This window comes from Vigna umbellata, chromosome 5 (genome assembly GCF_029865625.1).
Source record: "Vigna umbellata cultivar VRB3 chromosome 5, Vumbellata_1.0, whole genome shotgun sequence".
Taxonomy (NCBI): Eukaryota; Viridiplantae; Streptophyta; class Magnoliopsida; order Fabales; family Fabaceae; genus Vigna; species Vigna umbellata.
Window position 1 is genome coordinate 60,921,509 of NC_142169.1, and position 54,322 is coordinate 60,975,830.

Below are 54,322 nucleotides of genomic sequence, written 5' to 3' on the forward strand. Positions count from 1 at the left end.
TTAAGAAGATTGTCCTTATCGTGGTAGTACAAAGTCAACTTCACTCAAACTAAAGTCAAAGCAAACATTAGTCTTGTCAAAATTCGTCTTTTATTGAGTTTGATGTTAATGTTGACTTTAGTTTTGTAAATGCTAGCCTTTAGTCGAGTTAAGGTTGATATTGATCTTATTTTATAAAATATTATGTTGGAGTTGATCTTGATCTTGTTCTTGCTAATATCAATATTGTCAAGTCTATGTCGATATTGACCTTTGTCTCGCATGGGTAGTTTATAGTCGAATTAGGATCGATACTAACCTTGCTTTTACCAGTGACAACTTTTCGGTGAGTTTGGATCAATATCAATGAGTTGGAATTAATATTAATCCTAATGTTTATAAGATCAACATTTGATTGGGTTTGACTTTGACCCATTAATATTAACATATAGTTGAGTTGAAGTCGATACTAACATTGTATTGACAAATACAGAGTCTTCGTATGAATTTAGAGTGATATTCACCTTAGTTTTATTAATATCACAGATAAAATTAATGTCAACAAATTTTGTTGCAATTTTTCTTAACCTTAGTTGTAAAATTGAGTTGTTTATGTTTTCAAAATAACAATTTTATTACTTGTAAAATATCAAAACACAATCATACTGTTAAATAAAACTAAATTTAATTGACAAAACGAAAAACAATAACGTTTACATATTATTGCATAAAAAAATCCATATCTACCATTCAGGTATGACTTTTAAAAGTGTAGTATACAAAGTTAATTCAAATAGCATAAAATATTTCATAATATAAGATTTATTTTAAAAAATAGGAATACTGTTCAACCTAAAAGTAATATACTGTTTTTTATTAATTTAAAACGACACTATTCAATAAAACATATATTTTGGTTACACGTGATATTATTATTTTTACAGAAAATTGATGATATTATTTTTAAAGCAAACAATTTACAAAATAATAACAAAAAACAATAATAAAGTATTCACACTATTAAAGTAATTTTATTTTATTATTCAACCATCATATAAAATAACTTATATTTAGATTTTGAAAAACCTTATAAATTAGTATTTTCTAATATTTTTTTTAAAAAACATCTCACTTAAAATTTATAAAAAACTAAAAAGTTTTACGTTAAAAAATTTATTTGAAAATGTTACCTATGTGCCAACAAATTATCAGAAATCGATAGATTTATTTTAAATCCTTTCGAACAACATGCTACCACAAATGCATACAAAATCATTAAAATATCTTAAGAAAAGGTAAGAGATAAATATACTCCAATAAAAGTTCTAACGAGACATAAGCTTTAAGACAAAATTCTTGTGCTAGTATCCGATATTAAAAAAATAAGTTAAAAACTTATAAAGAATATAACAAAAAGTAAGAAAACTATTTATAAAGATATAATATTTTTTATAAAGCAAAACTCAGTCAACTGCTTTTTCTATTTATGAACGCGATCTTTTAATAATAAAATAATGATTTAATTAATAATATTGTCTATATATATTTAGGTTTTTAAATTGTTTTAATTCTTATTTTTTTCTTCCTCAATTGAATTTTTAAAAGTTTCAATCACTTCGTTAAATTGATTTGAACATAGTTTGTATGATGTTTTAAAATTTTTGAATCTGCCACCTATCAAAATTTTGAATCATTTTCTATCTGAAAGCGTGATGTATTAAAATAAGAAGAGTTTTAAGTAAAAGATAATTCAAAATTTAATACATGATACAAATTTTAACTAGTAACACCTGTTAATGGTAATTTAACGGAATATATCATATTAAATTTAAAAGAAAAATAAAAACTCAATTAAATTAAAAACAAATAAGAAACAAAATATATTAAATATAAAAATTAAATCACTAATTAAACCTAAAAGTAAGCTTTATTCAAAGAGTCACTCTTACTCATTGACTAAATCCTTATATCCTTTTTCGATAAATCCATTTATTACACGTTACTGTCGACAACATATATACAATTTTCTTGGAGTGATTATTTATCAACGTTAAATGAATTAGCTGAATTAATGGTTTGAACTGAAACCAATATTTGTGTTTGAAAATGAAGTTTTGGTTAAACGAGAAGAACGGGTTATAACTCAAAAAGAATTTAAAAGAAATAACTGGGTTTAGAAAAAATTAATGAATTCACTAAATAACACGTATTTTTTTAAATTATTTTTTAAAGACATTTGTACTTCTAACTTAAATATAATCTTATATTTTCTTTATTTGTTTGTGTTGACACATAGCTTGTTTTTGAGTCGTGATATTTTAAAGTGAAATTTAAATTTAAAATTTATGTATATAATTTTATTTTTTATTAGTATTGTTCCGTATGTTGTATTGATGTATTGAAAAGAAAATAATATTATTATTTATTGAAGTTAATTTTATCTTCGTCAATTCAATATCTAATTTGACCATAACTTGGATTTCGTGTATTGTACTGCAAATCTAAGTCTGATTACGTTTTATGTTACCCCTTATTTTCTAAAATTCAATTGTAAGTATAACCAATTCTTTATCTTTTCTACACGGAATGAGTTTAGACAACGTAATCCACTTTTACCTTATCTACATTTGCCTTTAACATTGCAGTTTAACAAGATAAACGGACAAATTCGTTGTTTACATTTATAAAATTCATTCACTGGACAAATTGCTCGTAAAATTATTTGCATTAATTAATGAATGGTGACTAAAATTTGATTAAAATTTTAGTCATAAAATTCGAATATATATATTTGATTATATTTTTAAGAGCACAAATAGCATCTTTCATTATTTAATATACTACTGAATAGCAATAATGGAAGCAAGGATATGTACAATTAAATAAAGTACTGCTAGGGTCGTACCCCAAAAAATAATGGAACCATGGATGGGAACTTGGAAGTGGTGTTGACTGTAGACGTAGGATCCTCCAGCATGTGAAGACTGATGATTGCACTCAAAAAACCGTATTTTCCGTAAGCAGACCACGTGTCGGCCTGTAAAAATTTTCATTTTCTGCTCTTTCGCTTCATTTCCAAACAAATAAAATATACAAAAAAACACGAAAACACCACGCCTCTCTTCATTTTTTTTTCTTCAGTATCTGCACACACATTTGTTCTCTCTCCCTCCAAAATCGCGTGGATCTCTACAGAAATTTACATCCGGTTTTATTTCCCTCGCGCATTCTTTCTCCGTCGAAGCCTCTTACCAGATCGCCGCACCGATCCATCTCCTCAATCTACATCGGTAATCGATCGTAATTCCTAACAGTAGAAAGATCTAGGGTTCCTGCTGAATCAGCAGCTGGCTCCAGCACATTTGTTTCATTCCGATATAGAATCTGGTTGGCGCACGCAGTTTCGATTCGAAGGCATTGAAATTCAGCTCGCTCAAGCAGGTTTCGCTTTGTTCTTTGCGTGGTTCGGTTCGTGAATGAGAGATAAGGTCACGGTTTCGATTAGATGAGCATGGAGGTCGTTAGCGATACGGCGTCGTTGGATGTCGACTTGTTGCAGCTCCCTGAGGTGTCCTCTTTGGCACTCAAATCTAACCTAAGTTTCGTTGAGACGCTCTTCGAGCAGTGGCTTTCGCTTCCTGAAAGTCATCGATTGGTACGCTTCGTAACATGTTCCTCGATTAGGAAATCAACATATTGCAACTTTGCTCATTTCGCAATTTTTATTACATATCCATTCGTAGTAGCAACTTCTGCTGTCAGATAATAAATTAATAATCATTTGAATAATAATACTCAAATCCACAATGTTTTTGTGAGAATGATGGATTATTAATTATTATTTATGTTAATGAAAGATAGTCGTTGGTGTGGGGTTCCATACACCTACTTCATGAGCATTATTATGATTTTTTTCCTAGATATACTCAACATATTTTTATGTTAACAAGTGATTATGTCAGAAACCACCGCAGCTTATTGTAGGAAGGACTATTGTCTACTTTCACAAGCCATATAAATAAGTCTTGATGATACTCATGAATGAAATATGGATTATTAATTTTGTTTTTGAAAATTTGAGTTTCCTTATTGGTCAAGTTTTCCCCTTCAAACAGTATTTAAAGGATAAATTCGTGCATTTGTGATTTTATTCTTAATCTTATGTCTCACTTGTTGATATGTGTAGGTAACATCGTTGCTAAATGAAGCAAAGTCAGGTGCTCCCTTGAATGTACCAGGGAATTGCTCTAGTCCGAATTCTTCAAGCAATTCTTTGCCCTCCATGTTTCCCGCTGGCACTGCACCGCCTCTTTCGCCAAGAAGTTCATCTGGCTCCCCTCGCATAGTGAAACATAGAGTTGGCCCTTCTAACTTGGGTTCTCCTTTGAAGGTTGTCAGTGAGCCAGTAAAAGAATTGATTCCTCAGGTTAGGTCCATCTGGTAACTGTTTATCAGTATATTCTTTATTTATATGTGATGCTTTCCTGTATATTTTTATTTATCATGCTTTTCTGTTTTTCCTCGTCTGCTGACTGTTTGTGAGTATGTACTGTGTTTATTTTTCTTCTTTTTTGTTTATCACCCTCTCCCCCCCCTTTTCATGCTATATATATATATATATATTTTTTTTTTTTTTTTTTTTTTTTTTTTCTTTCTAATAACATAGATACTTGTGTGCTGCAGTTCTACTTTCAATTTGGGCGTCCTCCTCCAAATGAACTGAAAGAACAATGCCTTGTTAGAATTGACCATTTATTTCATGATCACATGGATGGTCTGCAGATACATGGTGAGATATTGGGAATATAGAGGCGTTATAGTCTAAAGGAGCAATTGGCAATTGGGGGAAATTGTGATTTCCAATAGCGTGCACATCCTAGCTTTTTAAGCAAGCACCACCCCTCATTTTTAAGTAAAAAAAATAGTTTAAATGCTCCCTCAAGTCAATACGTGACTATCTATCTGAAAACCACTCTGTAATAAAATGAATAGTTACAGTAATACTAGCTTAATTATGTTCTACTTGTTTCTTTTGGTTGGCAGAATTCAAGACAATTACTAAGGAAGTATGCAAGCTGCCATCTTTCTTTTCCACATCTCTCTTTAGAAAGATTGACGATGGAACAGGATTTGTGACAAGGTGTGTGCTTTATTATTATCATTATAATTATAACAAAATTATGCTTCTGTATTTTTTTTTGCTGCGGATAGTGGTTGTTTGATTTAGCTGTTTGGATATCTAAAAAGTGTTTATTTAGATGTCATGACATTGAATAGAGCTGGAACATGATAAGGACTGTGTAATTATTCAGAAAAAGGAAAGAGCTTGGAACCCGAAAATCCTGTATTTCTGACTATCCCATTATTTATTTTTGATAATTAATTTCTTTATTCAACTGGCTAATCAAGTGAGTTCTTCATTATACAAAGCCTTAAGCTTACAAGATACTCAAGTTTGACCTTATTCACATATTACCCTCCTGCTATAATGTATTAATATTTAGTTCCCTTTCCCAAATAAGCCGTCCTTTAAAAGATAGAAACATTCTTTAGTTCCCGTAATATTGAGTGATTCTTTGACATATTGGAGCCATCTTCAGTGAGTTATTCTGAGTTTTACGTGTTTATAATGAAAGTATAAATGGAGGTGGTACTGGTAGTGATGGATCTATCCTTGATTTATATGTCAAGCTCAAGGGAGGTGGATGCATTAGTTTACATGTTATATCAATGGCCAATAGTTCATTTGTTTGATTCTATTTATGTATATTTCACAAATGCCATAAACAGTTTATCTATGCCCTGTCCCCTATCCGTAATTTAGTTGTGGTTTCAAATATCTCTTCTACTAGTTTCTAGGATTTTAAATTTGAGTTAATTGCATTATATCATTGCAAAGTCAACAATGATGTTTATAGTATCTAATCTGAGGAGTGATTAGGAAAGTTGTTAGAAATGGACCTAAAACAAGCAAACTAGTATGGTTTCTTGGTCAAATTAGTAGTCATCTGATACATATAACAGACTTCAAAACTGATAGAAATCACTTGAAAGAGCGTGTTCATAAAAATATATTTTCCAGGGGAATGTTTTCTTTTCCAGGGAATTTCCTTTGAGAGATTTTGAAAAAGAGCCCCCCCCCTGAAAAATATGTAACGGCCATTTTGGAATGTAATATTGACTTTATCTGTTGTAATTTCTACTAAGTATTGAATTTGGACATTTAGAAATGAACCTCGTTTGACATGTCAAAAGTGTATTAAAGGCAACCAGGAAAGTATTGTCATTTGAAAGATGAATGATGGCTTGTGGAAGAGGCTGTGGAAAGTTATGAATTACTACATCATATAAATTTTTATATCTTCTTCCCTCTGGAGTGCTTTCTTCCTTTTTGCTATCAACAAACATGATCTTAACTGAAAACTATGTCAGAATAGTTTTGACTAGAAAGGAAAGAACATTAAATTTCCTCTCTCGATCATCTTTTGAATAATGAAGGTTTTTAGTTTTTCCTACTATGACATGTAAAATATTTGATGCTGTACTGTTCAAGGTAACAAATGAAGGAACCAAGCATTAGTAGGAAGAGGCAAGTTGGCAGAAACAAGCATATGCCCCAAACTTGCTTTTATGCATTGTTTGGTCAAGAATTCTCTATGGTTCCCTTGTGTTTGGTGTTAAACCGGAAACTACTCTTGCAAACTGCTATTTCAATTCATTATGGCAGTATGCTGATTGATTTCTTGCTTGAACGACCTTATGTTTATTAATAAAAAGAACATGCTTTTTATTTATGTCTCCTTCCATGACTTAGGTAGGAACTGTACTTGAATGGTTCTGTTCCCCGTAATTAGTAATTCCCAATAATTATACTTAATTCCTTGATTTTATATTCCTATAGGAAATCATTTATTGATTATTGGGTCAACGGAAACATGTTGACAAAAGATATAGCGACCCAAATATTCACAATTTTAAAGCAACCACAGCTCAAATACCTTACTCAGGTATTTTACTTCTATTGCATTTATATTTTATGCCTTTGATTTCATCTAGTTTTCTTCTCCTCCTCTAAGAGTTACACTTAGCCATGACCAGGTTATATCTATCAAAATATCATTTCTTGGGTTCCTTGATTCTAGTGTGATTGATTATTTTAGTGGCACTTTTGTTGATTTTCTTGGCTATGGTAGTATATTCTTGTTGATCTTCTTTCTAACTATATGATACTTCATGTCAGGATGATTTTAAACCTGTGCTACGTGAACTTTTGGCAACTCATCCAGGATTGGAGTTTCTGCAGAGCACACCTGAGTTTCAAGAGAGATACGGTTTGTTTTCCATCTTGGTTGTAACCTTGTATATAGGGGTTCATGTAAGTTCATATGTGGACATTGGTTAATAAATTTGAAATTCTTGCCATACTTGATTTAAACAAAACCATTGTGTGGATTATTGGAAGGCATGAATGTCTTCTTCTACCCTGGAGCAGCTTTCTGTTGATGTTGCCTTATAAAGGACTAATTTTAACTGCAGTAAAGTTTTATGGCACTGTTGTTCTTCCTTTGATTGCTTGAGTGGAGTCACTATTTTTGGATATCAAGGGAGATTGGGCAGATCTTCTGCATTATTCTCACACATCCCGAATTAGCCTTTTGTAAACCTTTTCTGCTAAATTTCTGACACTCCCCTTGAGTTAAACTTCTTGTTTCTGTTGAAATGTTTTCTGTAGTGTTCTATCCTGACCCTTGTTGGATAAATCAAGTTCTACATACTGGGTATGTCCTTAAACTTGTTTTCAGATATTTTACTGGAAGATATGTAGAGAGAGACATTACAGTTGAGTTAGTAATCAACAAATTACACATTCCATGCCCTGGAGAATGCTTTATTGTTTGTGCTAGGTCTTCTGACATATCCTTTATCTATATCTGACCCCTGTATTGGATTTATTGAAATGAATTTGGAGCAACTTTTTATGGTTTGGTTTTGTTATACTATCCCATAATATCAGTGTCATATCTTGGAATATTTTAGAGTATCTTAGGCGGATTAGGTTGCTTATCATAGTTTGCATGCTTTCTAATTCGTGTGATTTTGTTAGCTTATTTAGTTAGGGTTACTAGTACAAAAGTAAGGATTAGTAATTTAAGTCAATATGAATTTTAACACATCATATAATGTCAAGTCAATATGAATTTTATTGTATTTATCCTTTTTCTCTCCATTTTTTCCTTCTAAACCTAATTCCAACATTATATACTAAAGCCATAGTCCACTTTGAGAGGCATTTCTCTTTTTTGCTATGTAGAATTAGCTGAACTACTCCATTAAATAGAATAGTCATTGATCATCTTCAATCCTCAGCTTTATTTTTTGATCATCTCTTGAGTTTTGCCTTTGACATTCGCATCTATTTGATACCATCCATGCTCCCTTGGCTCCAATCATTTCATTTTTGACCTATCATATAATTATTTCGTTGACGAGTTCCCTAAAACGCAAATCTTCTCTAGTTTGGCCCTTATTTTTTTCTGTTTTAAATACCACTCTTGAGGCTGATTAACTGTTTTAATCTTTGGTTGTTAAACCAGACACCATTGTCTTGTTCAGAAGTCACCAATTGACCATCCCTCGGGGTGCCAATATTGAAGAACCTCTTATGTGCATTTATGAGCTATTTTTCACCTGCTGTTCTTGATGGTGCATGGGCTCCACATGTGTCGTCTTGTTTAAAGTATCCCTAGCCTCTTTTTTGGGGTGTAGTTCTGATAGGATATAATGTGTGTATGATAGAAGGAAACAAATTAAGAAATAGTGTTAGTTAGGTTGTAAGGGTGAGTGAGGTTTCCTTTATATAGTTGGAGGGTCCTAATATGCAGGGGACTTTTTGGCAATTTTGTAGATTGAGCTTTAGCTCTCTGTGAAGGGGAAACCCTTGGAGGAGAGACTGCTTTTCTATTTTTTGTGTTCTTTTCAGTCTATACAGTCTATACCATAAAGAATATTACTTTTCTTTCTCTTTATCAATTCGGGGTTCCTAACAAGTTCTCTGTCCTGCTTAGCCAGCTTTAGCATGAGGGAGACTTTTAGAATATCACAGTCATGGTTATTGGATTGCAGGAGCTAGTTTATGAATTGTACTTGGAAGATCTATTTTACGCTGTTGTGTGACTATATTATTGTGATTGAGAAGAGATATTTTATGAATTTGTGAATCAAATCGAATCAATTTATAAATCATACAATAGATGAACAATACAAAATATGGCATTTTAAGTAAAGCGACATGAGCAAAACAAGGCTGCATGTTTCTGACACTGCATTTTTTTTTTCAATCCAATGTACTGTGCTTTCATGAAATTTGATTCAATCTTTACCTTACAAAATATAATTAGGTATGTGTTCCTTTTAAAATCGTTGGGTTTTGCCTGCAGCTGCTATTTATAAGCTATTGTTTGGACAATTAGTTTTTTTCTACTCAAGACCATGCAAAACTGTGTCCTGTCAAGTAGCTCTCTTGATTGATCCAAATGTATTGGATGCTCTTTAAACATTTACTTTTCTCCTGCTTAGGCAATCCACATACCTGCCAGCTCTGTTTGTTGATTGTTTTACACTTACTGAAATAATTCTAGCCAGCATTTTCCCCTGTAACCAGTTTTTCAACTTTGTTGACATTATCATCTGATATAATGTTCTTTTTTCGTCTTCGTAGTGCAATGTTCATAACTACTTGTTTTTCTGATGTTCCAGCTGAAACTGTCATATACAGAATATATTACTACATTAATAGATCAGGAAATGGTCGTCTCACCCTGAGGGAGCTGAAGCGTGGAAACATAATTGATGCAATGCAGCATGCTGATGAAGAAGAGGACATAAACAAGGTTTTGAGGTAGGTGTACTTTTTGAAGATGTCATTTTCATTAACTATGTAAAATGACCTTGTTTTTTGAAGATGCCTTACTGTTTTTACCTTAATATTATCTACAGGTACTTTTCTTATGAGCATTTTTATGTCATATACTGCAAGTTTTGGGAGCTGGATACAGATCATGATTTCTTGATAGACAAAGAGAATCTTATCAGATATGGTAACCATGCGCTTACCTATCGAATTGTTGATAGAATATTTTCCCAGGTTGGTGTGGATTACTATATCATCTGTTGCTTCTGTCTTCTAATTTGACTATTGTTGTCTAGGGCCACAGACAGCCCAAAGCCCTACCCTTCTCTTGTAATACACGTGCATGTCTTTTCACATCTGTTTATATGAATTATCAGAGCATTTGTTCACGATGCAAAAATTGATTCTCTTCAATATTATCTCAGGTTCCTAGAAGATTTACCAGTAAGGTTGAGGGAAAGATGGGTTATGAAGATTTTGTTTACTTCATACTGTCAGAAGAGGATAAATCATCTGAGCCAAGTCTTGAATATTGGTATTTTGTTTCCCATCCATTAAGATATTTTCTTAACCCCCCACCCCAAAACTACTCTCATTAGGTGTTTCCTTTATATTGAATGATTTCAAATTACGAAATCTAGAAGATATAAGCAATATAAAACTGTTTTAAATGTTTGCATGGTGAAAACAATCGCTCAAACAGGTTTTATTCATTTAATATTTTAAACCAATTGGAAACTGTCAGGATACACAAATAAGTGAAGTTAGTTAAGATAGTTAGAATATTAATGAGTTAGTTACTTAAGGTATTAGTTAGATATAAATAGGAAAGAGGGAGAGGAAGAGGGGATGAATTTTGTAGACTGAGCGTTAGCTCTTTGTGAAGGAGAAGTCTTTGAAGGAGAGAGTGCTCTCCTATTTCTTGTTCTTTTCATTCTTACAAATTGGTCTGACCTGCCAAATCTACAGTAACGGGTCATTATAGAAAGTCGTTTGAGTGGTTGGAAAGATGGGCCCGTGAACAAGGGAAGGTGGTTGTGGAGCTGAAAGCTGATTTTCCATACATGAAAGAAATCAAATAACTGTTGCAAGAAATCAAGAAAAGCAAGAAACTGTCTGAAGAAGGAGAGTACTCGGTAATAATGAAGAGAAGGAAGAAAGATATCTACGTAGTAGTTGATCAGATGAGGAAAGAGTAGAATTGCTAAGGCCTTGGATTAAAAGGGTGGAGTTGCCCATATTTGAAGGGAATAACTCCTCACGGTTGGTGTCACAAGCAAATCAAACACCAAAAGATCAATTGCAGGGGTATTTCTTTTCAGGGTTGCAATCTAACATTCAAAAATTAGATTCCACCATAGGATCCAAAAGACTTGATTAGAGCTATGGAAATTGTTTGAGACGGTTCTGCTATGAAGAATAACACCCTCTATAGTTAAGAAAAAACCAAAAAGGAAGTGAGATTTGAAACAGAAACATAAATTATGATGGAAGAAGGGGAGGCATCAATAAAGAGAGAGAAGATTATGGACTGTGAAGGTTAGTTTCTTGATAACCAAATTACAAAATTAATCAATAAGAAAGTTGAAGGTGGAAATGCAGCCAAAAATCCTTTTTTCCCATATTCAGATTTACGTAATATGAATAAGAAATCATTTCTGGACTTAGATTTGATAATGAAGGTGGTTGGAACATCAATAAATATTGGAATTTAAACTTACTGGTTCAGAGACTTTTATACAAAAACCACTCATCCCCACCATCACCCAACTTTCGGACCTGAATTTGAATGTAGTGGCCCGAGCATTCCCCCACTATGATAGGACAAAATCACTATGCTTTCAGGAAGAGTAGATAACGATCACGGTGATGGAGATGAGCTACGTGATAAAGCTTCCATTGTTCCAACCTTAAGGACAAGGTTGATTTTTGGAGGAGTGTATGTTAGGATACACATAAAAGAGAAATTAGTTAAGATAGTTAGAATATTCATTAGTTAGTTATTTGAGGTGTTAGATATAAATAGGAAAGAAGAAGAGGGGAGGAAGAGGGGGTGAATTTTGTAGACTGAGTGTTACCTCTGTGAAGGGGAAGCCCTTGAAGGAGAGAGGCTCTCCTATTTCTTGTTCTTTTCATTCTATCCAATAAAAAGTTTTCTTTTCTTTCTCTTTTCATTGCTTGGTTCCTGACAAAACCAATTTCAAACACATCCGAACATCTTCCTTGGGATAAGAAAGCCCTTTGTGTAGTAGGGTAGAATGCTTAAGTTTAGCCTCAACAAAAGGTAATGCTGAAAACAGGACAGGGGAAATGGATTGATGGAAATTCGGGCGGCTTGATTTATGGAATAAATGGAAGAACATTGGATGTTTGATTATTTTTTTCTTCCCTTTTTCTTTTTCTTGAAGCTTTTCACTTTTTTTTTCTCTTCCCTCTATTGTTTTCATACTTAGTACACTCTTAAGCAAACATTGGATATTTGATCTTTTTAGTTGACTTTAATTAGTTATTATTGGTGATTTGATTTGTCATGATTAGGTTTAAGTGCATTGATTTGGATGGAAATGGAGTTTTGACACGGAATGAACTGCAATTTTTTTATGAGGAGCAATTGCATCGAATGGAGTGCATGGCCCAAGAACCTGTGCTATTTGAGGATATACTGTGCCAGATTATTGACATGGTTGGACCTGAGGTTTGTCTCTCAATCTTACTTCAATCGATTCTTCATTATGTTGTTGGGAAGTCATTCTAGATGGAATGTAATCTGTTGTTTAAAACTGTGTTGTCTTGGAAAAATAACATACCAATTCCACTGTTTTGGTTGCTCATTTTCTTGTCCTTTCTCTATCCTTTTGGTTGATTTTATGGTTTATTTGAGATACTCTTTTCCTTAATTTTAAATTCAAATTCTTGATTATGTAGGATGAGAGCTATATAACTCTGCGAGACTTGAAAGGCGGTAAACTCTCAGGAAGTGTTTTCAATATCCTGTTCAATCTGAATAAGTTCATGGCCTTTGAAACTCGTGACCCATTTTTGATTCGTCAGGTAGATGAATATTTGATAGAAATTATTTCGCTGTTGAGTCAGTGTGAGTAACTATTTTTGGTGAGTTTTGATTGTATTGGTATATGCCCTTCTGTGAACAGGAACGTGAGAATCCTACATTGACAGAGTGGGATCGCTTTGCTCATAGAGAATATATAAGGCTTTCAATGGAAGAAGACGTAGAGGATGCATCCAATGGTAGTGCAGAAGTTTGGGATGAATCACTAGAGGCTCCTTTCTGACATCATTTATGTAAGTTTAACTATGATAATACTTATCCAATTTATCTTGCATTTTTAATATAATTTGGAAAAAGGGGTCTATTCAAATCAGATTGGGCTAAATACGGATCAGGGCAGCACTAAGCTAGACTGGTCTTAAGCAGGTTGCAGGCATTCGAAGCCAGCAAATCAAAATTATCATTCTCTTTCAATTTAATTACTTTTGCACATGCAGAGCATTTTCAGTGGCATTCTCGCAGTAGAGATTTAGAAATTTCAATGACGGGGGCATAATTGTTTTACAATGCTCTGTATTAGGATTTGGACATGGAAGCTTGCATTCACCGTGCAGCTTGCCTCGTGATCAATTGATTGTGTTATTATCAATTGGGGTATTACCGCATTAACTATCGTGAGAAAATGTTTTATTGTGAGAATAAGAGGGTTCAATAATAACCGTTGGATTAAAATAAACTGTCAATATAAAATCTAACGTGACTATGCATTCTATTCTTTCATTCACTTTCTCGTGTGTCTCTTCATCTCCTATTTTTTTTTCTTTCCAAAATCGTCATTTTCTCTATCCATTTCTATGTCCAACTGACTTCAACAATCACTCTCGTCTCAAATGTTTGATGAATTTAAACATGAATATCACATGAAATAAAAAAACGAGATGAAGGGAACGCAAGTTCATCGCCGTGTCCAATACTAGTGACATGTTGTATGGCTTCAAATGGAATGTTCAGGGGCTACGCCATGGATTCATGTAGGTCTGGCAATTGAAATTTTTTGGATAATTAAATGTGGCCTTGGTAATTCCTTCATGAGGTTCTGCGGTTGGGCTTGTGATAGGTCGCTTTTACTTTTTAAATAAAAAAGCATTTCATTAAACATTGGAGTGCTTGAAGGAAGTCAGAGGGCAGAGGAATTGGTGGTTTTGTAAAGAGTGACGGGATACACGAGCAAGAGTGCGCGTGGGAGAGTAGAATAAATGTAAGATTTTAAATTATATAGTTATATTGACCATTTTTTTTTGTCTGATGGTTATTATTGAACCCTCTCATTCTCAAAATGAAACACTTTCTTACAACTTAATAGTCTGTATGATAAATAAAGAAGACAAGCAAATATATTGGTTGAAAAGACAAAAGCCCATATCTATCTATCTATTCATTGTACAGAGTACAAGTATCTCAAGTAACTTTTGTTACCTGCCCCTGCCCTGTTGCCCATAACCCGTGCTTTCATCGATATTGACCCAAACTGTGACTTCCTTCCTTGATGCAATAGCCTTTCCCAAATATAGCCATTGTGATTTTGTACCTGGGCTGTTCACATTTTGCTTCCCTAGCCACCTTTCTGTTCTCTTCATGCCCCCGTAATTCCGTAAACTTACATCGGGGATGGGGAAGAGAAAAGAGGTGACAATTATCCCCCCCTCCATTTTTTATCATGTTATCTGGTCATTTTTTGGGAGCCCTTTTGGTCAACTGACTACTATGCAGTGTGTATAATTTTGTATCCTCTTAATTATGAAAGCATTTTAAAATTACAAGTTCATCTAGTTTTTAAAATTATACATTATTAGTGTATGAAAAGTATTGATGCCGCATATCGGCTTGACTGGCCATTGTTCAGACAGACACGACTCAAGTTCAGCTTTGAACGCCAACGTTGCCCCCAAAGGGGAGGAATTCCAAGCTTCTGCTATGGAATATGTTTGGATGGGGGCCAATCAGCAACAACGATATTCAGACTCGCATATGATAAATATTGGGATCTTGGAAGTTTTGTCGCTGGACCAAAGTCCATGTAAAGTGAGGAGCTTTGCTGAGGTGATTAGCCAAGTTGAATTAAATTGACGTCATTTTTAGACGCTTACCATAAGTAGCGAGATTTCTGATGGATTTTTAGTAATTTGATTTACTGATCGAGTCACTTTTACCTCGGATCTGTACAAGAGTACATTCCTGATTTGTTTCGTCAATTATGGCCCAGGCTGTTATTTGTTTTTACCGAATTTCTTTTTCTTTTTAGGCTACTGAAGAGTTTAAAGAAAACTACACAAAAAAGGTCATGTATTTTCTGCGTTATTCGATTTGTCTGATGCATGCAGAGGCTGTACATTGGATTTGCTCTATCTACTATTTAGAGGAAACTTCAGTTCACTTCTATCCAATTTGACTGATATTACTACACTGATGTGGACTTATAAAAGTGCTAGTAAAATATACTCAATATCATTTTTGTATTTAACGAAATATTAAGAACGTAGCACTTATTTTCAAATGAAGAAGGAAATTAAAACGCCAATGTTTAACTTTTCTGAACTTTGGATTACAGAATTTTAATTGCTATATTTTATAATAAATTTATATATAATATTTCTAACTGCATTGCAATTTTATTTTGAATCACCGCGTCATTGTATTCAGTTATTTTTTGTTCTTCATTTCATTCCATAACGTCTTTTGAGTGTATCATTTTATAGTTCTCTAGTTTATCTGTGGTCAAATTAATTTATGTCAGATTATATATGTTTTAATATTTATAAAGATCTAAATGTTTGGTTTTAATAAGAAAAGATTTATCTGTGATCAAGGAGATTTTTTCTCTCTCAATGGGTAAAAGTTCACACTTTCATTGGTTAGGGTTAAACATGTTATACGTTTTATTTTTTATTTTTTAAATAATACTTAAATTTTTTGAAAACCGAGTTTAACCAAAACGAGTTAGTAACATAACGTTTTTTTAATATGGATTACAAATGTTTTAAGAAAATAGTCTTTTTACATTTGAGTAATTTAATGTACAATATTTGATTAGGTGATAGTATGTAAACATGTAGGGGTTAAATGATCTGTATGTATACTTTAATTCAATTTATAATTAAATTATAGTATAACAAGATAGGGTTAATTTTTTTACTGAAGCACATGATGTGTAGTGACATGATATTATAAAAATTATTTAAATTTAAATAAATGTTTCCATTTAGTTACAGATTTTTTTTGGAAAATTAAAGTCACTAAAATTTCTTGTAATTATTTTAAACATTGACATTTAGATTGCTTTCTAATAAGCTAATGATGTAAAAAAAGTTATACTGGGTGTATTACGATTAAATTCTAAAATATAAATATTACTCGTTACCAATGCCTACTATTTCTCAGTCAGTATGAAACTAATAATTTTTTAGTAAGAAGTATGAAACTAATCTGAATACACAATATTCTTTTCAAGATAAAATACACAATAAATTTTGAAAGTAAGCTGAATATGATAAAACGAATATAATCTATCAATAAGAATAAAATATACTCGAACTGACATCAATTTGTTTTATCGGTTAATAAAAAGAACACTCATTAAACTTGTTTTTATATTTTATAAATAAAAAAATTAAGAAACGAGGAATCCAGTGGAGGCTATATCAGAGTATCATGTCATCATCTAATAATAGTTGTTACACCAAATAAGATTACTAATTTAAGCAATACCTATTCTAAATGGTTTCAAAACGCATATCTTGTATTTACAATTAAAATATTCTTTTAAAGATAAATTTTTATATTCCATCCAAAAGGGAATATTTTTGTCGTTAAATATATATATATTTTTTGAATAAATATGTTAAAAATCTTGACCATCTCTGTATTTTCCAAAATTTGACTACACTATATTTTTTACTTATAATACGGTGAGTTAAATATAATAAGGTGATTATTAAAAATATAAAACTATATATTGTGGAAAATTTAAAAAGAAAAGAAAAAGTAAAATTGGGGGTGGAAAGTTTGTGACGAAGGTGGAGCAGAGAGTTTGAAAAGGTGGCTGAATATTTAACAAGAGCACGGGCCCACAATAGAATTAACTGAATAACAATACTAGTGAATCCACGAATATCCTCTCATATATTCTTCACAAACACTGACTATTCTATATAAACACAAACACGTCTTAAATTCCACACAACAGAAAATGCACCAAGAAGAAGAAGCCCCCAAAAAACAACAATACCAAGCGTTGGAAGAAATCGGTCGAGGCAAATTCGCCACCGTCTTCCGCTGCTTCCACCCTTCCTCCAACCAATTCTACGCTCTCAAACTCATCAACAACCGCCTCCTCACCGACGCCACCGACCGTCACTGCCTCGAAGTGGAGGCCAAGGCCATGACCTTCCTCTCTCCCCACCCCAACATTCTCAAAATCATCGACGCCTTCCAAGACGCCCACACCTCCACCATCATTCTCCAGCTCTGCCAGCCTCGCACCCTCTTCGACCGCATCGCCGACGGCCCTCTGCCGGAGTCCCACGCCGCCTCCCTCACCAAACAGCTCCTCGAAGCCCTCACCCACTGCCACGCGCTCGGCCTCGCCCACAGAGACATCAAACCCGAAAACCTCTTGTTCGACGAAGCCAACAACCTTAAACTCTCCGACTTCGGCTCTGCAGAGTGGTTCGGTGAGGGCAGGAGCATGCGCGGCGTGGTGGGCACCCCTTATTACGTGGCGCCTGAAGTGATCATGGGGAGAGAGTACGACGAGAAAGTCGATGTTTGGAGCTGTGGGGTTATTCTTTACACAATGTTGAGTGGCATTCCACCCTTCTATGGCGACTCTGCTGCAGAAATTTTCGAAGCTGTTTTAAGGGCTAATCTTAGGTTTCCTTCCACAATTTTTAGGTCTGTGTCTCTTCAGGCTAAGGATCTTCTTAGGAAGATGATCTGTAGAGATCCCTCTAGACGTATATCTGCACTTCAAGCATTGAGTATGTTTATTCCTTTCAATGTTCTAAATAAAAGTTATGATTCTTCTGTTACGCTATTAATTTATCTGTTATTTATTTGGTTGCAGGACATCCATGGATTTTTAGTAGTGCTGATCTTTCTTGAAGAGTGCAGCTTCCAACTTTTTCATCCATTTTTGTACAAATTATACAGAAAAACAGAAACTCTTGGGTTATTTGTAGCTATGTTTGTGTTCAAATTACTTCCATGAACACTTATTTTAATTAATATTTTAAAATATATTAAAAAGGTTTTTAGAATATTATAATAATGTATTTTTAATGTTTAGTACAACACAAAAGATAAATCAAGAACTCTTATATATGAAAGCTTTTATGGTTTGATTTGAGTAGTCTATGCTATTAGTTTTGTAAATTGTAAATTCTATATTAATTAAAGTATATAAGTAGATGTTAACTCATTTTACAAGTCAATTATTCAATTATTTGTAAGATTAGATAAATTAAAAATAGTTGAATAATTGACTTGTAAAATTACATTTTGAAAATTAATTTCCGTTTATTTTTTTTAACAGCCCTTTTAAATAGCTTTTTAAAGTAGGATTTCATTTCGCTTCCTACTTAAAAGGAAAACTATAAGTATTTATCATTGGCATTATTGAAAAATACCAATATTAGTTCGATTGAAAGTTTCCGACCTTGGAGAAAATCAAACTTAAAAAGTCTTTTATTATTTATATATTGTTTAATTTATCTATTTTTATGACATAAAATTTCATGTTTACAATTTTGACTAAGTTGATTCAATGGGTTGACCTAATGGCTAAATATTGTGTATAATGATTAAATACATTGCATTCCCACATACTTTACGAGGATCTTAACGCCAAGATTAGATTCTATCTGACTATTGTATTTAAGAATTCGACACAAAAAAAATCTAAATACAAGTGTCACATTATTTTAATATTTTTGATAAATTTAATTTCTCAGTACTAATAAAAAATTAATATTCAAAGATAATTTTAAACTGAAATATTTATTAAAAAAATCTTAATTTTTTAAATTTTAGTTATATTCAACCCGTTTTCAACGGGATCAACTGACGCAATTCATTTTCGACATACTAGTAAGGAATTGCAATTCTATCATCTATAATTATTATTAGTCCTATAACCACGTTATAAACATTGGTAATTGTAAAATAAAATAACTTACATATCTCAGTAATTTGGTAACAATTATCCACCAAACACATTTAACCCTTAGCACTGCATGGACAGATTTATAAATGTATAAATTCTATACTTTTTATTTTTAAAAAACATTTATGGTCAGATACAATAATAACAAAATATAGGAATAGATACATAAGACCAACTCTATTTATGCCAAAAAAAATGTAGTATTAATTTTTATCGTATTTATTTTTTACTTTCCTTATATTTATTTCTTCGTTTTCTTTTATGATTCTAAACTATAGTAATTTATTGCATGAAAATTAATAATTCATTCACAAAAAATGGTTTGAAAGGATGAAGTATGCGATGACGTTGGAGGGAGAGAAGCACGTCTGAGAGAAGTTGGGTTTTTAGCGTTATACAAGTAATACGCTCCTCCTCATTTCTTCGTAGAAAAATTCTTTAACCACAATAATGTCTTATTGATTGTTTTTATTTTTTTGTTTTATTCAGATTCATCGTTTGACCATGGAAATTTAGCATAATTTTCGTTACTTCTGACTTATGATTTTATTTATTTTTATTATTTTAATCTTCTTTACGTGCTTGGTGAGGTGTGACTAATGGTGAAGACGAAACAATACGATGAAGAAACTGATTTGTTGATTAATTAAGGAGTTCGATATCCAATTAATCAGATTATTTTAATACTTTTTGTTTGTTGCTCAAAGGTTAAAAAATCATTATTAATACAAAATATATATTAACTTATTTAATAAATGATTAATATCAGTAAAAATATTAGGCAGTGTGTCTATTTGGGATGTTATTATGATTAACTGTAATTAATAGTTAAGAAATTATACCAGCTTATAAAAAAACGTTAAAAAAAAAATATATTTTTGAAATAAACTAATTCAAACAGTTTTGTTTTGTTCTATGAATTGTTTATATATTTATGAAGAATTGTAGTACGTTGATGTGAGAGGGAAAAAGACGTCTAGTTATGAGGCTTGGGTTTTGAAGTCAAGTGATATGTTCCTTGTCCTTTCTTCATCAATATTTTTTTCCGCGACAACAATGTTTTGTTCGTTTCTTTTTTTTGTTTCACCATTGATTCTTCATTTGACCATGGAAAATTAATAGCAGTTTTCAGTGCATGGGGCCCTCAGTTCTGAAGGTATGTGTGATTTTTCCTATTTTTAAGGCTTCGTGTTGCTGCTGAATTTGTTTTTTTTAAGTAAAAATGAGTCTTTATTTAAGCATGAAGTACTAAATTTTAGGTTCAGGCTAGACTCACAAGTCATGCTCAATTTTATTAAATCTACAGAGGAGCAAGTTCATTAGGAATATATACAATAACAACAATAAGGGTTTAACATAATTTTCTATACAAAACCTTACAACAATGAATATTCATTCTTATACTTCAATTTCATATTTTTAATCTAATGTGAGACTTAGATTCATAATTGGAATTCTAATAATATTTTCCTTTAAAAGTGAAGTCCTTCTACATTGGTACACTCCCTTTCAAGAAAAGTATTCTTAACCATGAGTATTTTTGGTATCGTCGTTTATCTTAACTTCCATATCGGTACACGTACGCTCTCCTTTTAACAGAAGGATTTCCAACTACGAGTACCTCTTTTCGTACCATCTTTCATCTTAACAGAACACGCTTACCTGAAATCCTTTGTAAGGAAACCTAAAATCATTTGTTAGAAAGGATTTCCAACTACGAGTACCTCTTTTTGTATAATCTTTCATCTTAACAGAACATGCTTACTTGAAATCCTTTGTCAGGAAACCTAAAATCCTTTGTTAGGAAGACTCTCGATATATGAACCATTGTATTTGTCTGAGTCAGACGAACCATGATACCACTTGTTGGGTCTATAGAGAAGGTTCACAACAAGATACAACACCAATAAGATCTGAGTCCAACCACATAAAAGATTGATACCACTCTTTATCCAAAATCTTAAGACAATGAGTCTTTATCCTTATATGATACCTTATTTTCTTATTTTTATTCAATGTGAGACTTAGACTATTTAGAATTCTAACAAACTTTTGTTCTTATTTCATTTCCAGATAATTATTATTTATTATTATTATTCTAATTGTTTTATTACATTCATTAGTTTCATGTAGAGGTTGAAATAAAAAATTATTTAAATACATATTTTTTTCTTTAGTTTTTTAAAATATATTAAAAAAGTAAAAGTGTGATAAAAGTTTCAAAGAGAAAGTATTCCATGTTCAATTAATGTAAGAAATCTTGATTAGTCATTGTTTCATAAAGCAATTTAATTGAGATTTTAATATGATTTATTGTGGGCAATGTTCGATGCTATGTGTTTTAATCATTGTAATCCAGTAATTTAACGTTTTAAATTGTTATAATTATACTTTTACCAGTTTAATTTATTTATTTCAAACTCTTGAATTCCTTCTTTGTCAAAACGTTCACTGTAACTAAATTTACTCAATCATTTGAAACTCTCTTGTCAAAATCTATTTATCAAAGCCGATGAGCCGCCATTGCAGTCAAAATTTGTTAACGTTGGATAGACTAACACACTATATGATATATTTTTCTTTTTTCCCTTTGTAACATTAATCTCATACATATGTAGATTTAAAAACCAATTATATGCAATTTTTTTTCTAAAATACACGTGCATTATTTTACCCTTACAGGAATGGATTTGTTGGATGAACATTTTATTTATTCACGCATCATAATGCAAGAAACTTTTATAAATTTTTATCTTAATAAGTAAATTTAAAGTCTTAATAAATAAATAAACGAAGTTTACAATTATAAATTGATTTTATATTTCCAACATTTTATTTCACCCATCTTCAGTCCCTTCAGATCTGTTGATCCAAATAACACAACAGTCTCTTCTCCATTTCCTGAAATGCTTTTATTTCCTTTCCTTCAAATTTTCTCTGAAATCCAAAGAATACGTATTTCATACTTGAAAGAATGATGTTGTTAATAAATAGATAAAAGAATATAGAAGATATACTAACAAGTTTTAGAAGTTTTAATTTAGTATATTAGGAAGTCGAATTACTTAATTAAAGTTAGCGTATATAAAATGCAAACCCACCTATGTCCAACTGCAACGCACGGTCCTTTCCATGTGCCACGTTACTCATCAACGTCTTTCTACACTGATATTTTCAGTAAACAACAACACAGAATAAGGTTGTGATGAATTATTAAAAAGTAGATGTTACATCATCATATGAATATTCAGGGAGAAAGAGGATCTCTCAGAATTCAATCATGGAGAATTATGAATAAGTAAGTTGGATTATTAGGTTAAGACGAATGAAGGTCACTTTCATGTCCTCCTTCTTATATATTCTATAAATATAATATTTTGAGGTTCTAAATTAAAAATGGTATAAGTTGAACTATAAATTTAAGATCTAAGGTGATATGAAGACAAAATGATAGTGTGTAAGCGTGGAGAAGGCAAGGAAGGACATCGTCATAGTATTTGAATTATTAGTAATTGGCGATTGATGATGTTAATTACTAGATTGCTCAACCAAACCAATTAAACTGTGTGCTATTACAATAGTTTTGGATTAGATGGTCGGCAAATTTATACCTTTTCAACTAAACTTACATAGCCAGATGTCTCTTAAATGACCACAACTTTTTGTCTTCGGAGCAAATAATTGTACCCTTTTAAGACAAATAATATTATGGATATAAATTAATACACACATCATATATTTTTATATTTTTTTGCTCCACCAGAATATATATTTTAATTGCATCATACCATCATACATTGATTTTAAAACAATAGTTTACACCTTTTCTTTAAAAGAATATAGATTAGTAGTTATTTTATCACTTTTTTTATATCTATTATCTTCACACACAAAAAAAAATCATTTTACAAGTTTAAGATGACATTAAATTACTATATATTTTTAATCCATTTGTTTATATGAATCTCAAGTCTTTTACTCAGTTCTAATAAATAAGAGGAAAACAATCGTAAGAATCATATTATGAATAAGTATTATTTTACTCATAAATCTTCAAATTGGAGTGATAATCAACAGTTACTGCATGAATATAATTAAAATTTATAACGAACTCAGTTTCAGACATATATAAGAATATTTTTATCTGAACAGACTAAAGAATAAAAGGAACATAATATCACACATTTTTGCAACTAAAAGCACAAACAAAAGACTATGTTTGATAGACTAGAGAGAAAAATGGAGATCCGAGTCAATCAACGTTTCGTCTGCAAGGAACGAGTCAGATCAGTATAAAAATACAAGTTAATTTATGTTACCCGTGTTGGATAACATTTACCTTGTACAATAACTCATAATAAATTATTTATTTTATAATTTTTTTTAGTTATAACATTTAAAATAGATGCAAAATTTTAATAACCTTATTTTTTTATTTAATTAATTTAATAAAAAAATAAATGTTTATAAACTTATCTTTTAAAATAAGTGACATTCTTATTTTTATAATTTTTAATTTCTAAGCAGGTTTGTTAGAAATTTCATAATAAATATATATAACAAACAATAATAAAAAGTAAATTTGAAGTAAATAAAGTCAGTCAAATAAAATTGAGAACTAATAAAAAAAAAACTTCTATTTTTTCTGACAACAAATTTAGGTAATGTCTAATCCACATAATATTCATGTCAATGGACAAATTATAGGCTATTGATATACATTTTAGGACAAATCTACGCAATAGAGCATTTGGAAATCAGTCAATCCAACCTTTCATTGACCCGCAGAGCTACAAATTATGCAGGACAGACCTATAGACCTATGCATACCAGTTGATCATAGGAAATATGAGTTTTCGTAAGAAAAATGCACGAATCACCCACCACAGCTCACAACAGAACGAATTTATATTTCAACAGTTAGCAGGTATTGAAAAAATAAATTAAGTTCCATTTTCCCCTAAAAAAGCTGTAATTTTCCTCCACAAAACCTTTACGAAACCATAAAACTTCAATTACTCCATTAGACTCCGTTCTACAGGCTGAACATCTCGACAAGGGAAACCAATGCCTCGAATTAAATTTCAGGAAAAATCACGTAAGACAAAAGTGATCCCAAATCAAATTAGAATTCTCACACACAAAAGACAATAAAAAAGAGAAACAAAGAAATTCGACAACATTCTGTTTTACCAGCCTCAAATGGCATCCATATATGCCAACCGTATAAAACATTTATAAATGGTCCTCAGCAACAGATGCGAATGCATCCATCTACGCTTGAGAAGCTTACAGTTAAGAAAATATACCAGCTATTAGTGTACAACGAAGACAAACAGATTATGGCTTTCCATCTTGAAATGCAAATTTGTACCGATAAAAAACAATGGTTTACATAGTTCATAGTTGTGTTTCCCTTTGATTTTACAATTTCAAAATATTATAGACGAAAGGAACTCGACTCTCCCTTGCAACCAATAGGAGTTTAAGCCCAAGCTAAACCGAAGTAGCAGGCAGCAACCTTTTTGCAAAATTTCATTTCATACTTTCGCTCCCAGGAAGGACTGCGTCGGATAATAAGAAAATTTTAGAATATATTGGAGAATGAGTAAGTGTGAAAACATAAAATAGAGCATGTATTCAGTTCAGTGCTAAGTGATGCGGTATCATCACTTAAATTGAGTGCCAGATTAGGGGCATTACAGTTTAGCTAATTTTGGTCAAACACCAGGTGTCCGTGCTAAGTGATGTGATACCATCGCTTGAATTGAGTGCCAGATTAGGGACATTACAGTTTAGCTAGTTTTGACCAAACACCAAGTGTCCCCACGGGCACACCCTTTGTGGGCGGTACTGATTCCCACTTTGTAATCTGATGTCATGACCCTTCTCATAGGGTGCTTCCAAGTCCAAGCAATAAGATTCATAACCCACACAGCAGGTAAAATCTGCCTACATGGTATGGTTCTGCTATTCAGCGCAAACTTGCACTTTCTCAAGCCCAAACTAACAAATGCAAAAGAACCCATTAACTGATTGGGGTGGGAACAATACGAAACAACAGACACATCCAATACCTTTGGTTGCATAATGCAAGTTTAGTAGAAAGACTTAGTTACAGCATTTTAGTTTTCACTACTAAACATAGCTTCCTAGCAGGGTTAGCAAATGAAATAAGATCATTCTAATTATCCTAATCATGTTGAAAATGGCTAAATCCATGGAAATCCCACATAATTAATCCAATTGAACTCTATCAAGAAAATACCACAACATAACCTAGACAGTGGCGAATGTCTCCTCCAACGAGCCAGTCACCTCTTCCAAGCACAACCACCTCATTTCAATTTTGTAAAATCATGACAAATTCCTATTTCATGTAATACTTTTTGAAGTCTCAAAAATAAATTTTCAGTACGATATAAGAGCCCACCAGTGGGTAAAAAATTGCCAAATCACTACAGAGACTGAAACTCTGAAATATCTACATTTGCACAAAAGGGTTATACGTCAATAGAATTAGAAGATGGGTACCTACTGATGCCATGCAAACATTGTCAGCCAATACTCTATAAACTTCCTACCTTTACACCTGCTGGGGAGTTTCCAGGCTTAGCAGTGGTAGTACTTCCAAAATTGTGCTTTGTTTTTTTATCAGCTGGCTTTAATATTTGGAAAGAGCACATTAGTGTCTCGTCAACACTCATCATAGCACCGGCATTGTCAAACTCCCCACAATAATTAGGTGCTGAAAATATTGTTACAAGCTGTCGATTAGCAAAGAACTCGTATCCATCTTCCACAACCTGATAAGAAAATGTTGAAAATAAAAACAATTTATTTTCAAATAGCATAGTTGATTGAGACCTACTATCCCAGAATATAAACATGAAAGGAATGTAAAGTACAAAGCATCAGATGCTAAAGCTAATGCATGGCAGTTGAAGCAGTTTAGTTTAGGCTCATACATAAAGTTGTCCCATATACAAGGTAAAAAGTAATTCCCAGTTTAAAAAATTAAGTAGTTGTAGTAATGCTAAGAGATAGATTAAAATTGCTGGGGAAAAAGAACCTAATTTCAGTCATTGTAGTCATTGAAATACAAATGGATATACAAACTCAATCCAGAAGATCTGGGGTACCAAAGGCAGAAGTTTAACCTGATGTGCACGACAAACAAGATCAAGATCATGTTTCTGAAGAAACTCTGAGACCTTATCAGCACCAAATGTATATGAAACTCCTCTATCATTCATTCCCCATTCTTGAACTTCTTTGCTTGGGTCAGACCAAAGGAGATCACAAAGCAAACCTGTATCAGGAACATCTGTGGGCCGCTGTATATTTCGAATCTGATCCAAATTAAGTAAGTCAGGAGAAAGTCCTCCGTGCATACATAAAATCTTTTCATCAACAAGGGCTGCCACGGGCAGGCAATTGAAGCACTCTGTAAATGTCTTCCATAACCTTACATTGAACCTTCTCTTGCACTCATCATAAAATCCATATATCCGATTTATAGAAGCACATTCATGGTTTCCCCTTAACAGGAAAAAGTTCTCAGGATATTTTATTTTATAAGCAAGGAGAAGGCAAATTGTTTCTAAACTCTGTTTCCCTCGATCCACATAATCCCCCAGAAACAAGTAGTTGGCTTCAGGAGGTAATCCACCGTACTCAAAAAGCCTTAAGAGATCAGAATATTGGCCATGTACATCACCTGAAACATCAATATAAGGATATGAATAAAACTTCAAGAACATAGTTTTTTGTGTGTACAGCAATAGAGTATTACATACATGACTAACATCATCAGTGAGTATAAATGTGTAATATGTGAATGTGAATATGAATTATACTAAAAAAGTCTATATACCACTATAAGGACTGATTGAATTTGGATATAAAACAACTCATGTGCTTTCACTAGTTTTTCATAAGATTACATCAGATCCTCTATGACCATGTGATCTATAGAGTTCAATCCTTACTGCTCACATACTTTAAAATATAACTACAAATTCAGAAGCAAACACTGATGTCGTGTGGGAATAAATACATTAACATGAATTTTATTTGCAATCACTGCAAGATACATAAAAAATTATCGCATGATTTGATATTGCAGTATAAGTCAACTAAACCAGCATGAGATATACTGCTCGTACAAGTCCAGTGATGTTAATGGAGACATTTCACATGCTTGTTCCTTCTAATTTGACCATGTTTTTGTTTTACCCAAGAAAATCAATAAACAAACAATACAACTGATCACATTCTCAAAGCTCATTACATGATTATTTCACTTGTATGCTTTCATTCATCAAGTACATACAAACAAAAGAGACAAACCTCAATTTAAATTTTGTTCGATCAAGAAATAATTGTCCACTACAAATGAGTGATTGCAGTCCAGAAAAAACCTTCTCAGGAAGAGTAAAAAAGATAACCCCTAACCAAATAATCATGAAAAGTAATGATTAATGAAAATTAATTAACAACGTGTTCAAATCATAAGAGAGTTCCCCATGTTTGGTTTGGTATTCTTCCTAATGGAATGGGAGGGAAAGTATGGATTATATACAGTTGTATCCACATAAATGAAAAGAGCGGAGACTAAACAAATTATAATAGCAGGAAAATATAATCCGTCCCAAAATTTCCCTGCCCTGCAATTTTTTTAACCAAACGAGGTATGATTAAAAAAATCCCTCTCATCCACTTCTTTTAAACCAAAAAGACCTTAAAAATATCGAAGTAAATTGCAGCATACCCAATGCTCACTGCAAACTCATGCTTAACTTCCCAAAGCTCACATTAGGGTGAAATGTGAGGCGAAATGTTCTAAAAACTCTCGGTGTCCTCCATACATAAATTCACCAAGGACAAGGAAAGATAAAAAAGACAAACTTCAGTCAAATATAGGACGTGTGCAGATTTTATTTGACTTCATAGATTCATCAATGTTCGAGATTCTTTTCATATATTCGCTCCAACACACAGATTCGTCAAGAATTCACGCACACTTTTTAATTCTACTGCAGGGAATCTCATTCCACATATTCAACAAAAACAAAACACTTCAGCACCAGTCCAATCAAATCAGGATTCTCTACTGACCATATTTTGACTGCGGGTGCAGTCAGAGAAAGATAAATAAGAAAAAAGAAAAAAAAAAACAAGTGGCTCCCACTATCTGAAATACAATCTGTACATGCAGTTCAAACATTAAGCAAGCAATCCCTACTAATCCAGTTCAAAACACACTCGTCAGTAGACATGCGAATTATGAAAACTCCACGAAACATGCAATTAAAAGCACTCGGATCATGTCAAAACCTTCAAAATTAAGAATAATCGTCGGTGCTCGAGGTTTGAATTTGACGAAATTAGACAGAGAGAGCGAGGGAAGTAAAAAGAAAATTGAAATAGGGCTGAAAAGGAAAAGAAATTGACCACAAATCTTAATAGGCGCTTCGAGCTCCAATAAATTAGGTTGTTGCAAGAAAATGTCTCTGGAAACGACGCAGAGTTGACGGATCTCGGACTCCGATAGCTGAACCTGCTTCCCGGGTCGGGTACGAACTTCGAGGAGACGACTGATTATGTCATCCAAAACCGATTGCTCCATTCTCTTCTTCTTCCTTCAAAGTCAACGTCTCTATTCGATGCGATGATGCGAAGAAGAACAAGTACAGTAGGAGTTTGAGTTGAAGGAGTGAGCGAATAACATGCCTCAACTCAACACCGCAATCGTGGAGTGGTGGGAGTTGTCGTCGTTTTGAACGCAGGAGGTTGTCGTTTTGCAGCCCCTCAGGATTTTCCGCATTCCTTTCGGAGAAAAGGAGAGGGTTTCACTTTCTTCCTTTCTTTTATTCAAAAAAATACCAAAATCATAATTCCTTCTTCCACAGACTCGGCCTTCGCCTCAGTGAGTGCCAGAGCGTCATCTTGGTTTTTATTTTTAATTAATTATTAATTATTTATTTTCTTTTCTTCCATACCAAAAATCTCGCTTTTTAATTCGGCTTCACTCATTTTGTGTGTAACTTATGACTTTAATCTTAGTAAAATATCTTTAAATATATATATGATTCCCACAAATACAGCATATATAATTTTTTAAAATTTATTAATTTCAATACTTTTATGAAAAAATTCATGAATCAGTCAATCCAATCACACTAATCATCACGTATATTCTAAACTTTTAGTGGTTGAATATATTAATTAATTATAGATAAACTTGAAGATCAATAATTGCCAACTATGACAATCCTCTGTCTCATTCTCTGAAAATGGTCACAAATTCCAAGTAAAGAGACGTTCTTCATTAGTCTTCAGCATTTAATTTAGGAATTAAATATATTTTGTATTTTTAAATAATTATCAAAAATTGTATTTTTATTTTTAAACTAAATTATAACGTATTTATTTTTTTAATAAAACTTTCGTCTAAATAATCAGTATGTGAATTAATTTTATGTGAAAAAGAAAATTTCAACATACAATTGTTAAAAAAAATATTTTACATAAATTTTCTAAAATATAACAATAAAATACTTTCTAACTTGAATTAAGAATGAAATATAGTTTTAGAATAATATAAACATAAAAAACACATTTAATTCTTAATTTAATTTGTTGAACATTCTTAATTAATTTAAAAATTAAAAGATTACTACAATAAATATTTTAGCCTGCGAATCGTTTTCTACTTTATTAACATTATTCTATTTTCTTAACTACAGAATGAAAAGAGTCTTAACGACCGTACGACATTCCTTATGTTTTTTCTTTCAAAATAATATGTATATATATGCTTTCACGACAGTTCCTCTGTTATGAAATGAAAAAAATAATATTATAATAACATCTACAATTATCTGCACGGGCTTTACTAAGTTTCAGTTGTTCCATTTATTTATTTTAGTTTGAGGTTTTAATTAAATTGAATTTTTTTGAAGAAAGTAATTTGATAATTTAAATCGTTCTTTAGTGAGAGAATTTAAATTTCAATTAAACGATGGATGTTGTAACGGTTGCACATCCTAAGATAAAACAAAAAGACAAGGTGAGAAAAGGGTTTTATTTGTATGAGAGCAACTCATGACACTGGAAAGAGAAGGTTTGAGTAAGAAACATTCATATCATATCCTGCGAGACACTAAGAAGATGTTCCAAATACTCTGCTCCTAAGTCCTCCAACACCATCACATTTTGGGAAACCCTTTCTTCTTCTTCTTCCTGCACCTTATTCTTGAGCTTGTTCCTCTCCCATTTTCTATTAATGGAGTGTCTCTTTTTCAACTCCAGAACAGGGGAACACCCTTGGTCAAAACCATACTCCATTTTCCGAAGCGATTGCCAAACCATCTCAGCCGGGAAGTTGAGCACCGCCATGGAGCCTCGCATGGCCAACGCAGCCTGGTCGTAAGCCAGAGCAGCAGCCTCGGCAGTGTCGAAGGTTCCCAACCAAACCCTGACTCCGTTCCTGGTGGAGTCCCTTATCTCCGCCGCGTACTTCCCCCACGGCCTCCTCCGAACCCCTCTGTACGAAACCGAAACCTCTGCTTCGGCGACACTTGAACCATGAGACAACGAAGATAACGATGATGTTATTGAGTGGGAGGAAGGTGCAGCAGGCTGAGCGAGGAGTTGGTAAAGGAGCATTTCTTGAGAGTCGTTTTCGTTGAAAGGAAGGGAACAGAATGAGGAAGTCATATTTGTTTGTGTATTGACGGAAATGGTGTGAGGAATGTGGTTAGTTATATAGGAATGGTGCATTGGCATTAGCCACTTGCAAGATATGGTGTGGTGATTAATGGGACCCAAGTTAAGGAAATGAGGGTGATGGGCAGACATGAGTCAAAGAAATCTGTGGGGGCGGCCACACTCTGCTGGGGTTCGCTTCCTTCAACACATTCATTGCATGACATCAAATATTCATGTCTGCTACTACCTTCCTCTTTCTCTCCTCTCTTCTCGGATCACTGCTATTCTTCGCCATGCACAGCACTTTTGTGCACGTAAGATTTCAGATATATGAAATTTCTCAGGTTAATAATAATAAAATTGTGTTTAGTATTTTAAAAATTCATGTGATATAACATACTTTATTAAAATTAAAGACTTCTTATGACAGATATTATAATAATCAAAAATGAGTTTTATATTAGGATAGATCTGTGTAGTAATTTTTATAAGATAAATATTAGAATATTTTATTTTTTAAATTACATATAGATATATAGCATTGAAGTGAATCAAAAAATATTTTTTTAATGGTTAGGATTATTTTAGAATTGTCAATGAAAAACTTGTTTGGAGAAATATATAATTTTTTTGGAGTTAAACTTATCATGGAAATTAATAAATAGTTTATTATACTTAGATATCGGTTATTTAACGGATGTTAGTTGAATGATTTTTTAATATAATTAAATTATTATGGGATTAATGATTTAAGAAAGAATTTATCAATTTAATAATGAATTTGAACTTTATATAAATAAAGATCTCTTGACCAGGATATTATAAATGAAAAAGTAAAAGTTTTATAAATGAAAAAATAAAATAAAAATTTAACTTATTCATTATGTGTTTAATTATTATTATGTATTTAATTATTAGAATTTGACGGTTATATTATATTTTAAAGTAATATAGACTTCTAAAAAGGAAATAAAATATTTTAAAAGTAAAAGATATTTTATACTATTTAGCCACTGTTGAAAGACACAAATCTAAAGAATCACATATTATGAAATATTATGTTTTTGTTGGATAAAAAATATACTAATTAAATTAGTGTTTAGTTTTATTGATATTTTTCTTTAAGTCAAATATTATTATATTTTTTGTTAGTATGAAAAATATAATTAATATAAATTTCAGAATCTGTTGTTGTTATTGATGGAGTGAGACTTAATCAAATAAGTTAGTAACAATATGATTTAAAAGAAAATCAATTATTTTTTTAACAATATGCACGTCCGTATCATACATGTTACTATGCTCGTTGGCAATCATTTCCATCAAATAAACCTTTCAAGCAAACAAGGTTATTATATATATTATATATATATTGAACTGAAAAGGGTTTTCGGAAGGTGTATTTTAATTTTTTTAATTGATTGCATAGGTATTTAATCTATATAAGATATAGATGTTAGTGATTTTATATGATGAAATTAAATTTTTCAAAAATATTAATTTATTTTCGTATAGTTTTAAAATATTTTGTATATGTTCGTATTAATCATATTTAAATTTTATAGTTAAATATTTAATATAAAACAAATTTAATTTTAGAAAAATATTTTAATAAAAGTATATATTTTTTATTTTAATAGAAGTATACTTTTCTAAGTTATTTTAACAATTTGTAATCACAGCCTTATTAATTATTGGATTAGACTGAAAGTTTTATAGTATTATTCGAACTTAACTGTAAGATAACATTCTTTCACTCTAATAATTTGGATTTACATACAAAAGTTAGTATAAGAAATATAATTTTAAGTTAGTAATAAGAAATATAATTTTTGTATTTAAGATAAAGTGTGAAATACCATAAATAAATATTAAAATATGATGATGACTTATTACATATTAAAATATTTACATAATGTTGGTGACTTTATTATTATAAAATAATACTAAAATAGTATTAGAATAATAATATAAATTTTTTAGGTAATGATCGAAGGAGAAGTGAAATAAGGAAGTTTTGGAGTTGCATCAGTGAATCTTTCTTCTTAATTATTTTTCTTCATTTTCATTTTTTTTCTTTGATCAAAATTTTGTAAAGTAGCTTAGAGAAATTATTTAAAAAGTAGAGTTTTACTTGGACAAGTACTTTTAATATAAGAAAGTCTATTTATTTTTATAAGTTCTAAATTTATTTTAGTATTTATTTATTTTATTTTGGCGTTCTTGTTTTTAGTTTTATTTATCTGCTTATTGTTATTATTTTATTAGTGAGAGTTTTATATTCTCATTTTTATTTAATTATTATTATTTTATTAGTGAGGTTGATAATCTCATTTTTATTTATTTATTTTTATAATTTATTAGTGAAGTGTTATAATTTTATTTTATTTATTTACTTATTATTTTATTAACAAGGTGTTGATAATCTATCTTTTATTTATTTATTGTTATTATTTTGATTTTATTAGTGAGGTATTGATAATATCATTCCATCTCACTCTTACATGTGAAGTATTTGAACACAAAATAAACTTTTCATCTTTGGAGAAACTTCGAAATAGATGGTAACCACCCTTCACGTAGATAAGATGCAACAAAACCACATTCATGATGATAATAATTTTAACTCAAAAAGAAAAATATCAGTTTTAGTCAAAATAACATAGTTTAGACATCTTAAATATGGTAGACAAACACGGTAACATATTTGTAATTGAAATGTATTGTGTGACTGAGAAATAATTAGAGTGTATTGATATATGTTGGATGAATTATATGAATATGAATATTTCTAAGGATAAATGTCTATTAGTGTGACCTATACATTGGTGTAGGAAATGAGGTGAGAAGTCATCTTGACTCTACTAAATTCTCATACTCATATGCAGAAAGTATATATTTCACAAGTATTATTAAGGACTCATGACGAGTCTTTGATGTTGTAAATAAGAATGGACATACATATACATTTATGTGTTTATATATTCGACTTTTTAATAAAAATGTTTTAATTTAAAAAAATTACTTATATTTGTTGAAAAAATCTCAAATAGAAAAAAAAAACTAATCTCATCATGTCATTTATCTATCACATGATTTTGACTATTAAGAGATCATTATACTCGTCTGAGCTAGTTACTAACACGAACTAGGCTTTGATATTACTATTGGATTTATTGAGGATGAGGTTCACTGGAGATTTAAGTCTAACCGCATAAGGAATTGACACCACTCTCTACCCAAAACCTTAAGGCAATGAATTAATAGATCTTCAATTTTATATAGTGTTCTACTTTCTTATTTCTATTTAATGTGAAAATTAGACTCACACTTAGATTTTCAATATATACGTGATGGAATTATGGTTCCTTAAGGCCTTGTCCTTTTGAGTGGATTTGAGAGGATGGATTTGAGGGGATTTGAGAGGATTTGAAGATAATTTTTTTTGTCGTTTTTTTGAGCGAATTTGGAGGTAAATGAGAGTGAATTTGAAAATAAAATTTGTGAGAATTAGTATAGAATTATATTGACGTGACAAATTAAAAAAATTATTTTCAAATTCACTTTAATTTACCTCCAAATTCGCTCAAAAAAACGACAAAAAAAATTATCTTCAAATCCTCTCAAATCCCCTCAAATCCACTCCCTCAAATCCATTCAAAAGAACCAGCCCTAACAGTGATGATAAACTCAGCTGTTGTTCACGATTCTACCATTTTCACCATCTCCATATTTAACTCATGCCCAGTTACACACATTTTTTTTTACACTAATTTCAAATCCCTTTTCCCACCTTTCTATTTCCATGCAGTGGGAATGCTATTACAAACATTACCTTTTTCATCTATAAAATTTAGTTTCATTTTTATTTCTAGATAACTATCATTGAACAACGTAAAAACAACAAAAAAATGTTACCATATGCAAATAGGAATAAATTTGAACAAAGTTAGAGTGTCAAGAAAGGGCAGTCGTACACTAATAAAAACAAAAAAGAAAGCAGAAATAAATGAAACTGCAAATGGTCCATGCTTTCTTTGAGATTATCAGAACAATGCATGAACCTGTTACAATTGTTGACAATCGGTGCTGAAAGGTTTCAATCACTTTTAGTTATCTGATTTAACGTAACAAAATGCTGATAAAGAAATTGTAGTTTCTTTGGGACCAAAACCCACGCCAAAACACAATTTCAGTGTGTTTTTTCAACCTCAGTTCTCCGAAGTTAGTGTGCACATAACATAGGTGCATGTTAATCTGTAAGAAGGTCTGGGATTTTCAATGACTATGGAAGAAAATGTGGATAATAACGAAGAATGAAAATATTAAAAAAAAAAAAAAAAAAAAGAGACAGGGGGAATGAACGACAAAGAATTGATGAAGACGATGAACATGGTAGCTTTCTGCATGCTGGGTCAAAGTTATGGTTTGTGATTATGGTTTTGGTTGCAAGCACACGTGCATGAGAAAAAGACACGTCATAGTTAATTATAGTACACTGTTTCTTCTGCAATCAATAATTAATTATAAACTACAAAAATGTAAGTGGCCAATACAAAAATGGAAAGAGCTTTCAAAACCTCGTTTTAATTAAAACGTTGAAGGTTGAAGTTCGAAAGCGAAATCCTAATACGACGCCGCTGCTTACTGATATTTTATGAACCTAAATTATGTTCTTTCTTACACATCATATACTTCGTACGGTACAAAACACAGCCATGTAATATAATTAAAAATAATACTTTTATTATATTAAAAAATATTTTAAGTTTACTAAATTTAAAAAGGACTAAATATACGTTTGTAATAAATAAATTTGTACGTCAAATTATAATTCTTCTGGGTCTACAATTTCTACACGTTTTGTTTCTCTCAAACTTTAAAATGTATAAATATAACTTTTCAATCTAATAATGTAATAGTGAAAATAGCTTAAATATAAATTTGAAATGTCTTCTTAAAAAATCTAATTTAATTGGGTTATAATAATTATATTTATGATTTTTTAAAATTTGAGACATAAATAATATCTAATGTTATGTTAAAATAAAAATTAAAAGCATATTTAATTTATTTAAAAAACATTAATTCTTTTTATGTAATGTATTCATATTATTCTAAAAAAATATAACGTATATATATATATATATATATATATATATATATATATATATATGTATGTATATAATTTGAATACTAATTTTATTTATTTATTTATTCCTTATACATGTTTGGAAAATCATAGAAATATATTTTTTCCGATTACTTAAGATTTCCCAACTTTTCAAATGTTTCTTAAAAGGATTGTTCCGGAGTTAACAATTAAATTATTTTAACAAAATTTGAAGATTAATTATTTTTTAAAAATTTTAAATTTGGTATCGAACAACAATTCCGTTTCAACACTTTAATTTACATAATATTTTTATCATGATACATGATTGATTATCATGAAATTTTAATTCTTGATAAAATTTAACAGTATAGTATTTTTATAATTAAAACTTAAAATTTCTAATTGGTCCTTCAAATAAAAATTATATAACTCATTCCTTGAAAGATAAAACGCTAATATATGCTATATTAAAATTTATAAATATCTTTGTTCTTAAAATAATTCGTACTTTTGATTTATTTTATAAAATTTAGTTTGTGTTTTTCACCTTAAGAGAGAAAGCAAACGCTTTAAAATTAGTTTTAATTCCATTGTAATAACTTTTGTTAAAAAAAAAAAAAGAAATCCTTCAATTGAACTTTATTTTAATTCTTAAATTTTGAGTAATAAAAAACAAAACAATCATTATATATATGTATATCTTTCATTGTTTGTATTTTGTCTAAAAAAATTAAAGGTTCATTCATAATTTCATGCTGACTTCATCTTTCGAAAAAGATGGTCATCTTTTCTTTCTTACAGTCAAATATCAATTGACAGGGAAAGGATGCAATAATTGTGTTCATAAAATATTAGGAAAAAATTGCCTAAGAAAACGATTTAGATTGCATTCTGAAAGATTGTAAGTCATTATTGATTACTCCATCCCTAAACTCATTTTTCATCTTCCTCTCACATTGTTTATAATGTTAGGCTTAAATATATATATATATATATATATATATATATATATATATATATATATATATATATATATATATATATATATATATATATATCTCAAATTATTTTTATTCTAAAATATGGTTCGTTTACAACTTCTTAGAATTTCAAAAGCATGGCCAAACCACTCAAATTATAAGTAATTTATAACGTTTAAACAATATCCAATTATGACAAAAGAATTTTCAATTCAGATAATAGTTTGCCGTATGGTGAAGGTCATCCTTCAAATAAGTTAAATATATTTTTCATTTTTAAATTATTTTCAAAAATTATATTTATTCTTATCTATATATATATATATATATATATATATATATATATATATATATATATATATATATATATATTAGTAAAATAAATATATTTAAGGAATAATGAGGTTGTTCCAATTCATAAAAAAAAATATGTACAATAAATAAAAAGAAAAAAATTGTAACAAATGCAACGTATTTTATTTATTTACTATACCGAAGTCATATAAAATGTTTTTCTTCAAATGACATGTTATCACATGAAAAATATTCTATATAATATTTTTACTATGAAAAATAATATTTTATTATAAAAAATATTTTGCATAACTTTTAAAACTTTTAAGATTAAAATTTTGAAACTTTGTTGTAGGGAACAAATGGATGTTAAGCTCTCTCAAAATGTATATATTTTTTTGGAATATATGTAAACTTAACTTTGTGACTTATAAACTATGTTTTCATTTTATGTGAAAAATTCTTAGACATAAAATATTATGTTTGTTCATTCCATTTCATTAACGGCACATAATGGTCCTGAAAAAGGGCTTCTTCGTTGATGAGTTTATAGAAGTTTTTGGTCTTCATTTTGTATTGTATGATAAGTTTTTCTGTGATGGCCGAGTTAGTAGTAGAGTAGCACTCAATGAGTTTATACTGAAAAGGGAGATAAAAATATAATTATTTTTGCATCAAACAAGTGTGAAAGAGAAAGCAGCATACTTCAAAAGTAATTAAGACACATAAAATTCTTTCTTAATTTCACTTTAATTATGCTTCAGCTTCTCATCTTCTGCTACTGTAGTTGGATCTTCTATTATAACTTCTCTCGCCTTTTCCTTTTCCTCTATCTTCTCTATCACCACTTCCTTGCTTCTCTCAACAATAACAGTGACAGCAGCAGCAGCAGCATTTTTTGCTTCTTTCAATTCTGCTTCGGGGGCTGTAACCTCAATGCCTGTTTTTCCTCGGATTCTTGTCTTTACATCCTTCTCGGTTGTTTCAGTTTCTTTCAACGTTTTTGGAACATCCTGCAAGATCCCATTTCAGTTCAAAAGGTTTTCTAGCCAAATTCAAATGGAACGTCACATAATCAGACATGGCAACTCAATCACACATAAAAAAAATCTGGTTTTGATCAGCTGATTAAGCTCTAAGTTTAGCAATAAATCTCACAACATGCATGAAGGATTCTGGGTTAATTACCTGAACACTTGCCATTGTATGGGAACAGAAAGTAAGCTAGTGTAGTTGTGAGGAACGTATGAAAGTGAGAGAGGTATTTATAGTGATTTAAAAGGTTCAAAGATCAAGCTTTGGAATAATCTTTTTTCCGACACACTCCTCCTAATTAAAGAACATAAAGTAAAGAAAACATAATTATGCGATGTAACTTCCTGGACAAGTGATAGTTAAACACGTTAGAATACCGTATCGACTAAAGATAAAATCAATTCATAATGTATAACTAAATACAAACTTCACCTTACAAACCGATTTTATAAGATTGAGTTAGATTTAAACTCTATTTCTAATATAGTATCATAGTCATGATTAGATACTATCGTACCATCCGTTAAAAATGCCTAATCTCATGTGACAGAGGTATGTTGTAAGTATCACAATGTAATGTTACTTACTATATGTATAGGATGCTTTTACTGTTATGGTCAATTATGTGTTCAGAAATTATAAAATTTCAGAGATTGGCTTTTGCTAAAGAAAGTGAGCATGGAGAAGTGAAGGGAGAGATTAGCATCATTATTCTACTATACTGTGTTTGGTTTTTGAGAGCGAAACTTAATTAAGAAATGAATTAAGACACAACAAATTTTTAAAAAATGGGATGTAAATCCCAATAAATAAAATGAATTTTTGGCTATTGATTTATTGCGATAATATGTAAAGATATTTAATTATAAGCGTAAATATTAATTAAATATTTACAGTATAATTGTTTATGTTAAATGTAATGGATTGGCAATTGGGTTTAAATAAAATATAGTTAAATCTTTATTTTTATTATAATTATTAAGAAAATAAATAATTTAAAATTTTAAAATTTTAAAATTTTACTATTTAATAATTAATTGTATGAAAATTTCTAGAATTTAATCAATTAATTTTTAAGTTAGTTTATTATATTTTATTTATTCTAAATTGGATTGTGAAAAAAGTTATACGCGTTATTTACAACTAATTACTTGAATAAATTAAATTTTAGTTTTTAAGATTATTTTTTATTTCATAATTAAAATATTTTTAACTTTTATTCATACTTATCATTAAATTTTAACTAAAGGTATTTTGATAAATCATTATCTATCTATCTATATATATATATATATATATCTGATTTCTTTTTTTCATTTTTTTTAATTTTACCTTTTCAACAAAAAAATTTCTAAACAAAAAAATTATTTTAATAATTTTACTATTTAAATTATCATTTTTTTTAATTTTAACCGTTTTTTTATTTGTTCGTTTTATTAATCCTAACCATTTTATTAATCTTTATTATAATAAAAACATACGTAATGTGTTTTCATTAGTATTATCTAATCAGTTTATTATTATTTTTTTTATCAAATCAATTAAAAATTTTCTAGTTATATCTTCTTTTTTTTTTTACTAAATCTAAATAGTTCTTCTTTTCACTTTCTTTCTTAATTTATATTTTCTCCTCAATTCAAACAAAAAATATCGTTAAACTTTAATATTAAAGAATTATAAAGAAATTATATATTGCAAAATGGTGACATCATATGATGTATTTAAATTAAAATTTTCAAATATAAAAACAAAAAAGTTTTCTTTTATATTAAAGTATAAAAAAACTATATTAATGTGGATTTCTGTATTGAAAAAAATAAAATAAAAACTTAAAGAAAACTTAAAATTTATCTAACATAACGAGATCTATAAAAAATTGTTGGAAGTTTCACGTCGACTAGAAATAAGACTAAATTATAATATATATATATATATATATATATATATATATATATATGTATATATGTATGTACATATATATATATATATGTATATATATATATACATATATATATATATATAAAAGTAGGATGCAAACCTTATCATCATACAAACCCGTTATATGGGTTGAGTTAGACTTAAAGTCTATCTCTTAATAAATGTAAAATAAAAAATATATAAAATAACTCTTATAAATTGTTATTGAAGATATTTGTTTACTTTGTCCGGGAAAAGTCATAAAGATGATGGTGTTGTTGAAATCAATATAGAACATTTTTAAGAGTTGGATTAAATTGCTTAGATTTTTATTTTGTAATGTGTTATATATATTAAGTTTTTTTTATCAATAAACATAATTGTTTTTCTATCAAGATCATATTAACATAAGGTTATATTGTTAAGAATAAACATTGAATCTTTACTACCACCCATACAAAAACACTGATTAACATCGGTGTTGTTTGGCTTACGCAAATTGACGTCGGACATTGTTTTATGTTTGACGTCAATTAACGTTAATTAACATCGAATTTTCTCAATATATGACATTAATCAATTTTTTTGTTTTTTTAATTAATTGTGAATATTTGTGATCCTTTTTTACAACTCTACGAAAACCTGAAGAACAGAAAATCAACAAATTTCAGTTTTTGGTATTTTATAAAACATGGACTATGAACGTGCAATGTAGTATCCTCAACAACAAACAACAATAAAAAAGTTCAACAAATAAGTTCTTCAAAACGAAAACGAAAACGAAAACTAACATTCAAAAGGTAGGTTCGTCGGAATAAAGCGTTGTCATAGAAAGCATAATGCATCTATGAATGACAAGAAAACTAAAATAATCGGTGAAAACAAACGAAAATCATATCTAAAGTAGTTAATTAACATGCATTTGTATCAAATGAAAGAAAAATTACATATGATGGCCGTCATACTTCGTTAGTTTGAACAGAGAAGAGGGTCTCGCGCGTTAAGATAAAGTGAACGAATTTTCAATCTTTCGCTCAAATTTTTATTAAATTCACTAACCTTTTGACGTGTAATTCTAGGGTATTCGACTGGCCAAACATTTTTCACAATTTACCCAATAGGACGTCAGACTTCTCATTTTTAAGGTTGACGATTGAGCTGTTGGACGTTAAACGCGTGACATTATAACGGTTTTTGTACTAGTGTACTTGTGTTATTAAATCTATCTATTTATATATATATATATATATATATATATATATATATATATAGTAGGAAAAATAAAAATAAAATAATATAGTATGTGATGTGAAAATAATTTTGTTAAACTTGTAAGAATGTCAAAAAATTATTTCAATGTAAAAAAGTAAAAAAACACGGATACAAGATCATTAATCAAACTCTATTAAAATCAAATATGAAAAATAAAAATTCATAAATACAAATCAATTAATCAATCAAACTCTATTAAAATTAAATATGATACAAAATAATTACATGATACATTCATGCCTACAACCACATACTTTGGACCAACCATTGTCATTATTTAAAATAAAAAATCCATATTTATTTTAAGGATAAATATCGTAGTTCTGGTATTTGAAAGAGTAAATTAGAGTCGATAGTCGCTTAAAACAGTGAAAATATTCAATGTATAAAGTGTTGTTAAAATATTCAATGTATATCCAATTTAACAATTATATATTTTGAATGATGAGTTTGGCCTTTAAGCTGAAAAGTTCCGATTTGTAGTATTTTTTACACATTTAGTATCCCAATACAATATATAAAGACAACAAAATAGTTTAATGATGGTATATTTTACTAGAAAACAACATTACAATAAAGAAATATTTGTAGAATATTAGGGATTAGTATTAAATAAAAATTAAAAGTATATTTAACTATTATTAATTGAATTTATACGCTAGTTATAAATGTTGCAAAAAATTTAGTAGATAATTTTTATGATTGAATAATGAAACTACAATGAGTTGATTCGTTAATGGAATCTCAGTGGTCAAACAAATTTGATCGTGTCTCTATTTTGATTATTATTTAATGGAAATTTTAATTTTATAAAGTAAAAATTATCACAATAAGCATATATTTATGAACCATTATTTTATTTGAAATTAATCACAAACATCGTTTTATTTAATCACAAAAGTTATTTTTTCAACAATGTTATTCTAATTTTTAATATAATAAATTATTTGAAATAAATTAAAGCATGAAATTGATAGTTACATAAAAATACATATAATTATGGAATTTAATTAGATGACAATAAATAAAAAATTAATTACAATTACAATCAAATTGTTTGGCATAATATTTAACAATTACCATTGAGAATTAACTTATAAATTTTAACTCGTTTAACACGTGTACTTAAACAATTTGACTGAAACACTATGATTCATTGAACATGCATAATCCATTCTGACCAATGCATAATAATCTATTATGTGTTGACTTCAACTCGGTTTGAATAATACAATTTTGAATTTTAAATGTTCATCAAATAATTGATACGACTAAGGCAGAGTTCACGCAATACGTTATAGATTTCGAGATACTTAGACTCTAATTAATGATTTTATTTAGTTGTGGATAAAAATATATATTTTCAAAAACATTTTTTTATTCATAGTCTTCAGTGTTTTATTTAAGATCCATGATGTAAAGTTTATGTTATGTGATATCAACATATTTAAATTCATGACTTTATCTAAGTGGTGGAGTTTTTTTTTTCACATATATAAGTTAGTATATAAATAAAAGTATTTTTTATTTTGATTATATTTTATATATTCGGAATTTTAAAAAATTTATATACATATATAAAAAGATTTTGTCATTTGTTATTATGGACTTATAGTCGACCGATTGGATATGATAACAGACTGGATGGAGAGTGGTTAATGTGTAAGAGAACGTCTCACGGCTGCTTAGTCCCAACAGCAGTTGAGCAAAATTAATGTGCAATTAATATTACAACGGCTACTAATGAGTGATTAAGGTTTGCATTAATGACCGATAAATTAATCTGTTAGATTCTTCTAAACTCTATAAACGAGAGTTTAATTTCTAGGTAAAGATCTACAGAGAAAAATTTTGATTTCAGCGTGGAGTGTATTATACAGGTCACCTCCCATACACCCATCGGTTAAGAAGAACAAGGAATAAGACGAACGTTCGACACACAGGAGCAACACTTAGGCGACATCCTCGTCCCAGTTTAACTGAAACAATTTTCAAAATATGTTTTGAAAAATTCTCTATGTTTATCTATAATCTCTAGAATGAAAATATCCCAATCAAATATAAAAAAAAATTTAATTGCATATTTTATAAAAATTCGAAAACTTATTTTTGAAATATATAATAATTTTAAACTATTTCAGATTTAAAATTGGTATGGGAAAACATCAATTTTAAAAACCAATCATCCAAACTATTTTATTTTAAAAAATATTGATTTATATTTAGAATTCAACAATTTAGATTAGGGTCTACAAAACTTTAAATTAATTCTTTTATAAAATATAGATTGAATTTAATTTCAATCCAATTAAATTTAAATTTTTAAAAATCCAACCCTTCTCCAATTCTCTTATAAAAAAATAAACTAAATCGAGGATGATACAAAATATCGAATTTCAATTTTGCAAATGAGTTGAAAAAAAGGTGGTCACAAATCACCAATGAATACCTTAGTAACTAGCTATACTATGAAAATATGATTATCTTACAAAATTGTTAAGAAAATATTTTTCCACTTTGTGTTTATTTGAGTTAAGATTCACAATAAAGTTAACCGTGATTAATTATTAATTTATTTTAACTATTATTAATTTTTATTTTATAAGTAATTTATTGCAAGGTTTAAAATAATAAAAAGTAATAGTCACATTAAAAGATGACACTTAATTATTTTATTAATAAAAAATTATATTATAAATAGAGAATTTTATTAATTGAGTTTTATTAAAATCATTTATAAAAACTATTTTAAACTTTTTTTCTTCTCTTATTTGGATGTTTGGCTTCATCATTCATTTGTTTGAAGATTAGAATATGCCATAAAATTTATAACAATAAGGTTTATCTTTTTACATGTTAACTCCTTGGCAAGTATTATCGAATCGTATCAGTAGTAAAGATGATAAGTCAAGTATTGTTTATCAAAGAATTTGTGTTTGTTTAACTAACTAACATTACTTACTAATTTAAACTATGAATATGAACATTGATTGATTTAACAAGTTGAAACATATAAAGTTATTAAATATGAGAGTTATAAAATGATCCGAGGAATGACTAACTGAAATTGGACTTCATGGTCAAAACTCTATGCAATCATCTAAGTAATACATAATCAAACATTCTCATGATAAACATATAAATTCTAATCCTTTAGAGACAAGTTATAAATCCTTATGTAAAAATACTAATTAATTATCTTATATATGTCTAAGTTCCAAAACATTTTTAAATTATTAGACGCCATCTAAATAACATAAATATAAATGAAAAAAGATAAAGCATAAGAATAATAAAAAATATTATATTGCATAGAAATAACTATAAAGAATTTATATACATTACATTTAACCTCAATAAAATAAAATTTAGTTATTCCTACACGTCTAAAAGATAAGAGGTTTTATTTTTTAATGGATAAAGGGAAATGCATATTATATATTTATGTAATGATTTATTCTTTAATATTTAATTGGAGATGTTACATTTATCTGTAAAATAATTTTAAAAATATAATACTTTATTGATATCGGGATAAAATTGAATGATATTTAAATTTTGAGAGAAGGCTTAAAATCATAGATGAGTAATGAAAACAAAATAAAATAAATGGTGTTTGTCTACATGCCATGTAGGTTACAACACGCTTAACTCTCTACTTCAAAAACCAAAACATAAATGCTTATTAATTAGTCTCATCTCTTGTTTAATTTTCAGTTTCAAACCATAACTACACCCACCACCCATATGTGTAATTGTGTCAGAGACTTTCATTTCAACTCTATTTTTCTTAGACCTCATCAACAAATAACATGCAAAACCTTCGCACCTCATCATCTTCCTCCATACAAAATCCAGAACCAAGCTCCTCCACAAACGCCGTCGTATCAGAAACATCTCTGAAACAAAAGAAAGACGATCCAACATCAGAAAAAGCTACGAACATGTCTACCATGGGTAAGCCCAGGGGTCGCCCTCTAGGCTCCAAGAACAAGCCCAAACCAACATCGGTCAGGAGCCGAGACACCCATAATCTTATCGAAAGTCACATGATCGAGATAGCAAGTGGAACAGACATCATCGATAACTTGGTCCAGTTTGCTCGAAGGAAAAAACGAGGTTTTTGTGTTCTGAGCGCCATTGGGAGCATTAGGAATGTGACTCTCCAGCAGTCGTTGATCCCTGACACCATCATGACACTGGAAGGTCAGTTGCAGATACTATCGTTGAAAGGTTCGTTTTTGCCCGGAGCAACACCGCCTACGTTGTCGGTTTATCTGGCGGGTGCTAAGGGACAAGTTGTCGGAGGCAAAGTGGTAGGTCCGTTGGTGGCATCAGGAAGAGTTTTCATTGTTTTGGCTGCGTTTTCTAATGCTGCATTTGACAGATTACCCTTTGTGCTTGAGGGTGGCGAAGAGGCTTCATCCTCTAATCATCAACATCATAACAATTTTTGTCCTTCAAATCTGCCATAGATGATGATGATTCAACCTTGCTCCGGCTAGGTCACCAACTTCAACTTCATGGAAGTTTGGTGTGATACTTTAAACAATTCAATTACATGGACCTATTTATTTTTGTATAATTATGCAGACAACTTTTTAATTATATCATTTTGTTTTGATTTTAATTTAGTTATGCCAATATGTTTGTGATGTTCGGTCTAATCGTTTTGCTTCTTTTCCATGTTTTTTTTAGTTTGGAAAAAAATATGTATGATATATATGTGCAATATACCAGTGAAAAAATAAATAGGAAATGTTTTTGCGTAAATTGTTATTATTGTATTAGCATAACTACATTTAGAACTAAAACTTTAGATAATTATTTAAGTGTTCGATGACGAGGAGTTCATATATAATAAATGATACGATGCAATGAAGAAAATACAAAGTTTACACCATTAAATGTAAAAAAAAAATAAAAAAATCTATTTTTACAAGTTATGATGAGATTCTTGTGGGATTTTAAGAATATTTGTGCAATTTAAAGATAAATTTTAAAATTTTATCTACTTCAATAAATATAAATATGATCATTGTTTGGTGATTGAAAGTATGTGGTTTTAAAAGTATGGTTAATGGAAGTAATTTCATGGATCTCAAAGGAAGGTTACATGGTGATTTTCTATAGTGTTGGACGTAATTCCATGATCTGCAAGGAGGAGATTCATGGTAGTGTCCTTAATGTTTAGAATGATTTGCATGGTAGTTTAGTTTTGGAGGTTTTCCTGACGCTCCAATGGTCTTTCATTCTCAAGTAAAGAGGATTGATCCATGTGGTGAGGAGTAGCAGGAGGTCCTAGTCTTGGGTGCTTCCAATATGGCCCAAGGTGAGTGATAACGGACTAACCTCGTGAGTGTGGTAGGGTGAAACCCATTGGCAACGACTTTGCAAAGCAGTAGAGGCCACCACAAGTGCATGACTCGCCATAACTCGACAATCATTCTAAGTCCGGACGAGTCAAGTTTAAATGCAACAAGTCATGTTTGTATAGTCTAATATATCTGTCTTATTTGCATATTGTGTGTGAATGTTATAACATGATTGTTATATTTATCTCACCATTGTTTCTGTGTATGTGTTTTGCTTGGGTATGCTTTTCTTTTGCAATGATCATCCACTTGGATGTGAACAGAGGTGAATGAAGTGGCTCTGGAGCAAGTTTTGGAAGACGATGATGCTGCTGCTTAGTTTAGTTATGACTCTTAGTTGTTCTTATTATTTTGAAATACTCTAGTATGTTTAAGTTTTAAATTATGACTCATTATAATCTGGATAGTTACAATAACTTATGTTAATAAAAACGAAAGTGTATGACACAATTAACAAATAAATAAATATATATATATATATATATATATATAATAATTAATAATCCATAATCTATCCTAAAAAAATAAGATAAGTAAAAAATTGATAAAAATAAATAAAATAACTAAGATATAAATAAAAAGACATACTGTATTAAATATTTTAGTTAAAAATAATATCCTATAATTTATTTATAATTTATTAATATTGAATCTCCCATTAATTCTTCTTGAAAATCATTTACTACAAAAGATTAAAAAAGTCATAGTACTATTCTCGTAACATCAAATTTTATGGCTTTTAACATTGTTTTTGTTTATCAATTTTAATTTTCATATAATACATAATGTTGAAAGTATTAATCTAATATTATTTTATAATTTAGTTTTTTTCAAGATTGATTGATGAAACTATCCCCAGTTCAGTTTGAATATATCAATATAATATTTTAATTCATTTTAAAAAGGCATTTAACTCTAGCTTATTGTCTGAACTTTTGGTTAACATAACCAAGAATTTTTTTCTTTTTTATGTTTTGTATTCATGAGCGATGAGAACTCTAGTTTTTTCTTTTGGTCAAATTAGGAAATAATAAAGATTAATTTGACCAATTATTAAAATTATTAAATGTCACGCCCCATTAATTATTCTGCTTAGTCACCTCCCTGCTTCCATTAATACGTGTGACACGTGTTCTGTGCCATTAAAGAAGCACACGCCCTCACTCTGCATGCCACCGCCAGGTGTCAAATTGGAAGGTTCTGAGTTTGATAGTGGAAGCCAAGTGGCAGCGCAGGAGAGAATGTCCGTTTGACTTGGGAAGAGAAACTAATTTTCTGAAACACTCTTCCCTTCTCTGCGTGCTCTTTCATCTTCCTCAGAAAACCAAACCCTCATTTTTCTCCTCCTTCTCTCTAGAACTCTCCGTCTTCCCTCTTCTGCAACTCACCCTCCTTTTCTCCGTTCACGTTTCAGCACCGTGATAATCAGCACTGCACCGTGAGCTTTCCATCAAACCGATTGGTTTTGGATTCTGAAACGGGTAAGTTTCACGTCCTCAACCACTCTTCATTTTCCACATGCAAGCTCGTTTTAAATCTGCATGCACCTTCTCTGAACCAGTATTGGTTTTCTGAATTTTTAGTTGAAGAGTTTTTGGGTTTTTGAACGAAAAAGGGTAGAAGAGTTGATACTGGGATCTGGTTTTCTTTTAAAGAACGAAAGCACGTTTCCAATCCAGGTAAGGGAAGCTTGTTAGAATTTAATTCACATGATCTCTGTACTGCATGCGCGTTACGTAATGTTTGAAAGTATGATTTATGATATTTGACTTTGGAGTTTAGGATTATGATTCTGAGATGATATATGAAAATGTTGCATGTATGTACTGGGAATTATATGCTGAGTGTATGAATGGTCTGTGACGTTGTACGTGGATGATTTTGATATTTGAATGTTAGTATATGATGTTGATTAAAAGCATGAGAAGTATGGAAAAATACTATGTTAAGATTGATTTAATGCATGAAAGTTTATACTGGAAAATGAGTTACTGTAAAAGAAGAATTATATGAAAAGTGCATGAATTTGAACGTTCGTATTGATACGGTCATTGACCGTTCGGTATTATCAGTAAATTCTTGTATTAGTCGGACCCTTTCATTTGGAAAGGACTCCCTTTGAGAACGAACGCCCTCTAATATATTTTTACGTTGTGCTTTCGGCCAGACGTAAACATCACGAGTGTTGTGTGAGAATTGAGAATTTTGATAATATCCCCGTGAACTTTTAGTCAAATTATTGAAACATAAACTTTAAATATCTCATCTTATATAAATCCCAATTTCTATGATTTTGAATTCAGCCAAGAGTCTCGATCTAAAAACGTACGTCCTAAGTGGCGTTCGGTCTTAGACCGAACGTTCGTTCAAAAAGGCAAACGATTAGTAGCGCTCTTTCTTTTGTCGAGCGTTCGTCTTTGGTGGCGTTCGACCTTATGTCGAACGTCCGTTCTTGATAGCGTTCGTTCTTATGTCGAGCGTTCGCCTGTGGTAGCGTTCGACCTTATGTCGAGCGTCCGTTCGTGATAGCGCTCGTTCTTTTGTCGAGCGTTTGTATTTGATAGTGTTCGACCCTTGTCGAGCGTACATCCTTAATAGCGTTCGTCTTCTGTCGAGCGTTGGTCTTTAAATAGCGTTCGTTCTGATCTTAAATAGCGTTCGTCCAAACAGTGAAATAACGTTCGTCTTTTTATGGAAGTGTAATTAAGAATGAAAATGTGATGTTGAGGGAAGTATAAATTGTGCGAACCATATATGATATGATATTATGATTTTGGAATTTGAACGAGCGTTCCAGGGTGGAACGACTCTTGACTGGATATTGATATTTGTAGTATGAACGTGGTAAGCTTAGATGGTGATCCATCCTGATATTCCGTGAGTGCTCGTTCTCAAGTAGAGAGGAGTAGGTCATGCGTGGGAATGGCAGGAGGTCTAGACCATAACTGTAACTTGGCAAAAAGACTAACCTCAGGTGGATACTGATGAGCATTCCAGTTACCCCACCTGAGTGCATGGACGCCTTAGCTACACAGGTTTCATACAGTCCGGACAGTCTGTCTAGTATCAGGAAGTTTGATTTGAGTTAATGTATGTATTGGATGCATGTGTTGTGATGTATTTGATATGATTGATAAGTATAAATTGTATGTTTGACTTGAATTAAATTCAATAAGCTTACCCTTGCATTTCCTTCGTGTTGTCTTGTCTATGTATATCCGTCTTGTCAAATGCAATGATCATCCGTGTGGATGTGAGCAGAGGGAGATGCGTCTCTGGAGCAAACTCTTGAAGAGGAACTCGTTACTGAAGAAAATTTAGTAGAAGTTGAGGTGAAGGCCGAACAGTGAGGCGTTCGGTTATTTAGTTAGTTTGATTAGAGTAGCGAGCGTCTGTGAGCGAGCGCTCTTTTGTTGCTGTATATATATATTGGAACGTTCGGTCAATTCTTGTAAACCGTTCGTCCTCCTTGTTTTGTAAACGCTCGTTGTTTTAAATGAAAGGCCGTTAGGCCATTTATTCAATCTGCTTACTGTATTATTAAACTGTTTTGCCATATTGATTAATGTGATTATTCTAAGTATATAGTTGATGACTGTATATTTCTGGGATGTTACATTATTGGTATCAGAGCAGTTTTGTTCTCTTAAGGACGCTGTAGGTTATGAGTGCATTGCATTTTGCTGTGTGCTTTTTTAATGTTTAATGAGTTACTGTTTTAACTCTTAGACATGACTAACGTTCGTTTTCTCTGATCCAGAAAACGATGGCGCCTAGATTACCTCCTCCCCCACAACCAAACGAGTCTGATGCACCTAATCACACTAGGTTGTTGGAGACAGTGATTGAGAGGCTGCAACAGCAAAATACTACCCTCATGGAGCAGAACGCTGCTGCTCTACAGAGTTTGGAGGCCGCACGCGCCAACTCTGAAGCCACTCAAAGACAATTGATGGAATTAATTGCCGCCACCAGAGGCACGCCAGGAGCGTCCTCTTCCAATGCTGTTCATCATACTGAATGGAGTTTAGAGAGCTTTCTTCAACACCATCCGGCCAAGTTTAGTGGGAAGGGCCTTCCGGATGAGGCAGACCAGTGGCTGCAGGATATGGAACGAATTTACAATGCTAAAAGATGTCCAGATGAGAATCGCTTGGCTTTCACGGAGTATTTGCTTACTGGAGAAGCAAGCCACTGGTGGGCGAGCGCTAAGGCTATACTGACGGACGCTCAACGTCCTATTACCTGGGAAGTGTTCAGAGGGAAGTTCTATGAAGAATACTTTCCAGATAGCGTTCGTTTTGCTAAAGAGGTGGAATTTCTTCAACTGGTACAGGGAGGGATGTCGGTTTCAGAATATACAAACAAGTTCAAACATCTAGTGAGGTTCTATACAATGGCTACTAGTGAAGAGTGGCAGTGTAGGAAGTTTGAAAACGGGCTGAGAAGTGATCTCAAGGTGTTGATCTCTAGCTTGTGCATTCGGACGTTTCCAGCCATGGTGGAGAGGGCTAAAGTATTAGAGAAAAATATGGCTGAGGCGGAACAACAGAAGAAGCAACAAGTATCAAGAGGACCAGTTCTGACAAGGACCAATTTGAATCGTAACAGGACCCCGTACGCTCGTCCAGCTCAGTCAAGTGGTTCACAAGCTATGGTAGTTGCTGGACAGTCAAACCAACAGGGGCCGGTTAGATGTTTTCAGTGTGGAGGACCTCATTTCAGATCATCATGCCCGCAATTGGTTGGAGGAAAGTATTGTAATCGGTGTAGAAGAACTGGACATCTAGAGAGTGAATGCAATATGGGTGGACGTGCAGTGATGAGGCCACCCAACACTGGAAGAAATCAGACTAGAGGTGGTGGACGAGCCCAAGCTGTTGGGCGTGTTTATGCGATCACTGGTGCAGAAGCAGCGAGCTCAGGTACGCTCGTCACTGGCACATGCTTGCTGTATGGAATAAATTGTTGTGTGTTGTTTGACTCGGGGGCGACACACTCCTTCATCTCGAAGGCGTGCGTTGATAAGTTGGGGATAGTGGAGCGCGAGATGCAGTTTGATTTGGTGGTGTCTACACCAGCTGCTGGTGAGGTGAGAACGTCTACCGTATGTGTTAGATGTCCTCTTGAGATTGAAGGGCGTAGGTATAAGGTGAACCTCATATGTTTGCCTCTCAAGGACTTAGAAGTGATTCTGGGGATGGATTGGCTTACTACCAATCACATACTCATTGATTGTGGAGCAAAGGAATTGATTTTTCCTGAAGAATATGAAGAGAAGTTGGGTGTGACACTCGGCCAGTGGAAAGAAGATATAATGGAAGGAGCCAGTTGCTTTTTGATCATGACTCACGTGGATAATGAATCTGAAGGTTCTGAACGAACGCAGTCTAATTGGAGAGAAGCAAGTTCAGTAGTAGGTGAATATCTAGACGTTTTCCCTGATGAGGTGCCTGGATTACCACCCGTTCGTGAAGTTGAGTTTACAATTGATCTGGTAACAACCGCAGCTCCCATACCCGTTCAACCATACAGGATGGCACCTGCTGAATTGGTTGAACTTAAGAAGCAAATTGAAGAATTGATGGACAAGAAGTTCATCCGTCCAAGTGTGTCACCTTGGGGAGCGCCTGTACTGTTAGTAAAGAAAAAGGATGGCAGCTCACGGCTATGTATTGACTATCGTCAATTGAATAAGCTGACCATCAAGAACAAATACCCACTGCCTCGCATTGACGACCTGTTGGATCAATTGCATGGAGCGAACGTCTTCTCAAAGATAGATTTGAGATCAGGCTATCACCAAATTCGGGTTAAGGAGGGAGACATTCAGAAGACAGCCTTTCGTTCACGTTATGGACATTATGAGTACGTGGTCATGCCGTTCGGTGTGACGAACGCTCCTGCAGTTTTCATGGACTACATGAACCGCATCTTCAGGCCATATTTAGACAAGTTTGTAGTGGTGTTTATTGATGATATTCTCATCTACTCCAAGAGCTGTGAAGAACATGAAGAGCACTTGAGATTAGTACTTGGAGTGTTGAGGGAAAAAGAACTGTATGCTAAGCTATCTAAATGTGAATTCTGGATGAAGGAAGTACAGTTCTTGGGACACGTTGTGTCAGCTGGTGGAATTTCAGTTGATCCTGCTAAAGTGCGAGCGGTCTTAGAGTGGGAAAGCCCACGTTCGGTCACGGAAGTGAGGAGTTTTGTTGGACTGGCGGGCTACTACAGGCGTTTCATAGAAGGGTTCTCTAAGATAGTAGCACCGTTAACACAGCTGACCAGGAAGGATCATCCGTTTGCTTGGACCGATAGGTGTGAATCCAGCTTCCAAGAGTTGAAACAGAAGCTGACGAGCGCTCCAGTTTTGGTGATTCCGGACACTGCCAAACCATTTGAAGTATACTGTGATGCATCTCACCAAGGTTTGGGGTGCGTTCTCATGCAAGAGAAGAAGGCAGTGGCTTACGCCTCTCGGCAATTGAAGATACATGAGAGGAATTATCCAACACACGACCTAGAGCTGGCAGCGGTCGTTTTTGCCTTGAAGATTTGGAGACATTACTTGTATGGATCCGTTTTCCAAGTCTTCAGTGATCATAAGAGTCTTAAGTATCTCTTTGATCAAAAAGAGTTGAATATGAGGCAAAGGAGGTGGCTGGAATTTCTTAAGGATTATGACTTTGAGTTGCTTTATCATCCTGGTAAAGCAAACGTAGTGGCAGACGCTCTAAGCAGAAAAGTGGTGCATGTCTCGTCCATGATGGTGCGTGAGATAAGCTTAGTGGAAAGCTTTAGGGACTTAAAGTTGCAGTTTAATATAGAACCGAACAGCATCAAATGCTGCAACCTTAAGATATCCAGTGATGTGTTTGAGCGGATCAGAATGAAGCAACTGGATGATGAGGAATTAGTGAAGATAAGAGGCGCGCTCGGCACAGATCAGGCAAAGGAGTTTAATGTTGGGACGGACGGTCTACTACGCTATATGGGTAGGACGTGCGTTCCAAATGATGGAGAATTGAAGCGAATCATCTTAGCCGAAGGTCATCACAGCCGTCTTAGCATGCACCCTGGCATGACTAAGATGTATCATGATTTAAAGCAATCGTTCTGGTGGCCAGGAATGAAGAATGATGTTGCACGTTTTGTAACATCATGTCTAACATGTCAGCGTGCTAAAGCTGAATATCAAAGACCAGGTGGACTACTTCAACCTTTGGAGATTCCAGAATGGAAGTGGGACAGCATCTCAATGGATTTTGTGACACACTTGCCTCGCACATTCAAGAATCACGATTCCATTTGGGTGATAGTGGATCGTTTAACGAAGAGTGCTCATTTTCTGCCCATTAACCTGAAGATGTCATTGACTAACTTGGCAAAGCTCTACATTAAAGAGATCGTTCGTCTACATGGAGTGCCATCCAGCATCATCTCTGACCGAGACACAAGGTTCACCTCTCGGTTTTGGCAGTCTTTGCAAAATGAAC

General features: G+C 31.5%; 4 protein-coding genes, 1 long non-coding RNA gene and 1 pseudogene across 6 annotated transcripts; 3 read left to right on the forward strand and 3 right to left on the reverse strand.

Moving 5' to 3' along the window:
- The first annotated feature begins 3,086 nt into the window (after positions 1–3,086).
- Positions 3,087–15,332, forward strand: LOC124830121 (putative serine/threonine protein phosphatase 2A regulatory subunit B''delta). The gene is made up of 13 exons (XM_047303757.2): positions 3,087–3,634; positions 4,166–4,405; positions 4,663–4,768; positions 5,023–5,119; positions 6,881–6,986; positions 7,220–7,310; positions 9,736–9,877; positions 9,976–10,123; positions 10,315–10,424; positions 12,428–12,584; positions 12,815–12,940; positions 13,042–13,192; positions 14,803–15,332. The coding sequence occupies exons 1-12, from the start codon at positions 3,485–3,487 to the stop codon at positions 13,180–13,182; spliced, it is 1,614 nt and encodes a 537-aa protein (XP_047159713.1). The 5' UTR covers positions 3,087–3,484; the 3' UTR covers positions 13,183–13,192; positions 14,803–15,332.
- A 1,797-nt stretch (positions 15,333–17,129) lies between these two features.
- On the forward strand, positions 17,130–18,135 carry LOC124830135 (phosphoenolpyruvate carboxylase kinase 2-like). Its single transcript, XM_047303774.2, has 2 exons — positions 17,130–17,935; positions 18,022–18,135. The coding sequence occupies exons 1-2, from the start codon at positions 17,146–17,148 to the stop codon at positions 18,057–18,059; spliced, it is 828 nt and encodes a 275-aa protein (XP_047159730.1). The 5' UTR covers positions 17,130–17,145; the 3' UTR covers positions 18,060–18,135.
- A 6,156-nt stretch (positions 18,136–24,291) lies between these two features.
- On the reverse strand, positions 24,292–29,048 carry LOC124830119 (serine/threonine-protein phosphatase PP1-like). Of its 2 annotated transcripts, XM_088114812.1 has the most exons (5): positions 28,576–29,048; positions 26,280–26,839; positions 25,704–25,925; positions 24,823–25,125; positions 24,292–24,683 (listed from the first exon to the last, which is right to left on the reverse strand). In XM_088114812.1, the coding sequence occupies exons 1-4, from the start codon at positions 28,748–28,750 to the stop codon at positions 25,090–25,092; spliced, it is 993 nt and encodes a 330-aa protein (XP_087970938.1). In that variant the 5' UTR covers positions 28,751–29,048; the 3' UTR covers positions 24,292–24,683; positions 24,823–25,089. The 2 variants fall into 2 exon arrangements, with proteins under 2 accessions (XP_087970938.1, XP_047159709.1); XM_047303753.2 differs by lacking the exon at positions 24,823–25,125 and having other exon boundaries at positions 28,576–29,045.
- A 1,128-nt stretch (positions 29,049–30,176) lies between these two features.
- LOC124830120 (ethylene-response factor C3-like) lies at positions 30,177–30,873 on the reverse strand. Its single transcript, XM_047303756.2, has one exon. It carries the CDS (start codon positions 30,841–30,843, stop codon positions 30,265–30,267), a length of 579 nt encoding a protein of 192 aa, XP_047159712.2. The 5' UTR covers positions 30,844–30,873; the 3' UTR covers positions 30,177–30,264.
- Positions 30,874–37,872: 6,999 nt separating this feature from the next.
- On the reverse strand, positions 37,873–38,461 carry LOC148198764 (uncharacterized). The gene is made up of 2 exons (XR_015786546.1): positions 38,413–38,461; positions 37,873–38,237 (listed from the first exon to the last, which is right to left on the reverse strand). It is a non-coding gene; the product is annotated as an uncharacterized LOC148198764 (long non-coding RNA).
- Positions 38,462–45,260: 6,799 nt separating this feature from the next.
- LOC124830134 (AT-hook motif nuclear-localized protein 20 pseudogene) lies at positions 45,261–45,923 on the forward strand (annotated as a pseudogene).
- The last annotated feature ends 8,399 nt before the right edge of the window (positions 45,924–54,322 follow it).

What these genes read in the sequence shown, in the direction of transcription:
- LOC124830121 (XM_047303757.2), top strand. Translation starts at nt 3,485, where the DNA reads ATGAGCATGGAGGTCGTTAGCGATACGGCGTCGTTGGATGTCGACTTG. An exon ending in TGAGTTTCAAGAGAGATACG is followed by an intron (nt 7,311 to 9,735) that starts GTTTGTTTTCCA and finishes CTGATGTTCCAG; the next exon opens with CTGAAACTGTCATATACAGA. An exon ending in GACATAAACAAGGTTTTGAG is followed by an intron (nt 9,878 to 9,975) that starts GTAGGTGTACTT and finishes TATTATCTACAG; the next exon opens with GTACTTTTCTTATGAGCATT.
- LOC124830135 (XM_047303774.2), top strand. Translation starts at nt 17,146, where the DNA reads ATGCACCAAGAAGAAGAAGCCCCCAAAAAACAACAATACCAAGCGTTG. An exon ending in ATCTGCACTTCAAGCATTGA is followed by an intron (nt 17,936 to 18,021) that starts GTATGTTTATTC and finishes ATTTGGTTGCAG; the next exon opens with GACATCCATGGATTTTTAGT.
- LOC124830119 (XM_088114812.1), bottom strand. Translation starts at nt 28,750, where the DNA reads ATGGAGCAATCGGTTTTGGATGACATAATCAGTCGTCTCCTCGAAGTT. An exon ending in AGCGCCTATTAAGATTTGTG is followed by an intron (nt 26,840 to 28,575) that starts GTCAATTTCTTT and finishes TTGATGTTTCAG; the next exon opens with GTGATGTACATGGCCAATAT. An exon ending in ACTCCCCAGCAGGTGTAAAG is followed by an intron (nt 25,126 to 25,703) that starts GTAGGAAGTTTA and finishes TGCATTTGTTAG; the next exon opens with TTTGGGCTTGAGAAAGTGCA.
- LOC124830120 (XM_047303756.2), bottom strand. Translation starts at nt 30,843, where the DNA reads ATGACTTCCTCATTCTGTTCCCTTCCTTTCAACGAAAACGACTCTCAA.